The 72089-nt window shown below is 39.6% G+C and overlaps 3 protein-coding genes across 4 annotated transcripts in view; all 3 read right to left on the reverse strand.

Moving 5' to 3' along the window:
- Window positions 1-1994: 1994 nt before the first annotated feature.
- FCRL3 (Fc receptor like 3) lies at window positions 1995-29196 on the reverse strand. Its single transcript, XM_057746582.1, has 14 exons — window positions 29166-29196; window positions 21513-21533; window positions 20202-20444; window positions 19481-19735; window positions 18960-19244; window positions 17882-18169; window positions 17343-17618; window positions 11132-11410; window positions 10638-10757; window positions 5031-5058; window positions 4035-4147; window positions 3759-3827; window positions 2228-2259; window positions 1995-2138 (listed from the first exon to the last, which is right to left on the reverse strand). The coding sequence occupies exons 1-14, from the start codon at window positions 29194-29196 to the stop codon at window positions 1995-1997; spliced, it is 2184 nt and encodes a 727-aa protein (XP_057602565.1).
- An 11491-nt stretch (window positions 29197-40687) lies between these two features.
- Window positions 40688-45029, reverse strand: FCRL2 (Fc receptor like 2). Its single transcript, XM_057710113.1, is given in 12 exon segments — window positions 40688-40704; window positions 41443-41621; window positions 41623-41716; window positions 42161-42225; window positions 42227-42287; window positions 42290-42352; window positions 42355-42408; window positions 43246-43413; window positions 43416-43464; window positions 43467-43534; window positions 43786-44043; window positions 45017-45029. Coding segments are annotated over 12 exon segments (1089 nt in total).
- An 18845-nt stretch (window positions 45030-63874) lies between these two features.
- The window catches only part of FCRL1 (Fc receptor like 1), a 14931-nt gene continuing 6716 nt past the window's right edge, over window positions 63875-72089 (reverse strand). For both annotated transcript variants that reach the window (XM_057746593.1, XM_057746599.1), the window contains 8 exons: window positions 70928-71215; window positions 70509-70784; window positions 70042-70158; window positions 68967-68994; window positions 67656-67738; window positions 67359-67430; window positions 66758-66789; window positions 63875-64569 (listed from right to left, as the gene is read on the reverse strand). In XM_057746593.1, the coding sequence (XP_057602576.1) occupies window positions 64498-64569; window positions 66758-66789; window positions 67359-67430; window positions 67656-67738; window positions 68967-68994; window positions 70042-70158; window positions 70509-70784; window positions 70928-71215 (968 nt within the window). In that variant the 3' untranslated portion in view covers window positions 63875-64497. The remainder of the gene's footprint in view (window positions 64570-66757; window positions 66790-67358; window positions 67431-67655; window positions 67739-68966; window positions 68995-70041; window positions 70159-70508; window positions 70785-70927; window positions 71216-72089) is intronic.

The following is a 72089-nucleotide window of genomic DNA, read 5'->3' on the forward strand; positions in this document are numbered from 1 at the left end:
GGGTTGCATATTGTACCTACTAATACAGAGACAATACATACAAGTCCCTCTTTCATAATAAAAATGTGTATTTCCTCTTAAAAAGGGCAATCATTTCTTCCCTTGGCAAATAATCTTGCTAGTTGAATTCATTAGTTGAGGATAAAAACCTCAAATCAGATTGCATTTTGGTATATGTTATACTTTCTGATGTCTAAGCTTCTGACAACCAAGGGGAAAAACATAAAATTTGAAATACACAATACTTTCATGCTTGAATTGTTTTCAAGGTTTGCAAATCATCATTGCATTATTATTTAAGTTATCAGCAAAGGCTGGTGTAAAATCAGTGATGTCCATAAATTGTATCAGTTGAGGTGCATTGGTCCTCCATGAACATCTAGCTTCTTTCCTTAAGGTCTATTGTTTTCAAAGCTAAACAATTTCAGTGTAACCCTAGGTGAGAGAGGCTAATAGTGTCAGTTATTCCTTTTCTGCCTCAGCAGAACTTATGAATAAAAGTGCTTCTGCCATTTTCTCTGGAATACTTTAAAAAAATGTTTTTTCTTCATTGGTAGACACCCAATGTCTGTCAGCCAATTAAGGAATTGATTAGGAGTCACTAGCAATGGAAGGGGATGTCCTCCTTTGAACCTACTAATTGCCTTGCATCTCCACATCCCCTGCCAACTCAGGTCATGAGGGCTCCCGAATAACCCTAAGGTTTACGGTCTGAGTCCTGTGAGTCATTGGCTCTAATGACCTTCCAAGATTGGTGCTGATGCTTCTGTAGCCATCAAATAGTGGATGTTGAATAATTAAATAGTAAAACTGAGCTGCAACTGGTAGGAGGAATGTTTGATCTTATGGGAGAGGAAGTATTTGAAGACTGCAAATTCTGTGTGGGCTGGGATATCTGTGTGTGTGTGTGTGTGTGAGAGAGAGAGAGAGAGAGAGAAATACACCTGCATCTATCTTATCTATCTATGTGCCATCTATCATCTATAATCAACAACATCATCATCATCAATCATTTATCATCTATGTATCGATGTATAAATCTGTTAGTCTGCTCTGGCTGCCATAATAAAATACCACAGACTAGGTGGCTTAAACATCAGATATCTATTTTCTCACAGTTCTAGAAGTCCAAGATCAAGGTGCTGGCAGAGCTGGTTTCTGGTGAGACCTCTCTTCCTGCCACCTTCTGGCTTTGCTGATACCTCTCTTGCTGTGTCTTCACATGGCCTTTCCTCTGCATGCATGAAGAAAGAGAGGGCTCTGGTGTCTCCTCTCTTCCTTAGAAAGACACCAGTCTAATTTGACTAGGTGCCACCCTTATTTAACCATAATTACCTCCTTGAAAGTCCTACCTTCAAGTAGAGTCACAATGAATTTTGAGAGAATACTATTCAGCCCATAATACTATCTAATCAGACAATTTGGAAGCTCTCTCCTATTAAATAGAATGTGTTATCTTTAAAAAGTCCTAATACTGATGTATATTTCATGAAGAAATGGTACATATGTGGATAGAATGAAGCTTTTTGGTTGTTTCCAATTTGGTAGCTGGACCAAAGCATGTACAACAGTGGAACATCCGCACCACCATCAACCATACAAAAATGGAAACAAGATGTTTAGCACAAACTGTTTATGTAGGGATAATACATAAGGCTTTTGATCCCACTTAAATCAGCCTTGTGATCCTGGCTAGACCATTTCTTTCTTCTTTTCAACAGGCCCAGGAGCTGAAGGCCCAACTGCCCTGTCTTCACATATGTCTCTACTGTGAATGCAGAATTTACTCAAGTGCTGCTCACTACGTTCCTAGAGAACACACAGACTCAGGCACAGAGGAAGTTGCCAGAACTCTCATACAGCCTCACGTCCCCTGTAACCCAGCCTCTTGGGATGCCGAGCTCTGGAGGGAAAGAGGTAGCATGGCCAGAGGTAACAGAGAGAATGACACAGGCTGCTTCTCAGGGTCTCTGTGAGCCACTGCAGGTACCTAGCTAGTGGTCTAAGGCTGACGATGTGCATGGGACATTCTCATAGTTTTCTGCAGCATCTTCAAAGTCAGTGTCTTGATCGATGGCCAGCCCTGTGGAGTCATCTGGATGTGCTTTCTTCAACTCTGAATAGATGACTATGGGCTCCTAGTGGAAAAGAAAACCCACAGATGGGAAGTAGCTAAATATAAGTGAGGAAGAGCAGAGGGGAAAGAAAGTCAGGAAATGTGACGTACCTTATCCTCCCAATGACTCCTTGGTGAATTTGCTGTTGGATGGGAAGAGGAAAGAAAAGTGTTAAAGTGTGAGTAATATATTATAACTTACAACCTACTCACAATGCATTCCAAGCCAATCTTTCCTCTGCAGACTCATTTCCTAACTGTCTCCTCTGCAGCATTCTTCCAAGCCCTCACAGACCAAGTATCCCATCCTCACACACACAATCAAGCCTTTCCTCTGCCCATAAAATGCCCAGAATGACTTTCCTGAAAATATCTTTCTTTCCCCACTGCTCATCACAACCCCAGCAGAGCAACCCTGCCATTTTCACCTCCCCACCCCTATTCAGGGAGTCTATGGCTATTTTGATCATCTGGGAGAAGGGAGTAAATATGATCCACTTCACTTTGCACAGAGACATTGGAGGAGGCTGCTCCAATAGGGGCTCGGCATTCTAAGGCCACACAGAAAATTCCCAGTAAGCCAAAGATATGCAGTGCTAACACTGAGAAAATTCAGTTTGTGTATTTCTCCTATCTTTCCGAGGGATCCTTTGGATCTCTTTCATGTATTTATTCAGCCAATAAGCATTCAGTGAACAATGACCTTCTATTCATCACTGGTAAGCTATCAGGTGGCAAAAATGACACAAACTCAGTCCTTATGATAAAGAATCTTGTCCTTCTTAAGACGAGAAATAGAGAAATAGGCATGGAAACAAATGCAACAAGTATGAGCACCGAGATAAAAATACATGCTAAATCACACTGTTGCCGCAAAAGGTGATCAGTTCCTTCCAGGCTAGGAGAAGGGAGGGCTGGTGGGAAGCCCTGTGAGGTTAACAGTGGTAACTGAATCCTGTCTTGAGGTGTCAGCAACGGTCACAGGCAAACCAGAGGCAAGAATATTACAAGACAAATAAGAGGCACCAGCACCAAAGCACAAAACAGCCCAGTTTGATCAAGAAAATTCTAGGAGTTCAATGCGGCTAAAGTAAAGACATAAGGCAGAGCTCAGAGGAGGGACAAAAGTGCAGGTGGGGGCAAGGGTCCTGCTTTAAAATGGAGAATCGCTGAGGGCCGTTCATCTAGACAATGATGTGATCAGTTGTGCATCTCGGGGGAATCAGGCTGGAAACAGATTGTTAGAAGGTTTGAAGGAGAACAAGATTAGAAATAAAGAGACCAGTTAAGAGAATTATAGTTGTCTACACATTAGATAATTAAAGGCTTAATTTAGCAATTACGTTCATTCATTCATTAAAAGAATTTGAGGGCGCCTGTAGTTTTCTAAGCATAACACTATATGCTACTGATATTTTAGCAAAGAAGTAAGGTGTCTGTCCTTGAAGAGTTTGTGGGGTAATGGTGGCAGTGCAAACAGGTAAGAGGGAATGGGTGTGATTACAGGACTGGTAATATAAGAGGAGCAGTTAATGCCTTTCATGTTGGATTCATGTTGAGATGACCCTTTGATCCAAAAACCCCTCGCTGGATCTGATAAAATACTGCCACCTTACCGCTACTTATTTCGAAGGTGTCTCACCTGAATTTTCTTTTGTATGTGGGATGCTCAGGATCTGGGAATAAACCAGGTTGCTATCTCCAGGATCCACTGCAAAAGAGTAGATCATAGCTGGCTGTAGTCAAGAGCGCACACTATAGACTTCCCAGTCACCAAGTTTATAACCACCTTCTATCCCTGACATAGTGCCAGGAATGACATTTTTAAATTGAGTATGACTGAGCTATGGACTGTTGCTAAATCTCTCTTCCCTCCTTGTTCATCCCTGGAGCCTGCTGTCCATTAGCAATTCCTCACCATTGCTGTACACTGGCTGCAGTTCCATTTCATCTGGTGGCTCAGAGTAAGTGGGCTCTTCGGGGTCTGTGTTGGAGATCATGGAAGGCTTGTTAAACTCCCTGGGACTATAACTGTGATGGGGGGAGAGAGACAAAAAGGAGAAAGGCATTTGTGGATTATACAGAATCTCGGGAAAACCAATATCCAGGAAGAGCCCAACATGGCTCATGTAAAAATATCCTGGCTGCTCACTCTAAGAGTCTTCATGGCTCTTTCGAGAAAATGTCAGAAGGATGGCACAAGATAGAGCCAGGGCAGCATTGCAGAGAAGGCCAGCTGAGGCAAGGTCAGAGGGCAAAGGCTACATAATGTAGTTCAAGGTCCCTTTGACAGAGTAAACACTTGTATTTGGCTTATTTTTATTACTTTCAAAAGTTCAAATGCTTCATCATCTATACACAAAGGCTTCCGCAGTCCACAGAAGTTGATCTTTGTCTTTTTTTTTTTTTAAGTCCCTTTCGGTTTTCTACCTCATTATAATGATCTACCTTTCCTGTAAAATACTGTGAAGGCTCTTCAGGGAAAGTTTTTTTTCCAATTGCATTACCTTCTGCAGTTAACATTGTGAGCTGAACATTGCCAACATTCAATCATTGTTTCCTGAATGTGTGAGTGGGGAAGTAGCAATAAGGGAATGAGTAAATGTAGCCTTAGGAAAGATGGTACCATTAAGACATCAGTGGTCAATTCTCTACTGGCACACACTTGAGGAAGGAGATACATTAACATGGATAGTAAATCACATTAATTCTGTGTATAAGTAGGTATAAGTGAGTATTTTTCACAACTATGATCCAGAGTGGCCTTCTTAATCATATTTTTTATTTCATAAGAATTTGAAATTTTTAATTGGAAATCCAGTAAAATATTTTTTTAATGTACGTGATTCCATGTTCTATCTCGTGGGCATAAATAAAATGAAAATGCTGGCAACACAAGAAGCAGAGACCTCACCTAGGTGTCTGAGTGGTGGGAAGTTCTCCTGAAAAACAAACAAAGGAAAGTTGATGATAAGTGATCTGTGTGGACAATGTGCTCTATGTTAGAATGTCGTTTCCCAGAAATCAAATTCATTCTAGATTTCAGTTAAGGCAAATCTTTGAGAACATATGGCTCCACCCCTTATGTCATGTTATAGATAAGGAAGATGTGGTCTGGAGAGACACTTGCGCAGAATCACACTTATTCTCAATCGTTCAAGCAGCATGAACTCTAAATAGCTGTGACCAAGTAGCAGAAGAGAGACAACTTAGTATTTAACTCTAGATCAAGTGCTTCCCCTACTCCCACATCTCTATTCTGACTGCAGCCCTGTGAAGTAGAGGCTGAGGCCTAGAGGGGGGTAAAAATTAACACTGAATTGTTACACAAGTATGACTCAATAATAGGACTACCGAACAGGCTCAGACCTTTCTTTGTCTGTAACTTTGCAAATGCATTTCAACAACACTGGGTACATATTGTTTCCTCCGTACCCCTTTTTTCTTCCCCTTTAACCTGGCTAATTCCAACTTATATTTCCTCCTCCAGAGCTTTCCCTGATGCCAACAGGCTGGATTAAGGGACCTATATCCATGCACATAGACCCCTGAAATATTAAAATGACTATGTTGTATTGTAATTATCTATTTCTGTGTTTCCTTCTAACTCTCTCCTTCGTGAAGGGGGCGTTACTTGAGGGTGCAAAACTTGCCTTGATTATTTTTGTATTTCCAGTGCCTAGAAGGTTGAAAATATTACATAAAGATTTGTTAAACTACTGAACAAATTAAACTATGTACTATGAAGACTAAAATAGAAACAAGTTGACAACTTTTTAATAGGTGGTTCCATGTAAACCTAATTGGGAAGTCTACCCCATCAGCCATGAAAATATGCCAGCTTTCCACCAACACAGAAATACTGACATCTTTCTGGCCTGCTCAATACAAGCCTCCTCCCAAGTTTGCATCTCTGCCCTTTGCCTATTTATCTGTGGCTCTATACCTTTCTCACAGGTCTTAGCGAATACAAGTCATTGTCCAAAGTAAACATATTCAGCCTTCCCTTTCATGAAAAACCACTGATTAATGCCCCCAAACCCTGTCTTCGGGAACCAGGTATCCTGAGTTAAACTAGAGATGTGTAAGCATGATTCTGGCCTGTCTCTCTCTCCTCAGGGCAGTGGTAACCACATCAAGCAACAACCAACATCCTTACTTGTAGGCAGGTTAGCTAGGTCCCAGGATACATCTTTTAATTTGCATAAAGGAAAACAGACCCAGAAGGTGGCTATTTATAACATAAGCTAGTATTCACTAAAGATATACAGACCAGGTACTATGCTAAGCAGTTTACATAGATGGTCTCATAGCACCTAAAAGGTAGATACTATTATTATGACCATTGTGCAGCTAAGGAGACTGGGGTTTGGAGAGTTAAGATTGCTGGAATTCTAATCTAAGCAGTTATAGAATCAATACATATATCACTCCCTTAGGTAACTTGGAGGAAACACTCAGGCTTAAGGAGAAGCTTTCCTTACTTTTAGAAGAATTTGGAAGGGCTGAGCTCTTCCCTGAGAAGACTGGTCAATAATGAGAAGGAAGACTTTGTTATGAGGGAAGTACAGTAGACAAGATTTTGAGATGTGAAAGACAGAGACCCTCTGATTTGTAGACTGTCAGAATTCCTTAGTTGAGTTTGCTATTTAAAACAGCATTTCTCCTAGATGTGGAGGACAGAAACTCCTGGGCTTCTGTTCTCATGGATCACATAAAAGAATGATTGGTAATCCCTCCTTCCCTTGTGTTATTTGTTGTTGTCACACCAAATAACAATCTGTTATTGTTATCTGAGCAATCAGTTTTTTGAATATTATCAACTGCAATACTGAAGTTCTAATGTCTGCACTTCTAGTATGTTACTGATTAATAAATGACATCCAGACAGGCAATGAAATATAAAAGTAATTTTTAACATAGGAGGTACAACCAGCCTTTTACAAGTTATCAAGGTGTAATAGAGAGAATATGGATTCAAGTGCTAGGGAGACCCCTGTCAAGCCCTAATTCTGACTCTTAGTAGATACACATGAATTTGGAAAGGTTGCTAACTTCCCAATAACTTCTTCATTTCTTCATCCTTAATATGGTTATAATGATATTGGTTGAACCTAAGTGAAATGTACACACTGAAAAACTGGGAGAATTAGACACACAATAAAATTGCATATAATAGACTCTAAATGAATGACAGATTTTATGATGAGTAGTATCAGGGTTAATGCTACACACATAATTGGCTTAACCACCATCATTAAGGAAAATGTGTAAGGTTTTCATTAAATTGAGATCCAATTATTTGTTTATTTGCTTGATTTTCAGTATGAGCCCTGAAAAAGGAAAATAGAAGCATTAGTCCTGACAGAAAAGGAGAGTTCATGTTATACCACAGAGAAAGACAGAAAGTAAAGGATTAATAATTCCAACTATAAAGTCCTAAAACCTTATAAGCACCCAAAGCACTGAATAAAACAGTCCATGCATTCAAAGATTTCTGATCCATGAAAAAACATTCAGAGAGAAAAATTAAAGCAATCACATAAGAAAAAGACAAGGATGACAGCAGATTTCTTGTCAGAAACCATGCACACAGGAAGACAGTATAGCAACATCTTTAAAATATTGAAAGAAAAAAATTTTTTCAGGGGGCTTCCTAGGTGGCGCAGTGGTTAAGAATCCGCCTGCCAATGCAGAGGTCACGGGTTCGATCCCAGCTCCAGGAAGATCCCACATGCCGCGGAGCAACTAAGCCCGTGTGCCAAAAAAAAAAAAAAAAAAAAATTTTTTCAACCTAAAATTCTATGCCAGCAAAAATATATTTCAGAAATAGATGCAACCCAAGGACTTTTACAGACATACAGAGGCTGAAATAATTCATCACCAGCAGACCCATACCACGAGAAATATTAAAAGAAATCTTTTAGGTGGAAAGAAAATGATACCAGATGAAAGTTTGGATATTCAAAAAGGAATGAAGAACATTGGAAGGGGTAACTTTATGAGCAAATGTATAATATTTTAAAATTATAGGTAAGCTTCTTTAAAAGATAATTGATTGTTTACAAAAATAATAACAATGTAACAAAGAGGGGAGAAACAGAATACACAATGGTAAGATTCTTATGCTATACATGAAGTGATATAGTCACATGTAAGTAGACTGTGAAAGTTAGATATGTACACCACATACTCTAAAACAACCACTAAAATATCAAAACAATGAGTTATATAGATAATAAGCCAACAAAGGAAATAAAATGGAATCATAACAAATACTCAACTGGTCCAAAAGAAGGTAGAAAAAAAAGGAAATGGAAAGCAAAGAACAGATGAGAAAAATAGAAAACAAATAGCAAAATAATAGACATAGGAATCTAACCCTACCAATAACCACATTAATGGAAATGGTCTAAATTTTTAAAATTAAAAGGTAGAGACTGCCATATTAGATAAAAAATCAAAATTAACTATAAACTAACTATAAAAATACTTAATATGGAGGCACAAATAGGTTAAAAGTAAAAGTGTGGGGCTTCCTAGGTGGCGCAGTGGTTGAGAATCCGCCTGCCAATGCAGGGAACACGGGTTCGATCCCTGGTCCAGGAAGATCCCACATGCCACAGAGCAACTAAGCCTGTGCGCCACAACTACTGAGCCTATGCTCTTAAAAAAAAAAAAAAAAAAAGTAAAAGTGTGGGAAAAAGAAATATCATGCTAACATTAGTTATATTAATATATTAATATCAAAGAATATTTCAGGGTAAATGATACTATGGGAATAAAAAAGGTCATAGGATAATATGGTCATTTCATCAAAAACACATAACAATGTTAAATATTTGTGCATCTAATAATACAGTTTCAAAATACGTGAAGCACATCTGATAGAACTTCAAGAAGAAATGGAAAAAATCTACAAGTACTATTGAAGATTTCAATACCATTTTCTTAATAATTGATAGATCAAGTAAAAAGAAAATCAGTAAGACTATAGAAGACTTCAGCAACACTGTCAATCGAGTTCACCAACAAACTACAAGAAATGTTAAAAAGAAGCCCTTCAGGCAGAGGGAGAATGACACCATAAGGATGTATGGTATACAAAGAGGAATGAAGAATTGATATGAAATGTCAAGAAAATGACAACAATAAGAAGATAAAACTACCAAATCAATATCCCTTATGAACATGGGTGCAAACATTCTCAACAAAATTTTAGCAAATCAAATTCAAAAATTATGGGGCCTTCCCTGGTGGTGCAGTGGTTAAGAATCAGCCTGCCAACTCAGGGGACATGGGTTCGATCCCTGGTCCAGGAAGATCCCACATGCTGCTGAGCAACTGAGCCACAACTATTGAAGCCCGCACACTTAGAGTCCATGCTCTGCAACAAGAGAAGCCACCATAGTGAGAAGCCCGCGCACCACAACAAAGAGTAGCCCCTGCTCACCACAACTAGAGGAAAAGCCTGCATGCAGCAACGAAGACCCAACGTAGCCAAAAAAAAAAAAATTATAACCAAGTGAGGTTGACCCAAGAAATGCAAAGCTGGTTCAACATTCAAAATCCAAAATCTGGATCAATAGACTAGAAAATAAAAGTATATGATAATCTCAATCAATGTAGAAAAAGCATTTGTCACTTTTTCTATAAAAAATGTCAGCAAATTAAAATTAGTAGGGACTTCTTCAACCTAATAAACAGCAGCTACAAGAAACCCACAGCTGAAATCATCATATGTAATGGTGAAAGTCCAAATACTTTGCCCACTTTAAACTCAAGAACAAGACAAGGATGCCTGTTCTCAACACTTCTATTCAACATCGTGTAGGAGGTTCTAGCCAGTACATTAAGGCAAGAAAAAGAAATAAAAGGAATCCAGATTGGAAAGAAAGGAGTAAAATTATCTTTATTCACAGATGACTTGATCATCTATGTAGAAAATCTAATGAAATCTACAAAAGCAATACTAGAACTAATACGTGTTTAGCAAGGTTTCAGGATATGCCATCAATACACAAAAATCAATTGAATTTCTATATATTAGCAGCAAACAATCAGAAATTGAAATTTTAATTTCATTTTCAGAATATCTATTAATTTTATGTATTAATAAATATCACTGTATTTATACGGTATTCAACTATATCTCAAGAGTTTACAGTTTGGACCTATGGCTGTTGTCTATTTCTGTTGTTGTTACAAGTGGAGGACTTTGTTTTTCATTCTTTTTGTTTTCAGTAAGCTTTGGATTGGGGTTGAAACTTAACTTTCTAATTTTTAAATGGAAGCAAAACTCTGCTCTCTGATTTGAATCTCAAATTAAACACATGGAGTAATAGCTTCATTAAGAAATTTATTTCTTCTTTTTGTCACTGTTACAGAGTGACAGTGATTAGAACTGAGGGCCTAGTACTTGGAAAGGAATAGTTGACCTTTATAGGTGCACTACACAAGTCCAAGTTATTATAGCAATGGCAAAAGTCACCACATCAAAGAGTAAGATGTAGTCACTCACCTGAATTCCTTTGGCTCCTGAAGTAACCCACCAGACCAGCAGTACCAGCAAAGCCAAGGAGGCTTAGCAGACCTCCGATGACCACCTCAGTGATAAGGGTTATTTTGTTACTGGAAGGCCCTAAGTGAAAAGACCTATACTTGAGTTCAGGGCCAAACATTTTTTATCTAGACAAAAAACATGTGTGGGGGGAGGGGGGCTAGCCATACATTAGGACGGGTTTTTCAAGGTTCTGATTTCTCAGTCTGAATCATTTCCAGTATAATTTGTAATTTTCAAAATAATAGCACATGGAGAATGATTGCCAGAATCTAACATTAAAATGTATTCCTTTTCCCTCCTCCGCCCCCATGAAATCAGTACCAATCTCCAGAAGCCCCAAGCCTTGGTTTTATGTTAATAACTCTTTGACACTGGGAGAATTTCTAGAGTCTATCAGAGAAATATTTTATCGACTATAAATGTAAACTATGGCCCAGGTACCACCAACGCACCTGCAAGGTTGAGTATCACCATCTCACTGCGTTGGACCCCCAGGCCATTGTCAGCCCCACAAGAGAAGTTCCCAGAATGCTCTGCCAGCAGAGTGAGGTTGAAGGATGCTCCTCCTCCAAAGGGGGCCGAGCTGTTTCCCAGGGTGACGTTCTTGTAATAAAACCAGTACCGGATCGGGGGAGAGCCGCTTTGGGCCTCACAGCGAAGCTCTAACACATCTCCCAGCATAGCCTGGGCCCCAGCAGGGTTGATGGTGAAGACAGGCTGAGACACTGGAACTGAGGAATGCAACATAGTTCATGAGTGGTTTTCATTAAGTATATGTACAAGATAACTTAATAAAGGAAATACCCAGCATAGTTTAGCAGTAGGAACACAGACCTGGGATTAAGGAAAACCTGAATTTAAAACCCATCTCTGCCCTTTATTAGCCCTGTGATCCTGATGCTTTAAAACTTTTTACTATCTCCAAGTCTCAGTTTATTCCTCTGTAAAATGGAGCTAATAATAATTATATCGCAAGCTATTGTAATAAGAATCATGTATGTAAAGTGCTTGATAAATGTTAGCTGCTATTACTGATAGAAATAATAACTAAAAGCAAGGTTTGTTTCTCCATATTATTGTTGACTCTTGAGACTTAGCTTTAAACCTAGACTTCCACATCTATCTGAAGTAGGGCCTCATTACCCTCTACCCAGTTGCCTTCCTTTATTTTTCTACCTAGCATTAGCACTAACATCTATCAATCTATATATCTGTACCTCTCTCTCTTATATCATCTATCTATCTATCATCTATCATCTATCTATCATCTATCTATCTATCATCTCTCATTTCTCTATCTATCATCTCTCATTGTTGTATATCTGATTCCCCCAATAGAATGTAAGTTTCATAAGAATGAGGACTTATCTGTTCATTTTTGTATTTCCGGTTGCTGGAACTTTGCCTTGGCATGTAATAGTTCGTTAATAATTGGCAAATGAGTGGATGACCAAATTGATCCAGACTGGCCCCCAAATATCCAGATACAGCAATAGCAACAATGATTTCCATTTTAATTTGTGATTATAGAAAAAGGACAGCCAGGAAAAGCAGAAAATCATTATGTTTTCCATTAATATACGGAATTATTAATCAGTAATTAATTAACGTGAAATGTGAACTGTGAGATTGCTGATTCTGCTAAGTTGTGAGGAGACCTGGATGAGCCGATCTGTGTGCTGTGCTTTAGATGTAAGCTGTGTGCTTCCTTGGCAAGGGAAGCTTGGTGAGGATCTTAAGCTCTGCTTTGCATCTGTGACCGGCTAAAGGGGAGGGAGTATGAGCACAATCCATTAAATGGGAATAATTCAAGTCAGAAATGCGCCATCTGCTGGCTGCAAGACAGATGGCACAACCTGCCTCATCTGAGTAGAAATGCCACGTCTCGGTTTTAGAAGTGTAGGAGTCCGGCTCAATTTAAACAGATAGCTTGAGTTTTGCCCTTCTGTATATCCTTTACAATATATAGTGACCTGGGCCAGATACTAAAGGTCTCAGGGGTAAGTCTTTATACTTTCTGTGTGCATCTCAGCGTGCCTTTCCGCCCATGTCACCACCTCATGTTTTATCCATTTTTTATTGCTGTAAAATACACATAACTTGACATTTTCCATCATAAACTTTTAAAGTGTGCAGTTAAGTGGTATTAAACACGTTTGTAACATTGTGAAACCAACACCACCATCCATCTCCTCAACTTTTTATCTGGTAAAACTGAAACCCTATACCTGTTAAAAAAATAACTTCCAATACTCCATCTCCCCAGCCCCTGAAAAGCACCAGGTTACTTTCTGTTTCTATGATTTTTGACTACTCTACATATCTTCTATAAGTGGAATTATATGGCATTTGTCTTTTTTTGACTGGTTTATTTCACTTAGCATAATGACCTGAAGATTCATCCAGGTTGTAGCGTGTATCAGAATTTTCTCTCAAGTTTTAATAATATTTCATATTCTGTGCATATCATGCTTTGCTTATCCATTTATCTGTTGATGGGCATTGTTTACATGTTTTAGCTATTGTGAATTCAGTTACTCTGTATATGGATGTACAAATATCTTTATGAAAATATATTTTCAGTTTTGGGGGGTGTATACCCAGAAGAGGAATTTCTGTATCATAGAGTAGTTCTATTTTTAATTTTCTGAGGAGCCTCCGTAGTGTTCTCAATCATGATTTCATCATTTTACATTCCCACCAACATTACACAAGGATTTCAATTTCTCCACATCCTAGCCAACACTTGTTATTTTCCATTATTTTTATAATGTCCATCCTAATGAGTATTAGGTGGTATTTCGTTGTAGTTTTGGTTTGCATTTCCCTAGTAATGAATGACGTTGAGCGTTGTTTTCATGTACCTAATGGCCATTTATGTGTCTTCTTTGGAGAAATGTCTATTCAAGTCCTTCACTCATTTTTTAACGAGTGCCCCATGATCCCAGCCCCTGCCCCTCAACACACAGCAACAGAGTCCACAAACCTTATAACACTGGACAGGGTAGAGGTGCCAGCTTAACCTTGGCTCCCACCCTGGATTGATGGAGCCTACAACTCAAGGAACCCTCGACATGAGAGAAGAGCCCACCATTCTGGGGCACCAGGTGACGATAACAGCAACACTTCAGGAGCAAAGCAGCAGTAACTCCAGAGGCACAAGAAGTGATAATAGAGCCACACCGCTTACAGAGACAGCGGAGGATGGAAAGTGACTACTCTCAAACAGAACCAGAGGCAGCTTAGGTAAGAGAAACCAAAAACTTATGCCATAGCACCACCTACTGTAAAATGAAAGAAAGGCCTCTGATTTCTATGTCAAAAGCACGTCAAATGCACCAGCAGAGAAACCACTCATTCAGTACCATGAAGAATCACAGTAACACTGTACCACAAAGAGAAAATGGCAATTCTCCAGAAACCAAAGTTACAGTCATGAAATATTGTATTCTAACTGAGAAAGAATTCAAAATAGCTGTCATGAGGAGACTCCACGAGCTACAAGAAAACTCAGAAAGCCAGATTAAGGTGCTCAGAAATAAAATCAATGAACAGAAGAAACACTTTACCAGAAATATTAAAACTCTAAAAAAGAGCCAAACAGCAGTTCTGGAATTGAAAAACTCAATAAATGTTAAGAAGGAATGCCTGGAAAGCATTGGAAATAGACCAGGCTATATGAAAGAAAGAATTAGCAATCTCGAAGACAGAAATCTAGAAATGATACAAGTATAAGAGGAGAGAGAAAATAATTTAAAAATGAGGGAATTCTCTAAGAGCTATCTGAGAAAAGTCAACATTAGTGTAAGGGATATCCCAGGAGAAGACAGGGAGAGGGGAACAGAGAGTATATTTAAATAAATAATAGCTGAGAACTTCCCAAACCTGGAAAATAAACTGGATATATAAACCCATGAAGCTAAGAGAACACCTAATTACTTCAATGCAGAAAGACCTTCTACAAGACATATTATATTAAATTTGTCAAAAATCGATGACAAAGAAAGAATTTTAAGGCAGTCAGGGGAAAAAAGAATGGTAACCTACAAAAGAATCTCCATGAAGCTGTCATCAGGTTTCTGAGCAGAAACTCTACTGGACAAGAGGGAATGGGAAGACATTCTCAGAATACTGAAAGATAAAAAGTGTCACCCAAGAATGTTTTTTCCAGCAAAGTTCCTATTCAGATATGAAGGAGAAACAAAGACCTTCCCAGACGAATGAAAGCTGAGGGAATACATCATCACTAGTTGCACTGACAAGAAATTTTGAAAGAAGCTCTTCTACTAAAAACAGAAAGGCAAAAGTACACAAAACTTTGAGGAAAGTGGCAAATAGACGGAATCAGAAAATTGCATCTCTTTATCAGAATAGGTTTTAAACACTTTATTATAGCAAATGGTAAAAGGAAGGGAAGCAGAAAAACAACTACAGCTACTTCAATTTGGTAACAAACTCACAATACAAAAAAATTTGAAACAACAAAAACATAAAAGGGGAAGAGGAAAAAGATGGAACTCATATAGGTAAATGAAGAGAAGATGCTGTCAGCAGAAAATGGACTATTTATCTAGGAGAGGTTTTATGAAAACCTCAGCGTAACCACAAAACATAAATCTAGAGTGGAGACACAAAACATGAAAAAGAGGAAACTAAGAAAAATATTATAGAAAACCACAAAACCAAAATGGCAGGCAGAAACTTAAGGAAAAAATAAACAAACAAACAAACATGGACATATAAAGCAACCAGAAAGTGAAAGTACTAAGTACTAAGTACTAAAATGGCAGTACTAAGTTCTCCTTTGTCAATAATCACCTTAAATGTAAATGGATTGAATTTAGCAATCAAGACATAGAATGGCTAGATGGAGTGAAAAAATAAGGCCCAATGCTAGGCTGCCTCCAAGAACCTCACATTACCTCTAAAGACAAACAGGCTCAAGGTGAGAGGATGCAAGATGATACTCCATGCACATGGCAGCCAAAAGAAAAAAAAGAGGGTGTAGCCATGCTCATGTCAGACAAAAAAGACCTCAAGCCAAAAAAGATGATGAAGGACAAAAATGGACATTAATTATGATAAAGGGGGCAATTCATTGAGAAGACATGAGTGATAAATATATATGCACTTAACACAGGAGCACCAAAATACACAAAGCAATCGTTAACAGACATAAAGGGAGAAATTGACAGCAACACAGTAATAGTAGGGAACTGTAACACCCCACTTACATTATTGGATAAATCCTACAGACAGAAAGTCAACCAGGAAACAGCTGCCTTAAAAAAAAACAAAACATTATACCAGGTGGACTTGATAAATTTATACAGAACATTCCATCCAAATGCAATACAATACACATACTTCTTACGTGCTCGTGAAACTTTCTCAAGGATAGAGCATATGTTGGAACACAACACAAGTCACTATGAATTTAAGAAGACGGAAATCATAGGAACCATCTTTCCTTACCACAATGCTATGAAACTGGAGCTCAACCACAGGAAGAAAGCTGGAAAATCACAAATATTGGAGAATAAACAACATGCTGCTAAACAGCTCTTGGGTCAAACAGGACCTCAAAGGAGAAATGAAAAAATACCTGCAGACAAGTGAAAATGAAAATATGACACACCAAAATTTAACCTTGCACATAAAGGAACTAGAAGAAGAAGGACAAATGAAGCTCCAAGTCAGTAGGAGGAAGGAAATGATAAAGATTAGAAGAGAAATGAAATATACACTAAAAAGAAAATAGAAAAGACCGATAAAAAGTAAGACCTGTTTCTTTTAAAAGATAGACAAAATTGCCAAACCTCTCGCTAGATTCACTAAGAAAAATGAGAGAAGGCTCTGATAAATAAAATCAGAAATGAAAGAGGAACTATAACAATGAATGCCCAGAAATTCAAAGGATTATACAAAAATACTATGAACAGTTATATGCCAACAAACTGGGCAACCTAGAATAAATGGACAAATTCTTAGCATCATACAGCCTTCTAAGACTAAATCATTAAAAAATAAAATCTGAATGACCAATCACTAGGAAAGAGACTGAAACTAATCAAAAACCTCCCAAGAATAAAAGTACAGGGCCAGATGACTTCACAGGTGAATTCTACCAAACATTCAAAGATGCCTTGAATCCTATCTTTCTCAAAATATTCAAAAAAACTGAAGAGAAGGGAATACTACCTAACTTATTTTACAAGGCCAACATCACCATGATACCAAAACCAAAGACAACATAAAAAAAGAAAATTACAGGCCAATATCTCAGGTAACACAGGTGTAAAAAAATCCTCAGCAAAATATTAGCAAACCAAATACAACAATACTTTGAAAGGATCACACGCTATGATCAAGTGGAATTTATTCCACCTATGCAAGCATGGTTCAACATTTGCAAATCAATCTATATGATACACCACATTAATAAAATAAAGAATAAAAACCATGTGATCATCTCAATAAATGCAGAAAAACCATGAGGAATGGCCTAAGTTCCTGAACGTATAGTCAGAAGAAAGGATCCCAGGACTCTCAGGTAGAGGAAGAAAACATGGAAAGTCTGCTGGAATGTCACACCAGCAAATAGCCAAAAGAAGAAGACATACTCTGTTCTGGGCTGTGACTGCTGTGGGCATCCTTACTCACTTGTGACATGGAGAGTCACTCTGTCACTACGCTGGACACCCAGGCCATTGTCAGCGTCGCAGGAGTAGTTTCCAGAATGTTCTGCAGTCAGAGAGAGTTTGAAGAATGCTCTTCTGGAGGGAACAGAGCTGCTCCCCAGGTTGACATTCTCATGATAAAATCGGTACAGGATCGGGGGAGAGCCTCTCTGGGTCTCACAGTAAAGCTTCACCACGTCCCCCACCACAGCCTGGGTCCTGGGAGCCCTGAGGGTGAGGACAGGGCGAGACGCTGGAACTGAGAGAGACAAAAGAGCTGTCAGAGGACTCGGATCTCTTGAACCATGAAAAGCAATGCTGGATAATTTTGTTTCCATCGCTATAGTCCTCTCCTCAAGAAGTAAGCTATCTTCAGATTTTATCATCTTTGCCATTCCTTGGTTAGCTTTTAAATCTTCATACCTCTGTTCCTTTGCCTCCTTCCAGAGAGCCTCATGGCTGATAGAAAACCTAAACCCTGGCTTGTGAACCCAGGCCGAATAGAAGGAATCAGGAACTTACTTCTCACTGTGACTCTAATCAGTCTGCTGAGGATGGGGCCATGAATGTTGTCGGCTGCACAGTAGTATCTCCCAGCATCGCGCTCCTTCACACGGAGTATCTGCAGCTCTGCCGACAAGGAACGCTGGGTCTTCGTTCCCAGGCTTCTTACTGTGCCCTCTTTGTACCAGGAGAATGTGACAGGCCCAGTACCCTTGGCTACTGAGCAGATAAGGAGCAGATTTCCTCCTTCAATCAGCTGCCCTTCAGGGGGCTGGATCTCTAGATTTACATCAGACACAGGCACTCCTGGGAGGACAGAAGATGACACATGAGGGTTTCCATGGCAGAAACTCCAGGGTCAAGGAGAAGGCTGATTCTGCCATGAATAAGCCAATAGCAGCAGGTGCAATAAGCAGGGGTCCCAAGTGGGTAATGGGGAATTAACTGTGTATATTTTTACACAGGCAGCAACATCCCTCCCACCACACATAGCAGTTCCCATCCCTGGGGAATGTGGGGACCAGGCTCTTGACCTTCTTAAACCTAACACTGACTGCAGTCACATTTTATGGACATTTATATCTAAGGAATCTTTGGTGTACCAGTGGACCACAAAATAAGAGTGAACCCTGAGAATATTACTTCTATCCTGAAATTCAACCCCCTTTCCTATCCTTCAAGACTCTTCTCCAACCTCACCTCCACCTTCCCACATTCCAGTTTGTGTTTATCTTCCACTTTTATTTTAGAGTATGTTTAGATCAACAGATAGAAGCAGAACAGGGACCTCTAAAGACTGCATGTGGTCATCTGTGCATCTAGTTATCTGTTGACTCTTGAGAGAACATACCCTATACGACTTTGTAACCCCCACAGGGTTGGGGACCCGGTAATTGATCAATAGCTTTTATTAACTGAGTTGCATGGAAGAGAATGTTCTAGGGACATTAGGCCAGTGTTGAACCTGAAGAGAGAAGAATAGCAAGATTGCTGAGAGCTCCTCTCTGTTATGTTCACTCTCCCAGGAAGCAGGAAATGTCATTGCCCTGCTCTCCTCTCCCCAGCTCTGACTCTGGAAGAGCAGCCCCACACTCACTCTGCACATGTATCTGGGATCTCAAGCTTCTTTTTCTGACATGGTAAGTCACTGTTTCTGCCTGGCACCAGTAAGACCCTGAGTCTTCACTCCACACAGCGGGTAACTTGAGCTCTGGGGATCTGCTCCAGCCTGACCCCAAGGCCTTGTCATCTCTGAAGAAGCAGAATTGAAGCTCAATGTATGACCTCTGTGGAGGGAGCCGCGTCTCACATTTCAGGATCACCGGGCTCCCCTCTATGGGCTGGGAGGGGCTGGCTGTCAGCACAGGAAGGGAAAACAGCTCTAAAGAGAAGAACAAACACAGTCCCCAGGGTAGTGAGGCTCAGGGCTGCTGGAAAGATGCAGCTGTGCTCTCAGCACCAGCTCTCAGAACACAGGGACCCAAGTAGGTGGAACCACCTCCCATCTCCCTCCCATGACTGGAGGCTTTTCATGAAATCCCCCCTCATGAGCCCCTCCCTAAATCCTCACACAGTTTCCCTGCTGAGTCCTATTACCCACAGAAGGGCAGCCGTTACCTTGAACTGGAATCACTAGATGTTTTGAAGTTTCTGTCTTTGTAATTCCCCAACCAGTTTTTCTAGAAGCGGTACAATGATATTTGCCTTCGTCCTTGGAGACTGAATATAGTGTGAGGTTTGATTTATAACTCCCAGTAATTCTTTTGTCATTTTTGTAGAAAATTGTTTCACTTGCTTTTTCTTTCCCCTGGCATCTCAGAACTACAGTATCTCCTTCAAAGACAAGGTGTGGAGCCTGGAGGATCAGGTTGTCTGCAAAGAGGCAGGAATACAATCAGTTTATTTCCTGATGCTTCTTTCTTCACACTCTCCTTTCTGCCCATGAAGAAAGGGCTACAATCCTATACATACTTGCAAATGTCCTCCATCAGCCTTTCCACATGGTCCCAAAACCCAGCTCTCTCCTGTCCTAGGATAATGAACTAATTTTCTGAAAATGTCCTGGATAAATCCCCATCCATATTGTTAAAAGAGGAATTTTATATCATACCTTTCTTTTGCCTGGTGACTTCTGACTTACCAACACTTCTCTGGATGGAAAAGATGGACAAGACAGCATCCTGTTGCTACGCTATCTCCTTATTTTCCCCACTGGGATCAATACATTAAATATCCTCATGCCTGTTTACAACACTGCCTAGGCTCCCTGCATGAGCCCAGCCCTTAGACATGCTGCCCAGTGGCTTAATTTCAGAGGCTCCCCCCTTTCTTTCCTCACCAGGTAAAAAATCCACACGAACGGGGTCACTGGGAGAAGATCTTTGAGTCTTGCATTGGTAATATCCAGGCTTGTCTATCTGGATCTTTTCAGATTTTTTGTTCAACAAATGCTCATCATGATACCAAGTTACATCTCCTTGGGCTGGAGAAAGGGAATCCCTGCATGTGAGAGTCACACTGTCGTCTTCGTAGTTTGTGGACCATGGAGGATTGAGGAGAAGAAAAGCTTTTGGCGTTACTCCTGAATAGGAAGTGGAAAGATGAAGGCAGGTGAAGGTGAATGGGAGGTGGGTGGAGCATAAGGAAGGGCCCAGCTGCAACTAGGAGTATTTCTGGGCAATTCCCATTAGGACCAGGGTTGGAAATGGAGCAGAGACAGCTTGGGGAAATGCCTGGGACAGAATCTGCTCTTCTTCATTTTTTGCCTGGTAGTGGTGGGCAGGTTGGTGTCATGAGGGCTAAGTGTCTCAGGTTCCTGGTATGGGCTCAGGGTTCAGGAGACATGATATGTAATTGGGCAAACACTGTGAGGGCCTCTGAAAGTGGGCTGATTCTGAAATGCTCTTGTCCTATACATTCCTGTCAAGATAAAATTGAGCCTGGGCTGTATATACCTCAGAAGCAGTTTCTAGACTCTGAAAAACCGGTTCCTACTTGGTTGTTAATATTTAATGGACAAGATTTGTTTCACTTACAATTCTTTTAAACCTTACTTAATTTGAGATTCTATGGGGAAGGCAACATTTTTGTACTCTCTACCTAAGGTAAACATAATCAGTAATTGATAACAGGATACAAAAGAATTAAACCAAGGGACCTGGACTGCTTGCATAATCCTCTTTGTGTATATAATTGCAACTGACCAATGGGACCAGCAATTGAAACAGTGCAGTGACATGAGCTTCTTTTGGAGATGTACAAAGATGTGGCTGTAGCATTTTCCTCTATGAATAAGAACTATTTCTCTGTTCTTTGATAGCAGCACCAGCTTGGACATATGGGAGCGGGTCTTAGAGAATAGAGGAGATCAAATCTGAGGTTCTCTCAATATCAGCCTCCTGCCTTTGCCTTTCTTCTGCAAACGTTTCCTTCCCCTTTACACTGTGACATTTGATGATAGGGAAAGAAGTGAAAACTGGAGAAATCAGGAAGGGTCTACTCACCCACTAATGACACAGGTGTGACCTCAGAGTGGCAACATCACTGATGTTGGCACATCACCACAGGCCTCATTTATGGGTACAGGCAGTGCTGGCTGGGAGGACCAGTGCCCAGAGACCAGGAGGAACAGAGAAAAGGGAACACTGACCTGATTGATCTCTTCCAGGAGCTGTGAGGGAGCCAAAATTTAAAGATTAGCACAGAGCAATGGTTTTCAAACCATTTCACTTAGGCAATCTGAGAAATGTTCCAACGACCGAGCCACGACCACTTCTATGGCTTTTCCTTCCCATTTCTTCACCCCTATGCGATGGTACCCATAGTCCCCAAACAAAGAAACAAAAAAGAATAGCCTGTAATTTATTGTATCAACATGATGACTTGTATCCACAATCCTGGCTCATCTCTTTGCTATGTCATACTTAGCAGCTTGCTAATTCACTCCCCACTCTCTTCTCTATCCTGGACTCAGCAGGGTAGAGACAGAGAAGGGCTTAGAGAAATGGTTTATTCTCCCCTCCTTTCTTAGGCATTGTTCCTCCTACTTTTTCAATCTCTGGTTAAATACTGGCTTAACTTCTCAGGAAGGGGGCTCCTATTTCTCAGTAGATCTTCCCTTACTCACCTAAATTTTGAAAATAATTGTTTATATGAGGGATTTAGAAAGGGTTTGGCAGAAAGAAACATCCAAGCTTCCTATGAGATAAAAAAAGAAATGGTTGAAGAATCAGAGTAATACATTTGGTTTGCTCTGTTGGCTGTATTCAGAGGCTTTTGGTTTTCCTGGGATCCAGTTCTACTCATTTTTCATCTCTTGTGTAAAGAAAAAAAAAAAAAAAACACGTTGCCTGCCATTCCAGGTCTGCAAGGATCAAGCTATTAGCCAGTGAAGTTGCCCACAGACAGTACACTCTGAGGGGAATTCAGGATGAAGACAGGAAACATTCTGTGCTTTGGATACACTGGCCCTTAGATAGTTAAGATGCATAGCTAAGGGAAATTTTCGAATGACCCCAGATTCTTGCATCTTCCCATACAGAGAAAACATCTAAATCACTAAGTTGAGATTTCTCTTCTTTGTGATTAGCAGGAATCTTTCAAAGCTTGACTACATGTTTTTACCAGCAAAAAAGTGTGCATATATCCTGGCTCCTCCCATACCTCTTCGGAGCAGTTCCTCAGAGCTATCTGAGATGCTATCTCTCGGGCTAGAGTCCTCAGTAAGGTCCCCAATAAAACTTCACTCAGATTTTACATTGTGCACTTTTCTTTCAGTCCATAGTTTCAGTGACCACAAAGGGACCCTGAGCAGACTTCACTCCTTTGCCTGGGGATCTGGAGCCTGGTACCAGCAAGGGCCTCTTGTGCTCATTTCCCTCCTCCATGAGTTTAGACAAATTTGGGTGAGTCTCTCCTGGTTCTCGGATCTTCCAATTATTGGTTGATGATCCTGAGTTCTATTCTGTGGTGTATAACAGGGATTTGTCCCCCTTCCCCCAGCCCAGTTTAAAGACAGTGGGGGAGCCTTGTTAAAAGATACGAGGGTTTACTCAGTTGAAAGACACTGAGCCATCTGGACTGGGTAAAATGAGGGGCATCAGAAAGCCAGCCTCCAACTAACACTCCAGCCACGTTTATGTACTTATGGAATGTATGCTTACAAATATGGAATATTTACTTAATTGGGAATTAAAGGAAATCTTGCCCTAAAATGGCCAAGATAGGGTTCTTTTGACATTCTAAAACTGATTAGAAGAAAGCCAGCTTGATAAAGCACCTTTTCAAAATTTTGACCTTAAAGGAACAAAAGCCCTTCTAGGAGGAACTTGCCTTTCTCTCCCTGTGCCTTTGAGATGTAAATGTTATATCTGATCTTCTTAGACATTTTATTCCGTGTTGTGAGAGCTTGGTCATTGCCATCCAGAAGGTACACACTTGGTGTCCATTTGGCAGCCAGTTGAATAGCCTGGGATTCTAAGCAGTCTTTTTGTCTGGCTGTGCTAGCTCTCAGGAAAATTTGTTATGCGTCCAAGATCATAAGGGTCCTGTGTCATCTCAACCTTTGTTGTGTCTACCTGTACAATAAGGCCTTTAGTTTCTTAGACTACTTTTGGGAGTAAACTTTCTGTATCCTGTGAAGGCTGCATCCTTTGCACTCACTAGTGGGGATGCCTCTTGTGTCTAATTGGTTTGAGTCGCTTTTAAGATACTATTCATTAATGGCCAGATGATGGATTCTTTAAATTGGATAAACTTCTAAATAGGTAAATTTTTAGGGAGCTCTCATTTTAAACAGCTGTTTTATTGCTGCCTATGAAAATACCAAATTAAAAGGTAGATGCAATACATATATATATATATATATATATATATACACACACATATATATATATAAAACAGGTAACCTTATATATATATATACACATATATACACATAGGTGTAAAACAGGTAACCTTAAAAACTCCCTTAGTTTAAAACTAACAAGCAAAAACTATTTCAGGAAGACTTATTTGTGGTCTCAGCTTCCCTTCAATGGTTCTTACAGATGCTAATAAAAACATTAGGTTAATTAATGTTAATTAGGTTAACAGGGGAATAGGAAGAAACTGAGGGGAATGCCAAGAGACTTCTTCCCAACAAGGTGGAAATTTTAAAGGGAATTATCCCAGCATCTCTTGGCAACAAGAGAAGTCATCATGCTGAGAAACCTGCACACTGCAACAAAGAGTAACTCCTGCTCTTAGCTGCAACTAGAGAAAGCCAGTGCGCAGCAACAAAGGCCCAACACATCCAATAAATAAATAAATAAATTTATTTAAAAAAAAGAGGGGATATATGTATATGTATAGCTGATTAACTTTGCGATACAGTAGAAACTAACACATTGTAAAGCAACTACACTCCAATAAAAATTAATTGAAAAAATATAAATAAATCCACTTCTTACCTATCTAAAAAATAAATAAAAACAAAACAAAACAAAAACAAACAAACAAACAAAAAAACCCAAACTGCTTGAAAGGCTCCCGCACCCAAAATCTAATTAATGGCCTCCTTAGGGACAGCGAGTCACGGAAGGGAGGGGATAAGGAAATATGTGTATAAATACAGCTGATTGACTTTGGTGTACCTCATAAGCTGGTACAAGAGTGTAAAGCAATTATATTCCAATAAAGAGCTTAAAAAAAAAAGAAAAAAGAAAAAAAAATAAATCCACTTCTCACCTATCTAAAAAATAAATAAATAAAAACAAAACAAAACAAAAACAAACAAACAAAAAAACTCAAACTGCTTAAAGGCTCCCTCACCCAAAATCTAATTAACGGCCTCCTTAGGGACAGATACAAATCTCAAAGTCTTTTCCACAAATAGTGAAGAGCTTAATCACCTGAGCAAGTAAATTTAACTCACACCAACTGTCATTTATAAATGAGTAAGTTTATATTGTAATACCTGATTCATGACTAAGATTTAAAGTGAAACTATAAGATCTCTAGTTATGTCTGTTTATACATGTGTGTATTTTATACATATGATACAGCTTTACCTTCAGCTAGTATTATCAAAATTAAATTTATAGAAAAGCTCTATTTGACTTAAAAGTAGGTGCTTACAAATTAAATATGTGTAAACGTAGTAGGTACTAACCCAAATGAATTTCAAGTTCACACAATCTAGGAAATATTCAATATTAAATCAATATTCAGTATTAAAGTTCAAGCAAGTTTGTTGGTTTAATTAATACAAATATGTCTTATTTTTATTACACTTAGGTTTACTAAAAATCAAATAAGGTCATATTATCTCTATTATAAAATTTATCAGTGAGAGAAATAGCTTGGTATGGTGGCTGACTTGGTCTCATATCTTAAAGTTTTCATGGGTAATCTAAACTTAATAGTTGAGAAAAAATGAATTAAATAGATATAAATGGGGTAAGAGCTTTTAGGTGAACTCCTGAAGAATAATTATGCTTTATGGTATACCTATTTAAAAATAGTTTCTCCAGATTTTTGGTAACTTGAAACTTTAGAATTTTGCTAAGTGAATTTAAATGATGGAAATTTATTAAACACCTAGATCATTTCCAAATAAAATACTGAAATATTAATTACTGAATATAGGCTTCATTTTACAGAGAAACTACAGATATTTAGGACTATTAATAAAAATGTTTGGTGCCATACTAAAAAATATTCTATAAAAAGCACATATTTTTAGAAATCACAAATAATATTTATAAATTTGCCAATCTACAGAATGCTAATGTAAAAGTTCATCATTGATTACTTCTTAGTTTTTACTAGAAATTATGGTACTTAAAAGTTAAGAAATCTAATCAATATATATCATGAAAGCTACTAAAATTAATTAGGGCACCATCTTTTCATGAAAGGAAAAGGACACAAAGAATGCAAATGCATTTTGCTATGGGAAAAGACAGTCATTTTGTTCTGGTGAGAAAAAAAGAAAAAGAAAGCACAGAACTAAATCTAAAAGTAAAAAAGAAAGTTACAGAAGGTTATGGGAAAGGAACCCCAAGAAAAGAGTTTTATGCATGGTCAGGACTGGCTAAGATTAAAATAAAATTTAATTGAGTAAATTAATTTAAATATTAAAAGTAAGCTGGTACAAAACTAGAATTTGGTTTTCTCTCCCTGTTCAGCAAAGTTTTCTTGGAATATTGATCTGCTTTTGATAACAGATTGTAAAATTTCTTTACCTTTTAAATAATTTGTTATAGCTTTCTGTATTTGCCTTTAAAATCTTCTATTGTCACATTGGTTGGGTGAATAAGTACTGTTTCATAGTGACCTATGACCCTATTTGACCAAGTATTTTAAAAACCTGATATCTTTGACAAACTTCCCAAGTCAAATTCCAAATGAATTTTTTTGACTTCTAGCTGACCGTGGGATGCTTCAAAGGGCCACTAAAACATCCCAAAGAGAGATATTAAACTAATTAGGTTTGTTGGGTATGTTAAATTACATGGAAATATTGTCAAATAAGTGGTGATAAACCTTCTTAGGTTATATTATATGGATATATGTCATTAATATAGAGCTTCCAAAAACTATATGAAATTCCCCAAAATCTGATATGTCCTGGTTATTAGTCATAATTCTAATTATTATCTTAAAATGTTGTATGTCACAGAATGTTGTATATTCTTTGTCCGTTACATTAAATTCAGATATTTAACTGTGCCATTTAAAATCTTTTGTCTTTTATAGACAGTCATTGTTTTACTCTGATGCTTTTACAAAATGAAGATCTTCAAGAAGATATATAAAAAGACTTTTTGACAAATAAGTTTTCTGATGACCTCTAGATCATGCCACTGAACTCAGTAAGAAATTACAAAACTCTAACAAAAACCTAATGACTTCATCCAGGTCAACAGGAATCAATTATATGGGACCAAATGAACTAATAAACACAATTTATATTTTATAACCTTTTCCTGAAATATTATTAACTTAAAAAAATTTTTTTTAATTTTTATTTATTTATTTATTTATTTATTGACTACACTGGGTCTTCATTGCTGCACATGGGCTTTCTCTAGTTGCAGCGAGTGGGGGCTACTCTTCATTTTGGTGCGCAGACTCCTCATTGCGGTGGCTTCTCTTGTTGTGGAGCATAGGCTCTAGGTGTGCAGTAGTTGTGGCACATGGGCTCAATAGTTGTGGCTCACAGGCTCTAGTGCGCAGGCTCAATAGTTGTGGCACATGGGCTTAGTTGCTCCACAGCATGTGGGATCTTCCTGGACCAGGGCTCGAACCCATGTCCCCTGCATTGGCAGGTGGATTCTTAACCACTGCACCACCAAGGACGTTCCTCTGAAATATTACGGACTTTTAATCCTTATTTTCCAGGACTTCCTAGGTGGTGCTGTGGTTGGGAATCCACCTGTGTCCACCACCAATGCAGGGGACACAGGTTCAAGCCCTGGTCCAGGAAGATCCCACATGCCATGGGGCAACTAAGCTTGTGTGCCACAACTGTTGAGTTGTGGCCTGTGTGCCACAACTACTGAAGCCCACGTGCCTAGAGTCCATGCTCTGCAGCAAGAGAAGCCACCACAATGAGGAGCCCGTGGACCACAACAAAGAGAAGCCTCCACTCACCGCAACTAGAGAAAGGCCATGTGCAGCAACAAAGACCCAACACAGCCAATAAATAAATAAATAAATTTATTTTTTTTAAAGTCCTTATTTCCAGAAAACATTTCCTCTTACACTATGACTTACAAAAAATTGATAAAGTCTACCTTTGTAAACAAAGATGAAACATTTATCTTTTCCTCTCTACCTGACCCCTCCAGCATGTGGCTTTTCCAGCTGGCTCCCCTCTGGACTTTATATGATCCAGATTACAACTAGTTATACTAATCATTATTTTAATCTGTTATCCCTTTGTTGTTTTCAAACTATGTGTCTCTCTCTTCTCTACTCTGACCTTATAAATGTTACTAGATATATTACCTATATTCTATTTAGTAAGATTGTTGTCTTTTGAATTACCTGGTATATCACCAGGACTCCAACAAAATTAATGATGGATAAAAGTCTTGAGGCAGGGACTTCCCTGGTGGTGCAGTGTTTAAGAATCCGCCTGCCAATTCAGGGGACATAGGTTTGAGCCCTGGTCTGGGAAGATCCCACATGCCGTGGAGCAACTGAGCCCATGGGCCACAACTACTGAGCCCATGTGCCACAGCTACTGAAGCCTGCATGACTAGAGCCCGTGCTCTGCAACAAGAGAAGCCACTGCAATGAGAAGCCTGTGCACCACAACAAAGAGTAGCCCCCTCTCACCACAACTAGAGAAAGCCTGGGGCAGCAATGTAGACCCAACGCAGCCAAAAATAAATAAATAAATGAATAAACAAACATATAAAAAGATATAATAAAATATAGAAGTCTTGAGGCAATGATCACATATATAACTCTATACAGAATAATTGTAATAGTGCAACTCTAGATATGGGAAAAAGAAGTAACAAGAAAAAAACATTTCCTGGATCATAATAAGCTAGCAAGACAGGTGATCCCGAGAACTTGAGGTTATTAACAGGGTCTAATCCAGATATAACACATGAATGGCCTATCACCAAGGTCTTTGCCTTACTTAGGAATAAGTGTTCTTATCGCCATGGGACAAATTGGTCATGAAATGCCTCCCAGACCTTGGTTGAATTTATGACCAACAAAGGGAGCTGTAAAGAAAAAAAATGTTGCCTGCCATTCCATTTCTATCATTATCAAGCCATTAGCCACTGCAGTTACCCACTGACAGTGAGTTCCATAGGAAATTCGGGATGGAGAAAAGCCAGAAACACTCTGTGCTTTGGATACATTGGTCCTTAGATAGTTAAGATGTATATCTAAGAAAAAAATTTCAAATAGCTCCTGATTTTTACATCTTCCCATACATTGAAAAGCATTAAAATCATTAACTTGAGATGCCTGTTCCTTGTGACTAGCAGTAATGTTTGATGCTTGACTATATGTTTTTCCCAGCAAAAAAAGTATGTATATATCCCGGCTCCTCCCTTATCTTTTCGGAGCTGTTCCTCAGAGCTATCTGAGAGGCTGTCTCCTGGGCGATAGACCTCAGTAAGGTTCCCAAATAAAACTTAATTCACAACTTTTACATTGTGCATTTTTCTTTTGGTTGACACTTCCTATCTGTCTCTAAACCCCACGTGGAGGCAGAGACAGAAGCTCCTTGGCTTCCCCCATCTTATATTAGGAACCGAGGCCCCTGTCCCAGTCCAACCCATCTACTCACCCAGGATCAGCAGCAGGAGCCACAGAAGCATGGAGACCTGGCCTGGCTGAGAGCAGGGAAGGTCTGTCTCTCCCAAGTCAGGCTTATTTCCCATCCACAAAAGAGGACAGAAGGGAGGAACTCAGAAGAGATTCGCAAGAATCAGAAAAGAGGAAGTAAAAGAATCATATCTTATCTTAGATTCTGAAAAGTTAAGACCACTACTTTCTAAACGTTGTTTGTATTTCAACCCTGGCAGCTGTGCATTTTCAGACGTTGACAGTCATTTTCCAACAGCTCAGCTCTTTCAGGAGAAATGGCTCCAAGGCTGTGCCGGGTTCTCATGCTGTAGATTTGCTAGTATTCAAATAATTTTTTTTTTTCATTTTTCAAATGGAAAAACTCTTTCATTATCTTGAATTCATACATCTGGTTCTGCATAAGTCTCCTAATATAGACATAACTGGTGACTGTGGTGTCCTGCTATGTTTTATGGTGTAAGTCACAAAAAGTCAAAGTGTCAGACATGAAAGCCTTTTGACCTTGCATAAGCTGGCATGAATTTGTTGAAGAGGAAATTTTTTTAAAAAATCACATACTTGCAAAAGGGGCTGCCCCTAAATTCCTCCCAGATCTGTGCAGATTAGGAGATAAATGAACAAACATTAGGTAGGAAACTGTTTCACGCCCATTTCAGCCTATAACCAATGTTGTGCCTGGGTAGGCCATTCGTGGTTCTTATTATGATTAGAAGACACCCTCAGCAATAACCATGAAGGAACTTTAGGGGAAAAAAAAATTATTACTCACAGGCCCTGGAAAGTACATGTCATACCTGGGGCTACACTGTGAGGTTATGGGCCTGGGGTTCTGTTTTTATTGATGTGGAAGGTGGGGCTTAGTATTTTGAGGGCTCACTTTTATTAGTGAATTTAAAACATAAAAGCCAGAATTTAAAGCACAAAAGGAGTTAAAAACAAGAGGCCCTTAGTGGTCAGTTATCAAAATCAATCAATATCTCTAAAACAAAGGCGCCTGAGGGGAAAAGGAGGGCCGTGGGGTGGGCCTTGGTGCTGCCTTTTTATCTAGTGGCTGGCAATGTGTTTATTCAAAGTAGCTCTTTGGAGCAGCTGTCTCAGCCATCAAAACTGAAGTCAGGCACTTGCATTACAAAGGAAAGACAAACTGTGAGGGCCCATACTACAGAACCTCTGTTTTTAAAGCCAGAACCCTTATCAAAGAGGCCTTCCCTGACTCTGACATTGAAGAGGTCTCACCTGAATATTCTCTGTTTCAGGCCCCGTGTGCTTTTTTCACAGCGTTTGTCATAATTTGTAATTATTGCCTCTATTTTCCTTTTAGTTTTTATATCTTCTCTTCCCCTAATATTTAAGGGCGCATGTTTATCTTACCCATCACTGTATCCCCTGAGCCTCTACCAATTCTCTCTCGCAGGGAAGCATTTAATAAATATTGTTTTAGGAACTATTAGAAACTCTGGGTCAGGGTTTCTTGACATTTATTTCATTAGCACTTCTCTAAGGGGCCTTTTCAGATTTTTTTTTTTCTAGCCACACCCCTCCTCTATGAAACACTAATAGCAGAGATATGCTATATATATATGTGTGTGTGTATACATATATATGCTTTATACATAAAAAGTAAGTTTTTTTTTTCACCTCCATAAGAACCAATTTTTGCTGCCTTGAGGATGATATCATCTCTGTTGGGAATGCATGCTCTAGACACAGAGACAGACCATTCTCAGCAATCTAACTACAGGGATAGAAAGTTATGAGCATTCAAGGACATCTTTATATTAGAAACAGAAAATCTCTGATCAAGTTTCCCTTCTTTGGAGAGGCCATCCTGAGGTTATATGGAGAGAAGTCCTCTTCTTTAACCAAATGGCATTCTATTCTTTCCCGCATGATGTTACTGAGTCCAAGCTCACTCTGCTCACTGCATGCCAGGCCAATGAATCAGAGACAAGGTGTGGGGGCAAGGAATATGACTTTATTCAGAAATCTGGCAGACCGAGAAGATGGCAGAAAAGTGTTTCCAAAAAACCATCTTCTTGGGGTCTGGATGCCAGTTTGTTTTATAGAATCAGAGAGGGAGAGGCTGTGAGGAAGGAAAGTGAAAGGGCAATCAGTCTTGCAAAACATCTCTGGGAATGACCAGCCTTGGTGAGGGGATGTGTTAATTTCTTCTTTTCTGCAGCCATTCACACAAGTAGGCAGGGCAGACTGTCTGCCTGTGAGCTGAACAGGCACTTTAGTTTAACATTCAGGCAGAAGGGCAGTGTTCCCTGAGGCAGGCCAGCATGTATGATTATAATAAAAGCAGCAAAAAGCAGAGGTTAAAGTCAAAGAAACAGATCTAACACAGAGTCCGATTTATCTCTTCCCTGTTACAGTTCCCCATCGTCAATGTTCACTCCACAATCTTGTAGGAAAAGGGGTGGCAATGTTCTAACTGCTCCATCTGATGGATCTTTCTGGGAGTGTCTGCCATTGATGTCAGTGTTCCAAATGTTGAGATCTGTCTTTTGTGCTACTTTGGAAGTGTCTACTTTCAACCTGTAAACTTAAAAAATATTCACAACCTAAAAGTTAAGAGTTATCAGGAATTTTGAGGGCACAATCCCAGGATGTCACATCTCAAGTTAAGGAATTTAACATTTTTCTATATATGGGAAGATGCAAGAGGCTGGGCTCACTGAAATCATTTTCTTCGTATGTACCACAGCTGTCTAGGGCCTGTATCCTGTATTTTCACATCCTGAGTTTCCTCGTGGATTGCGGTAGAAAGTGGCTGCAGTCTGATGGCTGCTAGATGGCAGGTGTTCTTCTCTTTCCTGTGTTTTCTCAGGGTTCACTGGCTCACACTGGAGGGCTGCAGCCACTGATCACTGATCCTCTCCTCTTGGTCAGGAATCTGACCAGTATTTGGGAGACAATTTCATGATGAAATTTTGTCCCACGGGGCTGGGAGGCTCATCCCAGCTCAGGTGAAAATTCTTGATGTGCCACTCTGGGTGCTAACTTTCAGATTAGGTCCTGTTGATAATTAAAGATTCTCTGGATCCTCTGTCTAATTATGATCCCTTATTGCTTCTTCCCATACCTAGAATCACATTATTACAATTTTAGCCAAAGAAGTTTTGTTGGAGGCCTGGTTACACATTGGGTGCTGCAAGAGACAACAATCCTAAAATAGACAGGATGTAAGTAACGCAGGTAGTAACTCTGACAAAGACAAAGTGCAGCAGGGAGACACAAAGCACAAACAATTTGAAAACAAAGAACAAATTAAAATTATGATTAGCATAATATCAAGTCCCCAGGAGAGCCAGCTGGAAACAACAAATTCTGGCAGGATAAATGTTTTGTCTTTGCTTACAAAGGCATACTTTATCAACTTATTGTAGGTAAAAGGTTTTTCTGAGAAACAAGGATTAAAGCCAGTATATTTCCCAAAGTCATAAAGTTATAAATCATATTTACCACTTTGTTTAGTCCCATGTAATTAATTCCCATTGATATGGATGAAATAATCACATTTCCCATTAGTTTTGTCATTTGTTACCCAGTCCAGTGATACTATCTAAAGGCTATCAGAAACTTACATTTGTTAAAAATTCTTTTTTTATCAGTCTTCTTGAAAAATCTTCATTTTGTAAAAGCACCAGGACAAGGCTTAAAATAGCATGGTTAAAGATTTGAGTACAATGTAATTAGCAGGAAACTTGGATATAACATTTTAAATAGCTAGTATTATGATTTACAACATATCATGACATATCAGATGTTAGGGATTCCATATAAAATTTGCAATATCCATATAAATGACATATTTCCATACACTGTAACCTAAGGTTCATCTCCAATCACTTGACAATGTTTTTGAAGTAACTTAACACACCAAATAAACTTAGTTTGACATGTCTCTCTGAGATGTCTCAGAGATGTTCTTTTGAAGTATCCCAGAGTCAGCTGGGGGCTAAAAAGTTTTAGTCAGATTTTGATATTTGGGAAGTTTGTTGAAAATATCAGAAAGGTTTTAAAATACAACAGGATCATAGGTCACTGTGAAACAATACTTATTCATTTAACCAAAGTCACAAAACAATTGAAAAAAACAAATATGGATCACGTAAGGGCATAGAAACTCACACAATCTGTTATCAAAAAAGAGCATTTTTAACAGATCAAATTCCTGTGTTGTATTAGTGTTACTGAGTCCAAGCTCGTTTTGCTTGCCACACAACAAGCCAATGAATCAGAGGTTGTTGAGGCAGGAAATATGACTTCATTCAGAAAGCTGGCAGACCGAGAAGATGGCAGACTCATGTCTCTGAAAAACCATCTTATCAGGATCTGGGTGCCAGTCTGTTTTATAGAATCAGAGAGGGAGAGGCTATGAGGAAATGAAGTAAAAGGGCAGACTAGAGAGGGAGAGGTTGTGAGGAAGGAAAGTGAAAGGGCAATCAGTCTTGCAAAACATTTCCAGGAATGACCAGCCTTGGTGAGGGGATGTGTTAATTTCTTCTTTTCTGCAGCCATTCACACAAGTAGGCAGGGCAGACTGTCTGCCTGTGAGCTGAACAGGCACTTTAGTTTAACATTCAGGCAGAAGGGCAGTGTTCCCTGAGGCAGGCCAGCATGTATGATTATAATAACAAAAGCAGCAAAAAGCAAAGGTTATAGTCAAAGAAAGAGATCTAACATGGCATCTGACTTAGCTCTTCCCAGTTACATTAGGTTACTTAACAAAATCCATTTACTTGGTTAACTTCAGTCTAAATTTAGTTAATCCTGACCATGTACAAAACTTTCTCAGGAAAATGTAATTCTATTTCTCATACCTTCTGAAAACACACATTATACCATACTGAAATGTTTTAATATATTCAGTAGCTCTAATTATGCATTTAAATTAGAATCCCTGACTCTTAAAAACCTTAATTTCTGGTGAAAACCAAGAGACAAGTAACTTACAGAAATCTGAAGAAACTATTTTAGATGATTTTTTTAAGAACATAATTATTCTTATAGTTTACCTAAAAGCTCTTATCTCATTTACATTTTACTTTAAAATATCATCATATCAAGTTATTGTTCTTACTGATAAATTTGCAACAGGTATAACAAGATTTCATTTAACTTCTATTTAACCTAGGTGTTGTGAAAGTACCATACTTAATGTTGATGGCTCCGATGACATGTCTATATTAATTAGATCAACACACTTGAACATTAATACTAGATATTAATTTAATACTGAATATTTCCCAGTTCATGTGAACCTGAAACTCAGCTTAATTTCTCTTTTATTTAGAATTATTTGGTTGGTAAGCACTTAATTTTCTTTAAGCCAATTAAATAGAGCTCATTTACAGATTAACCTCAACAATGTTATCCAAAGACAAAGACACATACACACAAAGAGAGAGACCTCATAGTTCTCATTTCAAAATTTCAGCCCTGGGCCATGTACAGCAATGTAAAAACCCATCAATTTACAAAAGATTGGGTTAACATTGGATTTTGGCAGATGGAAAAAATCAAACTCAATTGTCTAGAAGGCCAAACACTTTTTACTAATATTTATGGAAAACAAGTAAAGTTCTAACTTACTGTACCCTCTTTTTCAAAATTTGCCTTTTAAAAAGATGGCAGAGATAAGAGTTTCTGAGAAGACCAGATAGGACATTTGCATCGCAAAGATACAGGCAAGTGTCTCCTAGGATGACTTTGTTTCCCCCTTAGTGGTCTCTGAGTAGACAAAGCCATTGCAATCATGTGGACCTTTTGCATATTTCTCTGAATGTGTTCAGCCTTTTTGGCCATATGACTATTATTGAAAACTGAATAAGCGAATTGGACATTGGAGTCTAAGGACCAGCAGTTGCTCTCTGAATTTTGTGCCTGATGTCTGGGGCAGACTGGGCCATGAAATGCCTAGCCAAAAGGGCCTGTACCTTGGGGAAGGAGAGATCCACATTTGTTCTGAATCCCTGGCCCTGTAGGGTGAGGTCCCCTAGCTGGCCTTCCAGAGGTTGTAAGAACAAACGAGTTTGTACTTCTCCAGAAATTTCCATGACCAGGGTAGACTGAGATTTTTTGTGTGTGTGTGCCTCCTTGGTGTTTACCACAGAATATGTGGCACCTGTATCTATTAGAAAGTCAGTCAACTTGTTCCCCACTGTCAGCGTTACCCGGGGCTCCTGTCCACCTCCTATTTATTCTTTTGTCTAGGACATTCTCTTTTCCAATGCCCTTCCTCCTTGCAGTAAGCACATTGTTCCTTCCCCGATGGGGGCTTACCTTCCTTTAGGTTATTTGCCTTCCCAGAATGCAGTGCTGCTGCTGGAAAAGCTGCCTTCCATTTTGTATCTTTTTGCTTTTGGCATTGTTTCCTGTTGTTGAACACTTTAGAAGCAACATCTACTAATTGAGAAGCGTTCATTCCAAGTACACCATCTAAGTTCTGTAATTTTTTCCTTATATCTGGGGCCCTCTGCCCAATGAAAGTCATATTTACCATCCTTGCGTTCTCAGGAGCCTCAGGGTCTGCATCCGTGTAGCGCCTGTAAGCTCAATCAATCCTTTCTAGGAACTCTGGTGGGTTTTCATCTTTTGTTTTAGCCCCCCAATCTTGTTTAAGTTCTTTTTGTCTAGGGACCCCATTCCAAAGACCCAGTAAGACACATCCCCTGTAATGTTCTAGAAGTGGCATGCCCCCATTATTAGGATCCCAGTTAGGCTCAGCAATAGGGACTGCCAGATTCGCTTCTGGAGTTCCATTTGGATCCGTTAAATGGAGCTAGTGTGCTTCCTCTCTAGCCGTGTCAGTGACCATCCTCCTTTCAGCCCCAGTAAACATTATATTCATGAGAGTGTGACTGTCCGCCCAAGTGGGATGGTGAGTGGCAAATATGGAGATGAAAAGTTCAGTCATATGGAGTGGGTCCTCTCAGTGAGCAGGGTTATGGTCTTTCCAGTTAAGCACTTTTGAAATCTAGAATGGATGGTGTATCCATAGGAACCCTGCTGGTTGGCCTTTTGCATTCAGGCCTCCTACAGGATATCAGCACAAGGGGAGTTGCCCTGCTGTGGAAGTGGCTCCTGGTCCAAATTGGGTGCCCTGTTGTGTCTTAGATGGTGATACTAAACCAGGTCCCTGTGCCCCGGGGGTTACCATAGAAATTTCTATTCGATCCCCGTGGGTAGGGGAAACAAGAGGTGGTGAAAGGGGTGAATATGTTGGTGGCATGGGGGTGGGGACAGTTGGAACAACTTCTGGTGCAGCCTGCTTGGCCAGCGGGGGAGCTGGACAGGCCAGAGAGGGGTTTAAGTTCTAGAGCATATGTCCCCACTCTCATTTTCTCCCTCTTCCCCCTCTAGAATAGGTTTCCCCTTTGGTTTCCTTTTAGACCACTGCACCATAAGGTGGTAGCCCTCTGCTTCCTTTTCCTCCTGATGCAATAGTATAAATGCTTCTACATATGGAACCTCATCTCTTTTCCCTGTTCTTTTACAAAATGCTTCTACCTGCAGATGGTTTAATAATTGAGTGAGATTCTAACATATATTCAGTCCACACCTGATTACAATATTATCTCATGTCTTTCTCAGTCATAGGTTCATGGCTATGCTTTACCCATTTATCTAATATACATCCCAGAGTGCTCTCCTTCAGGATTGATGGAGTTTTTCCCATTTTTATAAGTTTGATAACACCAAAACACAAAAGATGCAAGCAAATTCCAACACAAAAGACCCCCAAAATTCTAGCATCCATGCATGCAGAACCAACACAAAACCAAGATGAAAACCAGCAAACTAGTTCCCAAATCAGGTAGACTTACCCTAAAAACACCAGGGAACTAGTTCCCAGCAAACCAGTTCCCAGAATCAGGTAGAGTCCAACAATTCTCCCCTCCAGCAGGGTACCCCAACCAGATTGGCTTGTCCCGTAAAAGAGAAGCCCAGACTGAGAGGGAGTATGTTCCCAGCATGCATGCCAGAGTGACTCACCCTCCAGAATTGAATCAAGGCTGTCAATTTGTAGTCCCAGATTGAAGTTTGTCTGTTCCTTGCTTCAATTGCCAAGCACTGGGGTAGCAGGTGCTGCTTCAGGGAACTTTGAAGGGAAGATCCTCCGAGCAAGTGGTCCTGGCAGCTGCTAGGGACTTGCCCCAATATTTCTGGACCAGTGCCAGCTAGCCACAAGCAGCAAGGATCCTGGCTGGCTAAGCCAAATTTGTTACTGAGTCCAAGCTCACTCTGCTCCCCAATGAATCAGAGATGAGGTATTGAGGCAAGGAATATGACTTTATTCGGAAAGCTGGCAGACTGAGAAGATGGCAGACTAGTGTCTCCAAAAAAACATCTTCTAGGGGTCTGGATGCTGGTTTGTTTTATAGAATCAGAGAGGGAGAGGCTGTGAGGAAGGAAAGTGAAAGGGCAATCAGTCTTGCAAAACATCTCCGGGAATGACCAGCCTTGGTGAGGGGATATGTTAATTTCTTCTTTTCTGCAGCCATTCACACAAGTAGGCAGGGCAGAGTGTCTGCCTGTGAGATGAACAGAGGCATTTTAGTTTAATATTCAGGCAGAAGGGCAGTGTTCTCTGAGGCATGCCAGCATGTATGATTATAATAACAAAACCAGGGAAAAGCAGAGGTTAAAGTCAAAGAAACATCTAACATAGAGTCCAGTTTAGCTCTTCTCTGTTATGACAGTTATCAAACTTTGTTTTTCTATATGTATTTACAGGATTATATGATGTTCCTTTCTCTCCTTAGACTATAGCATCACAGGGGTTGAAAAGAGTGGCATATTCTCCATCATGTTTTCTTTCTTTTCTTCCTTCCTTCAGTCCCTCATCCCTCCTTCTCTCCTTCCTGCCTTCCTTTCTTTTTTTTTATTGTAGAAAGAACACTTAACATGATATCTATCTTCTTAACCAAATTTTAATTACACAATACATTGTTGTTGAGTACAGACACAATATTATACAGCAGAGCTCTAGAGCTTAACTTAATCCTGTGTTACTGAAACTTTATACCAGTTGACTAGTAACCCCTCATTTCCTCCTCCTGGCAACCACAATTCCACTCTTTGATTCTATGAATTTGACTTAGATATCTCATGTAAGTAGAATAATACAATGTTTATTTTTCTGTGACTGGCCTATGTCACTTAGCATAATGTCCTTGTGGCTCATCCAAGTTGTCACATTGCAGAATTTCATTCTTTTTTTAGGGCTGAGTAGTTTTCCATTGTACATACATGTAACAGGGAAGAGCCAATCCTGACTCCGTGTTGGATCTGTTTCTTTACTTTGACCTTTTCTTCCTGTTGCTTTTGTTCACTATAAGGACGCTGTACATAATGGCCTGCCTCAGGGAACCCTGCCCCTCTGCTTGAATGTTAAACCTAAGTGCCTTTTTTCAGGGAGACACCCTGACCCTGTCTACCTGTGAATGGCTGCAAGAAAGAAGAAATTAATGCATCCCCTCCCTGAGGCTGCCCATTCCAGGAGATATTTGCAAGACTTATGGCCTTTCAACTTTACTTCCTCACCTCCTCCCCCTCCCTTTGCTATAAAAGAAACTATCATCCAAACCCCGATAAGGTGGTTCTTTTGAGACACTAGTCTGCCATCTTCTTAGTCTGCTGGCTTTCCAAATACAGTCACTATTCCTTGCCTCAACACCTGTCTCCCATTTATTGGTCTGTCATGCAGCAAGCAGAGCAAGCTTGGGCTCAGTAGCTATTACCATGTTTTCTTTATCCATATATCTGTTGATGGACAATTGGGCTTTTTCCACATCATGGTTATTGTGAATAGTGCTCTAATGAACATAGCAGTGCTAATATCTCTTCAAGATTCTGATTTCAATTATTTTGGATAAATACCCAGAACTGGGATTGGTGGATCATACAATAGTTCTGTTTTTAATTTTTGGAAGAAACTTTATACTGTTTACTATAGCTGCTGTAACTTATAGATTAATAAATGACACCTTACTAAAACTGGTAAAACTTATAAGAGGAAAATAAAGTGAGGAGGCGCAACAAAGTCAGGTTTAAGGCTCTGTGGTCAGGAAAGTATGGATTCCGGTCTTAGCTCTACCCTCCACTGACTGTGTGAACATGGCAAACTACTTCCCCAAAATTGTTAACTGTGGACAATAACACACACGTAAAACATACTATTTTATAATTACAGATAATATGTGTAAGTTTGCCATACATAATAGACCCAATAATTAGTCATTGGTAACATTTTTTTGGCTGGTAGAAGATTAGGGATCAGTATGATATATCATTTGGAGGAATTCTCTAAGTTCTTGGTCTTAAAAATAATATATTACAAAAAGATATAGTTATGCTGAAAAGGCTGAAAACATATCACCTTTATGAAAGTGTTGGTTATAAAAGGTGGATGCTTTTATGCTTCCAACAATGATGGAAGAGAATATTGAACTAACCTTTCTTCTGAGGCTCACGAGAAATGCTGGGCAAAATTCTTCTAAAAGTCTATGTAAATGTATTGAAGAGATAAGAAGATAGTGAGGAATTCTGAGACAAAATTAGACAAGAAAGGAGCTCAGGGAGAAAAACCTGGCTTCTGAAACCATTTGTTTCAAAGGGCACTTGCCAAGTCCAGAGAGGGCAGCAAGGAGGCTTGTGCTTTAACATAGTCTTGTGGGATTGAGGGACATGGATTGGAATTCATGCTGGTGTGTGTGGAAATGTTTAAAATATGTTTGTAAAATAAAAAAGAATAAAATATTGCCATTTGCAGAAGCACTCATGGATCTAGAGAATACTACGCTTAGTGAAATAAGTCAGACAGAGAAAGACAAATACTATATGATATCACTTACATGTGGAATCTAAAAAAATAACACAAACGAACATAAACACAGAACAGAAACAGACTCACAGACATAGAAAACTAAGGGAGAGAAAAAGGAGAGAGGGAGGGAGGGATAAATGAGAAGTATGGGATTAACATATACAAACTATGATACATAAGATAGATAAGCAACAAGGATTTACTGTACAGCACAGGGAATTATATTCAAGATCTTGTAATAACTTATAATGGAATATAACCTGCAAAAAAAAAAACCCAAACAAACCAGGAACAGAACGAAATCACTATGCTGTACACCTAAAACTAATACAGCATTGTAAAACAACTATACTTCAATAAAAAAAGATATATATATATATATGGCTGTAAAATTTTTGACAGTTCCTCAATTTAGAGGTGGAGTCTGTATTCCCTCGCCTTGTGTCTGGACAAGTTTGTTAGGCACTAGGACCCAAAAAACTGTGATGGAAGTGATGTGTAATTTTTAAATTAGTTGATGAGATGGTGTAGGTTCACTATCACACTTTTTTTTCTTTTGAAGCCTAAGTCAACATGTAAAAAGTGTAACTATCCTGAGGCCACCACGTTATGAGGAAATCCAGACCACACTGAAAGGTCACACAGACACACTCTAATTGACTGTCCTAGTTGAGGTCCCAACCTACAGCCATCGACCACCAGACATGCAGGCGAAGATGGCCCCTTCTGATCCATGCAATAGACCCAAGAATTCGAAAAGGAATCACTGCTCTTGTCATGAGTAGCATAGCTGAGAAAAAATGGATATATAAAAGAGAAATATTATACTAAGTTGTTTTAATTTATTTACATGTAGCTCTTTATTACATTTTACTCCATTGCATCTAAATGAATTTTGTCTATTGAGAATTATTAAATTACATTTAATAATTGGACTTTTTATTTAAAAGTCAAGCATGGAGGAATGTGTTAATGGTTTTAGTTTCCAGGGACTACACACAGGGAAAAATGACATATTGTAAAATTAGTAACATGGCAATGTTGCCCACTGCACGGAACCTTAGAAAATTGTGAAGCATGAAAATAAATGATCAGATTTTTGAAGGTTTTCTTTTTTCTCTGTCTTTTTTTTTTTTTTCAAATCCAATCTGTATCAATGATGGGCCTTGGAATCCCTGCCAGTACTATGCAGGAACGGTAAATATAAATTCATGTAACTTTGTCAAGTATAGTGTGTACCTTTCAGGTTAGTGTGGAGAGAAGAAAAGCAGTCAGGCATGGAGGGAGCGCACCTTCTCCAATTCCCATCACACAGCAGACATCACCTAGACCTCCACCTATTCTCTGAAATCCCAGTATAGTACCAATAAAAAGCCATTGATTATAATACTACTCTTGAATCCAAGGACCATCAACCCACCTGAGATGGAAAGTGGCACCAGTTCACAGCACTGGGCCCCCAGGCCATTGTCAGCCTCACAGGAGTGGTTCCCAGAATGCCCTGTGGTCAGAGAGAGGTTGAAGGATGCTTCTCCTCCAGAGGGTGCTGAGCTGCTCCCCAGGTTGATGTTCTCATGATAAAACCAGTACAGGATTGGTACCACTCCAAGCCTCACAGTAAAGCTCCACCACATCCCCCATGACAGCCTGGGTCCTGGGATCCCTGAGGATGAGGACAGGACAAGATGCTGGAACTAACAGACCCAAAGGGGGTTATCAGAGAGGATTTGTGATGCTGCATTAGGCTCATGAACTCCCATACCAGGATATCAGCAAAGGGCCTGGCTCTCGGTCATTGTGTATTCCTTCCATTCCTGCATCCCTACTAGAGCAATCAGAGGTTGTTTTCTCAAAGTGGCTCTAGAAATTTGGGGAAATATCAATTCTGGGTTATTGTCTAGAGACATGATCATTTGTCATTCTTATCTTATTTCTTTCTAATGCTAACTCAGCCCCCTTTGTGCTTTCTTCCATGAGAAAAGAAAAGATGTCAGCAGTTTAACTTGTGAAGGTAACACATCTTCAAGTTTTTGGTGGTTCTGCACAGCTCTGAGCACTGGGACCTCCTGGAATTTCCTCATGACTCCTGGCTGTTGGTTTGGGAATTTCTGTCTGAGATGAATAAGAGTGAAACTTACTTCTCACACGGATGTTCACCACCTTGCTCTAGATGTTATTACAGCCATTGCCAGCTCTACAGTGATTGGCCAGCACTGTGCTCTTTCACAGCTAGGATCTCCAGGTCTGCTGACAGGGAGTGTTGGATTTCTGACCCAGACTGGTTCCTGTGGCCTCTCTGTGCTAGAAAAATGTGATGTTTCCTGTGCCCTCAGCACTTGTCCCCTAGGGGCTCAGGTATCTAAGCTTACATTAGAGATGGGGGCTTCTAGCTGAATAGAAGATCACATGTGAGAAACCTGACTGTGAAAGACTCTGGGAACTGAAGGCAGACTTATTTCAGTCTCTAATACAAGGAGTGGGAATGTGGGTATTGCCTGTGTAACATATTACAAGTATACAATGGTAGGGAATCCTTAATAATTATCCTTGAAGAATGTGGATACAGATACTTGCATGTCCTAACCCAGGTCTTGTCTAATTTCATGGGTAGCAATCATTAAAGAATTGTGATGAATCATCCACTCCATGAGAGAAGGAACTTTTTTTTTTTAATTATTTTTGGGTGAGTCAATGTGCAGACACACACTTTTAGCATAGAATGAAGAGGGTCACTGGTAGCATCAGTCTACCTTGAAAAAGGCACTGTTCCTAATAATGTTAATAACAATTCCTCCATTATTCCCAATTTCAAGGGTCAACACAAATCATTACCCCTCCTCTGACCACAAGGTCACTTTGATTTCTGTGTTCTCTGATGCTTCATTTATCCCCATGTGTGTTGCAGTCCAGCATGTGGAGCCATTTGGAGAGCAGGAGCCTGGTCTCTTAAAGTCTCCAACCCACTGCTAAATGCCAGGACACACAGTCAGTAATCAGTGACAATTTGATTGATGACGTTATTTTAATAAAGAAAAGAAAAATTATAAGGAGCTTAGTCCATTTGTTATTCTTATGAAATGCCAAGAGCAATTTGGAGCGTTTCTCTTTCCAGCTCCTATTTTCCACAAGGACAGAAGTTGCACAAAGAAACAAAGGGCTATCAGACCACGCTGAAGCTACAGTATTCATGTTTTTTCCCATGCTCATTCCCACTAATACTTATTCTGGCCATGAATTTAGGATTGGATGCTCAGATTCCTGACACTGTGTGTCGCTGTCTCTGCCTGGCACCAGTAAGACCCGAGGTCTTCACTTCACATGGTGGGGATCTGGAGCTCTGGGGAGCTGCTCCAGCCTGACTCCAGGGTCCTGCTGCCTCTGAAGAAGCAAACTGGAGCTGGGCATCTGAGCTCTGTGGAGAGGGCTGGGTCTCCCAAGAGAGATCAGGGTCACTGGGTCCCCCTCAATGGGCCCAGAGGAGTTGACTGTCAGCCTGGGACATGGAAACAGCTCTGGAAAGAAGGATCACAACAATTTTCAAAGAAGTGAGATTTACAGTTCCTGCTGAAAACTACCTGATAGGAAGCAACCCCAGCAAACAGGATGTTCAGAACCAGACATGTCATCTACCATGCCTCCCTTGCACGGTGAAGCCCTCCAGTTCATATTTGATGTATGGGTAGTTTTTCCCTTCAAGGTATCCACTTGCTCTGCTGCCACTGGCTCCTGCCCAGCACAGCTCCCACAGGAATGATGGTTTTACCTAAGACTTCAATCTTTAGTATCCGTTTCTATTTCTTTCCTTAGAATTTTCTTCCAGTAACAGTATAGTAATAATTGCCACTGTCACTCAAAACCGCGTTTTGGATAGGGAAGCTTGAGACTTCATTTTTAAAAAATAACTCTTTTCCATCTTTGTAATAAGTCACAGTGTTTATTTTCCAGGCCCTTTTTCTCTGGCATATCAGAACTTCACTGTTTCATTCAAAGACAGAAGAGGGAGTCAGGATGGCGAGCCAGTCTGAAAGAGAAGGGAGAGGGGAACGGGATTTTTCCTTTCTGCAGAGACGCCAGTGTTTGACCTGCTGCCTTACTCTTAGGCAATGAGATGGTATCAGGTGTAACCTCCTCATCCTTAGACAAGATAGACGTTTCAACTCATTCCTTAGTCACTCAGCAGAGCATCTTATTTTTCCTGCGGAGATATCTTATTCAGCTGGAGCCGCTCTAAAAAAGTAACATAAACCAGGCGGCTTATCAACAGCACAAATTTATTTCTCCCAGTTCTGGCAGCTGAAAGTCCAAGATCAGGGTGCCAGTATAGTCTGGTTCTGGTGAGGACCCTTTTCCAGCTTGCAGATTGTGGACTTGCATTTTATTTATTTATTTATTTATTTTACTGGCTGTGTTGGGTCTTTTTTGCTGTGTGCGGGCTTTCTTTTAGTTGCGGTGAGTGGGGCCTACTCTTCGTTGTGGTGCGTGGGCTCCTCATTGCCGTGGCTTCTCTTGTTGCAGAGCACGGGCTCTAGGTGTGTGGGCTTCAGTAGTTGCAGCATGTGGGCTCAATAGTTGTGGCTCACGGGCTCTAAAGCGCAGGATCGATAGTTGTGGCGCACGGGCTTAGTTGCTCTGCGGAATGTGGGATCTTCCTGGAGCAGGGATTGAACCCATGTCCCCTGGATTGGCAGGCAGATTCTCAACCATTGTGCCACCTAGGAAGCCCTGGACTTGCATTCTCATGCAGCAGGAAGAAAGCCAACCTCTGGCCACTTCTTTTTTTTTTTTTTTTTAAGAACTTTTATTGAGATACCATTGACATACAATAAACTGCATATATTTAAAGTGTACAATTTGTTTTTTTTTTCTTATTAGTAATGTATATATGGCAATCCCAATCTCCCAATTCATCCCACTCTGGCCTCTTCTTATAAGGGCACTAATTTCATTCATGAAGACTCCACCCTCATGATCCAATTACCTCACAAATTTCCCACCTCCAAACACCATCACACTGGGAATACGGTTTTAACTTATGAATGGGTAACAGGCTAAAATATTCAGTCCTTTGCAGAGAATGTCAAGGTAAACATAATTTTTTACACTTTTAAAGGTTGTTCTGCTAAAGCTCCTACTCCTTGGCTATTTCCATTGGTGACATCACGCAGACCATTGTCCTCAGTGCATTTTGCTTTCCCACCCCCTACACTTTCATCCAGTGTTTAAAGGCATTACACTTTAAACACTTTAAAGTCATGTTCTGTTCCTTCTTCTAACCTTGCTAGATGAAACCACCAAGTGGCCTGGATAACTGGGGAATCAGCTGGTTACTGGAATAAGATCCAGTATCTTTAAATTTTCAGAACTTTCTACTTAAATGCTTTCAAAATTTTTTGTCCATTCATTTAATGTACAATGAGGTGTAGATGAGTTTAAATCCAAGGTTCAGTTCTTAAGTGACTGATTATAGTGAAAAAAAATCATTGCCAAAGACAAATGTCCTCTCCTGGGGCTGCTTTATCTCTTCACTTATTTATAGTACCTCCTGTCTCTTCACTTATTTATGGTACCAGACTATGTTCTGTGTTTGTGACATCTGCATTATATTAGGATTATAGTTGAGGATTTTGACCTCAAGGTGAGGAACTAAGTTATAGCTCAAATGAAAATATTTTCTCTATCACTGTTGAATTATACCATGACTACCAGAATTTGGATGTGTAGTGTCAGGAAGCAGAGGTCAGTCATATAAGAGATGAGATACCTCCAAAAATATCACTGCAAATCCAGAGCCAAATGCCACAGGAAGCTTGTGGAATTTGGAATTATAATTTTTGAGAAAAATGTGTGGTTTCCTACTGACTGTTACAGGTGGAGAACCAGACTTACCTGTTGAACACTGAGGGACAATCTGATGTTGTTGTTGTTTAATGAAATTAGAAGAGCAGAAAATGTGGTTTGCAGAAACAATTATCTTAGTTCAAGAATTTTGCCCTGGACTTCCCTGGTGGCACAGTGGTTAAGAATCCACCTGCCAATGCAGGGAACATGGGTTCGATCCCTAATCCGGGAAGACCCCACATGCTATGGAGCAACTAAGCCCATTTACCACAACTACTGATCCTGTGCTCTAGAGCCTGTGAGCCATGACTATTGAACCCATGTGCTGCAACTATTGAAGCCCATGTCTGGAGCCCATGCTTTGCAACGAGAGAAGCCACCACAATGAGAAGCCCATGCACCACAACAAAAAGTAGCCCTGGCTCACTGCAACTAGGGGAAGCCTGCATGCAGCAAAGAAGACCCAACACAGCCAATAAATAAATAAATAAATAAATTTATTTAAAAAACAAAAAGAATTTTGCTCTCCTTCACAGATGGAGACTAGATCCCACAGGGACTTGGCCCTGGGACATAGAGTCAAGCCCGTTTTTAAACCATTAGTAGAGTCTTCATGTAGAAGTTGAAAAAAATTCCCAGGGAGAATGCTTTCCAAGATAGGAAGGAAATATTCTAAGTCATGATTAGAGATGATTTTGAAATGACATCTGATGGGCAAGCTCCCAGGCTTGGGGCATTGAGTGACTAATTGAAGCTTTGAAGGTTAATAAGAATTATTCATGGGACAGAATGAATGCGAGAGATCAGTCTTGCTCCTGAAAAAACTCCAGGCCAAAACTTCTGTAGGTGTCCCTATACTTTCCTGTTCTTTAATGTCTCATGATTACAGGTGAGACAGGGGGCTGTTTATCCCACTAAGGTTCCTGAGAGCCCACAGAGCCCCGTCCACTTTGTGGTTATCATTGGATAAGTAAGGGACCAATTCTCCATCTCCTCAGATTTAGTCTTGGCCCATGTGGACTTCCTATGTGTAGAATAAGATGTTTTCATTTACTTCCTTTGTTGAGCATAACTTTATTTATTTATACTTAATTAATTAATTTATTTATTTTATTGGCTGTGTTGGGTCTTTTTTGCTGTGCACGGGCTTTCTCCTTAGTTGTGGTGAGTGGGGGCTACTCTTCGTTGTGGTGCGTGGGCTCCTCATTGCCGTGGCTTCTCTTGTTGCGGAGCACAGGCTCTAGGCACATGGGCTTCAGTAGTTGCAGCACATGGGCTCAATAGTTGTGGCTCACGGGCTCTAAAGTGCAGGCTCTATAGTTGTGGCACACGGGCTTCGTTGCTCCGCAGCATGTGGGATCTTCCTGGAGTAGGGATTGAACCTGTGTCCCCTGCATTGGCAGGCGGATTCTCAACCACTGCATCACCTAGGAAGCCCGAGCATAACTTTATATCAAGAAGAGTGAGATGAAATTAATTTTATTCATGCAACATTAAAAAAGTATCACACATATGAAAAAGTCCAGAATTAAATAATGGTCTAGAGATAGGGCTAGCAGACAGTGGCTCGTGAGCTGGTCAGCTGCTTGTTTTGGTAAATAAAGTGTTATTGGGACAAAGTTGTGCCCATTCATTTACACATGATCTATGGTGGCTTTCCTGCTACAACGACAGAGTTACATAGTTATGACAGAGACAGGAAAGGCCTAAACTATTTATTCTCTGGCCTTTTACAGAGAAAGTTTGCTGACTCCTATCTAGAGCCAGGGAAACAATGATAGACACATGGTCATTCTGCCCAGAGGGACGTTCTTAGCCATTTTCCTCAGAGATTAACTATTTTTCACAGCTTGTGAGGGCGTTTGGTGAGACAATGTTGAATATGGTCCTGTGGCTAGGAAAACAATTCTCTCCAAATTGGCCTTTTGTCCAGATTGCACATCCTCTTTCAGATGTCATTTTCCTCCCTCCACCTGGGGTCTTAACAAGGAGGTATACACTGGAGGCTTGGGAAGGCTGGGCAGGTCTTGGTCACCCAGCCAAGCAGGAAGTATTGGGAGCAGAGACTGTGTGACCTTGGAGCAGGTTGGCCTGGGGAGCAGTAACATGTAGACATCTCACCAGTCTTTCTATATCCATCTCTACAGGACCTTGTGGTAGCTGGGTGACTGATATACCACAGACCAAAACCCACAAACACAAAGGGTGACTTGTCTGTCTGTTCACTGAGCAGAGCTGTGAGGAAATCGAAAATCCAAGGTTAGCACGGAGCATTTGCATCACCATTTAGAAATTTATATTACTCTGCTAAATTTCTCAAAACATTTCATCTTTCCCTCCTTTTCTATGCCCCTACTCCATTATCACCAACAATTCAATATCGCTCAAACATACAACCAGTCCTCATTCATTTATTTTTTAATTAATTTTTTAATTAATTTGAGCATATTTGCTTTAATCCTCATTCATTTTACAATCATGAGGCAAATTGCAAATCCTTCTCTTCCCCAAAGGGATTGCCAGGAGCAAGTCCCATGGATGTTGGGATGGTTAGTGATTCTCTCCGTTTCATTTCACTTCTTCTCTCCCTCACCAACTGCCTTCTCACCCATGCTTTTCAAGGCGTAGACAAACTGCCATCTACTAACACGGTCTCAAGTCACAAAGAGTTCATCAGGGAACATACCCAGTGAGAGTTATGAGAGTTGAAACTTTTCTCTAGCCATATTTTTTGTGAGAATCCTTTTACTAAATTAACAAATATCTAGGGCTTCCCTGGTGGCACAGTGGTTAAGAATTTGCCTGCCAATGCAGGAGACACGAGTTTGAGCCCTGGTCTGGGAAGAGTCCACATGTTGCAGACCAGCTAAGCCTGTCCACAACAACTACTGAGCCTGCATTCTAGATCCCACAAGCCACAACTGCTGAGCCCACAAGCCACAACTGCTGAGCCCACGTGCCACAACTGCTGAGCCCACGTGCCACAACTACTGAAGCCCATGCACCTAGAGCCTGTGCTCTGAAACAAGAGAGGCCACTGCAATGGGAAGCCTGCACACCACAATGAAGTGTAGCCCCTGCTCATAGCAGCTAGAGAAAGCCTGCATGCAGCAACAAAGACCCAACATAGCCAAAAAATAAGTAAATACATAATAAAATAAACCTCAAAAAAAAACCTTGAATACAATTCTTTAAAAACAAAACAAAAAAACAATACATATTTATTGAGTGCCTACTGAATGCAAAGAAAGGAATCTTGTTCCCAGCAGCAGCCCTCCTCTCCCCCACAGCCCATGATTAAGAGAAGGAACATTAGCAAAGGGTCTCAATATACCTTTCAAGCGAAAATCTTGTAGATGACTATCTAAATACTTCTCATGGAAGAGTATTCAGCTTTGAAATGATGAAAATTGTATTTATGAGAACATATTACTCGTTGAGATCTAAGATACTCAAAACAGATCCACTCATTCATTCCATTCATGATCAACAAATGGCAAAGTGGGCTGCCTTGAACATTAAGAATTAGGATGTATTGCAGTATGATTTTCCCAGGGCTGCTGTTTTGTATCTGACTTTGAAATCTAAGCTGGAAGTGGAGAACTAAGCATTTCTACTAGTCCCTGGCCTCTGATAAATCCTTAGACCTTTCAGGAGTTGGAGACCTCATCTTGCTTCCACCTCACTTCTCATATTAACTCACCAAAGATGACCAGTAGTGACCATAAGAGTGTGAAGGCTTAGTTCAGCTATTTGAGAAGATGTTCCCTCAGCCACCAGCTGAGTCCCGTGTTCAGGAAATGAAAACTGCTTTTCAAAGTAAGTTGTGCACAATTAACAAGCAAAGGCAGTAGAAGAGCTCTTCAATGTGTCACCACTATTTTCTTTCCTGTAGGTGCTAAGACAATTCAAGATGACTCTCTTAATGTCAGAGAAATTCCGCATCTTGGCACTAATGATAGCTAACACTCATATGTGGCTGTTAATAAGTTGAATGAATTCAAAGTGCTTTATGCTCACAAAGTCATTAATGCCCTCAGTAAGTTTGTGAAGTCAGCACTACTCCCTTTATGCAACTGAGGAGACTGAGGCAGCAGAAAAGGCAAGTAAGTTGAGCAAGATCAACTTGGTCAGTTTCTAGTAGTAGCAACTGGAAGTCAAACCCGGGCAGTCCAGTTCCATGGTCTGCCTCTGGAATACTTTGATGTCTTACTATGATATATCATCTCTCAATGTTTCTTTTTTTTTTTAATTTGTTTTCTAATTTATTCATTTATTTTATTTATTTATTGGCTGCATTGGGTCTTCGTTGCTGCACACGGGCTTTCTCTAGTTGCTGAGAGCGGGGGCTACTCTTCATTGTGGTGGGTGGGCTCCTCATTGTAGTGGCTTCTCTTGTTGTGGAGCACAGGCACTAGGCACATGGGCTTCAATAGTTGCGGTACATGGGCTCAGTAGTTGTGGCTCACAGGCTCTAGATCACAGGCTCAATAGTTGTGGTGCATGGGCTTAGTTGCTCCGTGGCATGTGGAATCTTCCCAGGGCAGGGCTCGAACCCGTGTCCCCTGCATTGGCAGGCGGATTGTTTACCACTGCGCCACCTAGGATGTCCTCAATGTTTCTTAAGATAAAGGGCCATTGTTGCAATGGCTCAACTTTCTTAGGTGAAATTTTCCTTAGTTAATTTCTAACTTCATAGAATGGGGTTTTACTAAGATTCAAAGCATTTGCTCTGTATCATTGCAAACGTTATCCCCTTCCCTATTTCTAATCTGTAATGGTTTTTGTACCATGGGCTGGTCTTAATATGGCTACACCCTGCAAAGCATGCATCATGTCAAAGCCTATTTTCACTCTAATTCTGATAATATGTAGTCCTCATAAATGTTATATAGAACAATCTGCTCAGATCAGCCTGTCCTGGCAGATGCAAGTTGCCCTTTTGGACCTTATGCAGCATGAAATTTTAAATTACAAAATCATAGGTGTTTGTAACCTGGAGATTGATTGATAGTGAAATAATAATCATAGACTCAATGTTATCTGTTCAGGTGAATACTTAATATCATTCACTATAAACAGTTTTACTTTGGGAAATACTGATGTGTGCATGTGATGTTATGAACCATTATAATCATGTAGAAGGAAAATGCTAAAAACACCCAACAAAGGCAGTTTGAAAATAAATTACATGTGGACCATTAAAGTGATTCTGTAGAAGAATATTTAACCACAATAAAAGATGCTCATGTTATATTGCTGAGGGGAAAGCGGTTGCCAGATGCAATTTACCTGCTGCAACCACTCCCCCACTTCCCAGTTTAAAAAAAAAAATGTCTGAGACAATAAACACAAAGGGTTTAGTGTAATTATATCTGAATAATGTAATTAAAGGTGATTTTTATTTTCCTCATTTTGCTTATCAGTGTTTTCTAGTAGTCCCACAATAAACATAGGCTATGCATATATTTTTAAAGATTCATTTAAAAAATGACCTGGGTTTTATGACATTCTTCACCTCAAAGTAAATCAAGCAATGCTACTTTAACTTTCTGCATAAATCCCTTATAGGTGTTTAGAAGAGGGGCCAGAGCTGATCATAAGGTCCTTGCCTGCTGGAAGGGTTCCTAGGTGGCCTGTAATTCCTCCTCATCCTGGCCAACCAGGAAGCTATAGGATTCTAATGGGTGGAAGTGAATGAGAAAAGAGAGTAAGCAAAAGATGGTGGAGAAGTTTACAGTAGGTTTAACTTTTCATAAACATCTAAGAAGCTTTATCAAAATATTCACAAACTCTCATTGATTCCAATGTCTTCTGTGGAAATGTAGCCTGTTTGGTTGGAAGTTAATATTTCCTACAGCGTTACCAAATGGTGTGGGGGTGGAATTCATGGTTTGTGTGAAAGTGAGTGTTGCGGGTGGAAAAGAGAAGTAATGAGTGGTTGGAGACAAGTGTTGTCATAGTGTGGTGGATGGGCCACAACGGTGGCAAGTCCTCCAAAGTCACTGACACGCTCCATCTGGGTGCTGCTCTGTATTTGACAGACGGCAGGTATTTACATATGGATAGACATAGACTGGAAGCGTACCTAAACTTGGAAGCAAGCTAGGGACCACAGCCGGAAATTAGGAAGCTAAATGGTTCAGTGCAGGGAAAGGTAACAATGTTGAAGATTGTAATAGCAAAAGTGAAATTGTGTGTGTGTGGGTTTAACCAACGTGAGACATAAAAATATCCCTGTGCAAGGATATTGAGCCACCAGTCAGATGGAGTCAGGTACCAGAGGGAAGCAGAGTTTACGCATAGATATAAAAGCCTCTTGGCACGACCATGTAGACTCTTGATGTAGAAATTCCACAGGTGGCAGCATGCAGAAGGATACTATCTCAGATGCAGAGCAAAAACAGTCTCTGCAAATTCAGTTCAATGTCTTGAATGAGACACAGAGTATAGGGCCAGGATGGGGTACGCCAGAATTGAAACAGAGACAAACAGAATCTTCACGAAGTCCGATTCAGGAGAAAATAAGTAACATCTAGCATTTTGGGAAGTTGACAATTAGGACAGTAGAAAAATGAGACTGGTAAACTTCAGAGATCTCTGGATATATCTGCTTGAACTCGGGGGCTCCAAGATCTCTGTGGCAGGATAAGTGTCATAATGTTTATAAACACGCTGCATCCATGGCTGTAGAAGTCGTCATTGCCATGGTCATCATCACCGTGTAATAGTAGTTGTAGTAGTAATTTTAACAGTTACTGTAATTATCTTGAACAACATGATATGTCTTCCTTGAGTGGAGCTTGACCTAGGAATTTTATGTCCGGGGTAATAAATACATATTTTTGGAGGTGACAATGTTTGTTGGAAAATTTCTGGAGCAGGATTGGCTACAGGGAATATTGATTTTTGTCTATATAGACAACAACCAGATGTTATTTAGGCAGAACCAAACCCTTCTGCCCAGCAGATTCTCTACAATGCAATTAATTAATGTCTAGAAGTCTAGTGGGGCCCTGAATAGTCCAAACAGTGTGACACAGAATTCAGACTGAGTAACAAGGCCTGGAAGCTGTTTTCTGTTACCTCCCCTGCCAGATATAAAGATGGATTTGCCCCAGAGATCCAGTTTCTAAAAGAATATCTCCACATTTGCTCAATTAGAGAAGGGCAGGAGTAAGTTTTGGTTTCAGAGAGCAATTGTTTCAAGAGACTGGAATTTTGCAGAGCTCAAATTTTTCTTCTTCATGAGGAATACCAGTTTCTTCAGTATTAGTAGAAGTTACTATAAACCCCTTCTAAAGAAGGCATCGCTATTCCTGTGGCAAGGAGGGGAGGTAAACCTAGTCTTGGAGTCTGAGGGGAGATAGAGGCATAGGAAGGCTTAGCGAGGCTCTTGGCAGATATCTGAGCAGCATTTGCAACAGGGAGCCATCCTCCTTCCAAGTGTAAAACTACCGCCTGGTAAGTGGCCTAGACTCCCTGGGGACAACAGGTGCAGAGGGCCCCCACGAATCAGTGACAACTCGACCTGAAGCTTTCTACTTTCTGTTTTAATTGTATGTTTGTGGGTTTTCCAGAAAGGGGGATGACTTATGACTTTCCATGTAGGAAGGACAATTACCGAGAACTGTGGACATGGGTCATTGACTATACCAACCCTTAATAGCATCACCCACAGCAGCTTCCTGTGGGTATCTTCCTGACAGTTGAGCATCAGTTGTTGGTGACAGAAAAATAAACAAGTACTAAGACTCAAATTACACCCTGGCTTTCAATCTCGATTCCCCTTCAGAGGTTTTTGATCACTCTTCTAACATACTCTCCTAGCAACTCTTTCCCAATTCACAAAGGCACGATCCCCAGTCAGGAAAAGCATTCATACATTCATTCAGGGACAGATAAATTTTACATAATTTTAAAAATGCATAGCCAAACAAGTAAGAAAGGAAATTCCCCTATTACAGATAAAAAAGGAAGTAAAAACAGAGTGTTAAACATGCAAATTACATTACTGTTCCCCTGGGGAGGAGTGGGGGAGAAAATATTACACTAAATAATTTTTGTGAGCTTTGCGCTTAAAGTCCATGTGAAATCAGGAGACAAAATCTTGACACTACAAAAGGCAGAAACTTGAAACTAAAATATCACGAGACTTCCTTTTAAATAAATGAGTGGTTGGTGAAGAAAAAAATTACTCACAAGCACAGATGGATAACAAGTAAGCTTGTGGCTGTACAAACTTGCAGAAAATAGAAAGTTTCCTCTGAAATAACAAAAGCCCAGGATTGTGCCATGCTTATGTGTGTGCCCTGGGAAACCCCAAATAAAGAATTATTATAAAAATTGTTCCTGGGCCAGTGACCACCTGGGGCTTAGAAGAAATAAACACAAAATGACTTCTGAGGGACATAGTCCAAAGTTGAGGTCACATGAAATTTCTACACTAAACAAAAAGTTTGTTAGTCTAAAATCACAAAATCCATCAGCTTATGAAGAACAAGATTCAAAATATACAATAAATATAGGCTTTAAATACCTAAAACTTCAGAAGAACTATCTAAAAATTACAATAAATTAAATATACTTAAACTATTTTTAGGTAGTTGAAATAAAGTACAGTTGACTTTTTTTTTTATTGGCTGTGTTGGGTCTTTTTTGCTGTGCACGGGCTTTCTTTTTAGTTGCGGTGAGCAGGGGCTACTCTTCATTGTGGTATGCGGGCTTCTCATTGCCGTGGCTTCTCTTGTTGTGGAGCACGGGCTCTAGGTACGTGGGCTTCAGTAGTTGCAGCATGTGGGCTCAGTAGTTGTGGCTCACGGGCTCTAAAGCACAGGCTCAATAGTTGTGGCGCATGGGCTTAGTTGCTCTGCAGCATGTGGGATCTTCCTGAAGCAGGGATCAAACCCATGTTCCCTGCATTGGCAGGCAAATTCTCAACCACTGTGCCACCTAGGAAGCCCCCAGTTGACTCTTGACTAATACAGTTGTTAGAGTTTTGAACTCTCCATGCGATGCATAATCTAATTCACAGTTGGTCCTCCATATCTGCAGTTCTGCATCTGCAGATTTAGCAAACTATGAATCATGTAGTAGTACTATAGTACATATATTGAAAAAAAAATCAATACATAAGTGAACCCATGCAGTTTAAACCCATGTTGTTCAAGAGTCAACTCTATTAAGCCCATAATGGTAAAATACTATAAATAATAAAAAGACAAATTTGAAAAGTAATAATAATAATATTTTTGAAAACAATGTGTGCCAAGTATACTTCTAAGCATTTTAAACAAATGATTTTACATAATTAGCAAAACAACATTGTGTGTTGGATACAATTACTATCCCAATTCTAAGCATGAAAAACACACAGAGGTTAATTGATTTGACCAAAACTGCAGGGCTAGTAAACAGTGGGGTCAAAACTTAATCTTCTGAAACAATGTTTTTAAAAATTTTGTTACTAATACCTCTTAGAAGAAAAAAAAAATGTAGTCATTGAAATAAGAAAGAAATAGGTTAAACTGATATAGCTGAAGAAAGAGTTAGTAAACAGAAAGATAGAGATTAAGAAATTGCCCAGAATGCAACAGGGCTAATAAAGAAATAAAAAGTTGGAAGGACTAATTAAGAGTCATGAGAATAAAGTAAGAATGTCCAGAAAACTTCTAATATGAATTCCTGAAAGATAGAATTAAAACAATGATGAGGCAATATAATAATAAAGATAATTATTTTCTAAACTTGAAGACAGCCATGTATCCTCAGATTTAAGAAGCATTTCTCTTAAGCAAAATAAATTTGTATTTAGACACATCAGAGGGAAATCACATAATATCAAACATAGAAAGACTTCAGAGTAAGCAGTGAGAAAAGACAGATTAACTACAAAGAAACAACAATTAAACTGAGAAAATAGAAGCAGGAAGACATTGGAATAAAATATTAAAACTATTGAGAGCAAATCTAAACTATCAGTGTTTTTTTAATATAAATTTATTTATTTATTTATTTATTGGCTGCATTGGGTCTTCATTGCTGCACACAGGCTTTCTCTAGTTGCTGTGAGCAGGGGCTACTCTTCATTGTGGTGCACAGGCTCCTCATTGCAGTGGCTTCTCTTGTTGTGGAGCATGGGCCCTAGGCATGTGGGCTTCAATAGTTGTGGCACATGGGCTCAATAGCTGGGCTTAGTTTCTCTGTGGCACGTGGAATCTTCCCAGAGCAGGGCTCAAACCCATGTCCCCTGCATTGGCAGGCGGATTCGTAACCACTGCACCACCTAGGAAGTCCTAAACTATCAGTCTTATATTCTGCTTTAGTACCTTCTGGGCAAATGAACTCACAGACTGTAGCAAAAAGAAGAAAGTAAAAGTTCATGGAGAAAAAAAAGTTGGACCAGAGTGACATTATCATCATAACAGAATAAGAATTTTCTTCTGCCTTTCCTCTAAGACCACCAATTTAGACACTCATCAAAAAAATCCAGGAGTCCATCAGAGAATTTCCAACACACTGTTGGAGCAAAAAACTCAGATATTGGATAGATTGAAGGGGAATATTGAGGTGTGCTGTATGACTGAGTGGTGGAGAGAACCTGAGAAAGTGGCAGATAGGGCTCTCAAAGGAGGCCAAAGGGACCCAAGTGCTACTAACTGCATCACAGAATCCATCAGGATGTCTGCCCATGAACCACCGGGAATGCCTCACCTGCAGATCCCTCCAACTGGCCCACAGGCACCAATAGCACTCCACAGGTCTCACTCACACATTCCCCCACTGCACAACTTGTTCTTTATGTATGTTCTCAATTGCTGCAAGAATCAGCCTTTGAAGATAGCTAGTGAGCACACACAGAAAGAAATGACACAACTTAAGCATTCAGGACCACCCTAGAGAAAGCAAAAAGGAGTCTGGAAGCACCTGGCCTGGCAGATTAAGAGAAGGCTTACAAGCTTAAGAATTCTGTTAGAAGAGAGAACATGAAATGTGGATCAGGTGCACCTATAGAAAAGTTCTAAGAAAGCCTTAGAGTTCCTAACGGGGCTGACAGAAAGTATTTTTCTCCCAAAGTCAGTCAGTAAAGACTGGGAAAAGGGTCTGCTTCCTCCAATGTGAAGACAGTAATGCAAGACCCCAAGAAATACAAAAAATAAAGGAAATACTAAAGGAATACAATCATTTTTTCAATAACCAGCTCCAAGGAAATATGAATCTGTGATTTATGCAATAAAAAATTCAAACTAACTATTCTAAGGAAGTTCAGTGAACTACAAGGCAATACAGAAAGATAATTCAATGAATTCAGGAAAATAATATATGAGCAAAATGCAAAGTTTAACCTAGAGATAGAAATATCTTAAAAGAACGAAACAGAAATCCTGGAGCTGAAGAATACAATAAATGAAATAAATGCAACAGAGAGCATCAATAATAGACTAGATCAAGCAGAAGAATCTGTGAAGTGTAGAAGATACATCCTTTGAAATTGTCCAATCAGAGGAGGATAAAGAAGAAAAGAATGAAAAAGAGTGAAGCAATGCTATGTGAACTATGAGCTACCATTAAAAGAAATAATCTACTCAGTATTGGAATCCCAGAAGAAGAAAGGGAAATGGGGCAAAAAGCTCATTTAAAGTAATAATGGCTGAGAACATCCCAAGTCTTGGGAGAGATCTGGACATCCAGTTCATAAAGCTAATAGACCATCCGAAACGTCAACCCCGATCTTTTCCAAGACACACGATAATAAAATTGTCTAAAAGCAAAGATAAAGAAAGAATTTTTAAAATAGCAAAAAACAAAAATAAAAAACCCACAAACAAACAAACAAAAACTCACATATATAGGAACACCCATAAGATTATCAGTGGATTTCTCAGCAGAAACCTTGCAGGCCAGAAGACAGTTGGACTATATATTCAAAATACTGAAAACAAACAAACAAACAAACAAAAACTTCCAACTAAGAAAACTACCTGGAAAATTGTCCTTCATATATAAAGGTGAGATAAAGTCTTTACCAACAAACAAAAGCTGAAGGAGCTCATCACCCACTAGACCTGCCTTATAAGAATGGTTGAAAGAAGCTAAGCTGAAATAAAATGAAAGGATGCTAATTAATAACATAAAAACATATGAAAATATAGAACACATTGGTAAGGGTAAATATACAGTCAAATTCAGAACATTGTAATACTGCAATATGGTGATGTGTTAATAACTTAACTCCAGTATGAAGTTTAAAGGACAAAAGTATAAAAATAAATATAAAAATAATTTGTTAATGATGATAACTTGTATTGATAGCACAATACAAAAAGTGGTAAATTGTGACATCATATACATAATGTGGAAGGAGTAAAAGGGCAGAAATTTTGCATGCAATTGATATTAACTTGTTATCAGCATAAAATGGACTGTTATATCTATAAGATGTTTTATGTAAGCCTCATAGCAACAACAAAGCAAAAACCTAGAGTAAATACACAGAAGATAAAAAGAAAATCTAATAATCATTGACTCAGAAAGGAAAACAGTGAGAGGAAGAAAGGAATATGGAAATGCAAAAAAGGCAGAAAATAATGAATAGGATGGCATTAGTAAGTTCTTACATATTGATAATTATTTAAATGTAAATTAATTCAATTCTTCAAACAAAAGGCTGAATGGATAATAAAACAAGGCTCAACTATATGCTGCTCACAAGAGAGACATAGCAGCTATAAGGACACACATAGGATCAAAATGAAGGAATGAAAAAAAAGTATTCTGAGTAAATGAAACCAAAAGAGAGGAGCTATACTTCTATCAGACAAAATAGACTTTAAATCAAAAGCTATAACATGAGAAAATGAAGGTCATTATATAATCTAAAAGGGGTCAATTTATCAAGAGGGTATAACGATTTTTAATATTTATGTACCCATATTGGAGTGCCAACATATATAAAGCAAATAGTAACAGAACTAAAGGAGAAATAAACACCAACACAATAATGGTTGGGGGCTTAACTACCCCATCTCTACAATGGATAGATCATCCAGAGAAGCAATAGGGGAACAGCCAGTTGGAACAACACTACATACCTAATAGACCTAACAGACATATGTAGAACATTCCATCCAACAGCAACAGAATACACAGTGATATCAAGTACATATAGAACATTTTCTAAGCTAGAAAATGTGTTAGGCCACAATACAAGCCTCAACAAATTTAAGGAGAAAAGAATTATATCAAATATTTTTTTACTACCACAATGGTATGAAACTAGAAATCAATAACATGAAGGAAAGCTGGAAATTTTACAAATACATGGAAATTAAACAACACATTTCTGAACAACCAATGGATCAAAGGATAAAGTAAAAAGGAAGTCAAAAAATATCTTCAGATAAAATAAAATAAAAACATAACACACCATTACTTGGGAATGCAGCAAAAACAGTTTAATGAGGAAAGTGTATGGCTATAAGAACATAAATTTAAAAAAACATAAAAGAAAGACCTCATGAACAATCTAGCATTATACCTCAAGGAACTAGAAAAACAAGAACAAACTAAGCTCAAAGTTAGCAGAAGTAAGGAAATAATAAATATTAAGCAAAAATAAATGAAATAGAGACTAGGAAAATAATAGAAGAGAATAAGAAAACTAGAGCTGGTTCTTTGAAAAGATAAACAAAACTGACAAATCAGCTTTTCTTGTTAGATTAAACAAGAAAAAGGGGACTCAAATATATAAAATTGTAAGTAAAAAAAGAAGACATTACAACTAATACCACAGAAATACAAGGGATCATAGGAAACTATTGTAAACAATTATATTCTGACTAATTGGACATCATAGAAAAAATGAATACATTTCTAGAAACAAGCAACCTACCAAGACTGAATCATGAAGGAACAGAAAATCTGAACAGATCAGTAATGAATAGGACATTGTATCAGTAGTCAAAAACTTCCCCAAAAAGAAAAGCCCATAACCATATAGTTTTATCAGTTAATTCCATGAGGGTGAGTCAAAAATTATCTGCACACAGCCAGAGTGTGGATAATTTTTGACTCACCCTCATAGAAGGCATTTAAAGAAGAATTAAAACCAATTCTTGACTTGCATTTCTCTGATGATTAGTGATGTTGAGCATCTTTTCATGTGTTTGTTGGCCATCTGTATGTCTTCTTTGGAGAAATGTCTACTTAGATCTTCTGCCCATTTGTGGATTGGGTTATTTGCTTTTTTGGTATTAAGCTTCATGAGTTGCTTGTATATTTTGAAGGTTACTCCTTTGTCCATTGTTTCATAGGCAATTATTTTTTCCTATTCTGAGGGTTGCCTTTTAGTCTTGTTTATGGTTTCTTTCTCTATGCAAAAGCTTTTAAGTTTCATGAGGTCCCATTTGTTTATTCTTGATTTTATTTCCATGATTCTAGGAGGTGGGTCCAAAAGGATCTTGCTTTGATGGATGTCATAGAGTGTTCTTCCTATGTTTTCCTCTAGGAGTTTTATAGTGTCTGGCCTTACATGTAGGTCTTTAATCCATTTGGAGTTTATTTTTGTGTATGGTGTTAGGAAGTATTCTAATTTCATTCTTTTACATGTTGCTGTTCAATTTTCCCAGCGCCACTTATTGAAGAGGCTTTTTTTCCATTGTATATTCGTGCCTCCTTTGTCAAAGATAAGGTGCCCATATGTGTTTGGGCTTACTTCTGAGTTCTCTATTCTATTCCATTGATCTTCCTTTCTATTTTTGTGCCAGTACCATACTGTCTTGATCACTATGGCCTTGTAGTATAGTTTGAAGTCAGAAATGCAAGTCAAAGCCACAGTGAGGTATCACCTCACACCAATCAGAATGGCCATCGTCACAAAATCTGGAAACAACAAATGTTGGAGAGGGTGTGGAGAAAAGGGAATTCTCCTGCACTGTTGGTGGGAATGTAAGTTGGTACAGTTGCTATGGAAAACAATTTGGAGGTTCCTTAAAAAACTACAAATAGAACTACCATATGATCCGGTAATCCCACTCCTGGGCATATACCCAAAGAAAACCATAATCCCAAAAGAAACTTGTACCATAATGTTTATTGCAGCACTATTTACAATAGCCAGGACATGGAAGCAACCTAAACGCCCATCAGCAAATGAATGGATAAAGAAGCTGTGGCATATATATACAATGGAATATTACTCAGCTATAAAAAGGGATGAGATGGAGCTATATGTAATGAGGTGGATAGAACTACAGCCTGTCATACAGAGTGAAGTAAGTCAGAAAGAGAAAGACAAATATTGTATGCTAACTCACATATACGGAATCTAAAAATGGTACTGATGAACTCAGTGACAAGAACAAGGACGCAGATACAGAGAATGGACTGGAGAACTCGAGGTTTGGGAGGGGGCGGGGGGTGAAGGGGAAGCTGAGACGAAGCGAGAGAGTAGCACAGACATATATATACTACCAACTGTAAAATAGTCAGTGGGAAGTTGTTGTATAACAAAGGGAGTCCAACTCGAGGATGGAAGATGCCTTAGAGGACTGGGGCGGGGAGGGTGGGGGGGACTCAAGGAGGGGGGGAGCCAAGGAAGGGAGGGAATACAGGGATATATGTATAAAAACAGATGATTGAACTTGGTGTACCCCAAAAAAAATAATAAATAAATAAATAAAATTAAGAAAAAAAAAATTCTTCTCAAGCTGTTCAAAAAATGGAAGATAAGTGAACATGTACAAAAACGTTTTATGAGGCCATAATTACCCAGATACCAAAGCAAAACAAGGACACTACAAGAAAAGAAAAAAACAAAACATAAAAAAACAATAAAATAGGGGACTTCCCTGGTGATGCAGTGGTTTGGACTCTGCCTGCCAATGCAGGGGACACAGGTTCAATCCCTGGTCCAGGAAGATTCCCATATGCCATAGAGCAACTAAGCCCATGTGCCACAACTACTGAGCCTATACTCTAGAGCCCAAGAGCTACAAATACTGAACCCATGAACCACAATTACTGAAGCTCATGTGCCCTAGAGCCCTTGTGCCACAACTACTGAGTCAACATGCTGCAACTACTGAAGCCTCACACCTGCAGCCCATGCTCCACAACAAGAGAAACCACAGCACTGAGAAGCCTGTGCACCACAACAAAAAGTAGCCTCTGATCACCGCAACTAGAGGAAGCCTGTGCAGCAACGAAGACCCAATGCAGCAAAAAATAAATTAAATAAATTAATTAAAAAACATATTAAAAACAATAAAATATAATTTAACCAAGGGGGTGAAAGATCTGTATATTTAAACATATAAGACCTTGATGCAAGACATGAAAGAAGATACAAATAAATGGAAAGCTATCCCTTGTTCATGGATTGCAAGATTTTTTTTAAATAAATAAATATTTATTTATTTATTTATTTATTTATTTATTTATTTTCTGCATTAGGTCTTCACTACTGCACAGGCTTTCTCTAGTTGCAGCGAGCACGGGTTACTCATCGTTTCAGTGCACGGTCTTCTCATTGTGGTGGCTTCTCTTGTTGTGGAGCATGGGCTCTAGGCATGTGGGCTTCAGTAGTTGTGGCATGTGGGCTCAACAGTTGTGGTTCATGGGCTCTAGACTGTAAGCTCTGTAGTTGTGGCACACAGGCTTAGTTGCTCCATAGCATGTGGAATCTTCCTGGACCAGACATCAAACCCATGTCCCCTGCATTGGCAGGCAGATTCTTAACCACTGTGTCACCAGGGAAGTCTCAAGAATTAATGTTGTTGAAGTGTCCATACTACCCAAAGCCATCTATAAATTTAATGCAATCCCTATCAATATCCCAAAGACATTTTTTCACAGAAATATAACAAAGAATTCTAAAATTTATATGGTGTTACAAGAGTCCCCAAATAATCAAAACAATATTGAGAAAGAAGAACAAAGGTGGAGACACCACACTTCCTGATTTCAAACTATATTGCAAAGCTATCATAATAAAAACAGTGTGGTACACATAGACAAATGAAACAGAATTGAGAGCCCATGAATAAACTTATGCATATATGGTCAACTAATAATTGACAAGAGAGCGAAGAATATTCACTGGAGAAGGGATAGTTTCTTCAATAAATGATGTGGGCAAACTGGATATTCATATTCAAAATAATGAAACTGGATCCCTATCTTACACTATTCACAAAAACAAGACAAAAACAAACATATAGATACAAAGAACAGATTAGCAGTTATCAGAGGAGAAGGAGGTTGGGGAGAGCAAAGTGGGTAAAGGGAGTCAACTATATGGGAATGAGTTGAAACTAAACTTTTGGTGGTGAGCAGACTACAGTGTAAATGGAAGTCAAATTATAATATACACATAAAACTTATATAATGTTATAAACCAACATTACCTCAATAAAAAAAGGAAAAAAATAGAAGAAACACAAATGAGAAAAAAAATGAAAAAAAAAAGAATTTGATAACTGAAAAATAAAGAAAAAACTGGTAGCCCTAAAATGGTTAAAATGGTAAATTTTATATTATTTATATTTTACCAAAAGAAAAAAAGAAAAAAATATATTATGATTTATCATATAACAGGATACTACACAGCCTTTTAAAATGGTACAATAATCTACATACAAACTTTAAAATATTTCATAATATTTTATTAAATATGTATACTTCTAAATATATATTCAAAAAAATAGAAAAAAAATATCTGCAGAGCTAAGATTTTAACAATGCTAACTAAGCTTTTAATAATCAGTACCACTTGTGGTGTTAATTTATAAGGAAAACTAACTTTTACATTTTATACTTTTAAAATGTTTTAACTCATGTGTTAGCTTATGCTTAAAATTAAAATACAGACTTCAAACCATATTATCACATGTTTTCAAAAAGTTTGTGAATTAAGGAAGAAAACATATTCCTAAAGCTTCTAGAGGCTGCAACAAATACAGAACTTTGGATGTAGTGAAACTTATAGATTATATCTCATTATAAATATGGGGGCATCTAAATTGGCCTGTGCATACAATATATGTCATTAAAATTGAATGTAACCACAATGACATTTTATGTAACTTTGCTTTAATTCTAGGTTAGTAACAGTGATCCCCAAATTCACTGAGTCACATACTTTATGTAGAAACAGGAAGATTAATGCAAGGACCAGGGCTGAAGCTCTATACTGTCTGAGCAGAAAAAGCACTTGAACAAAAAATTATGGACACAGCTCTCTGTATAGAGCAGTCGCACAAAATCACTACCCTTGAGTTCATGCACCCTAAGCTTCACGTCCCTCTACCTCAAAATCTCAAGTTCTTTTATTCCTGCCCTGTTTCCTCTTTTAAAAAGAACTTAGAGCGGAGTTTGAACTGTAGCTGAAAGAACCAATAGGAATCCGGTTCTAGTAACAAATTTATTCCCACTTCTGAGTTCATGTTGTTTCTCCTGGGTGATCTCTTCAAAGCTTGAGCCCACTTCGCTTCACAGTAGATGCAGGAATAGTCTCATGGAGGAAAGCACCTGGATGAGATGTACTGGAACACTGATTCTCCCAGGATCTCTGAAGGACATAACAATTCTAAGATATGGGGTCATTGATGGTTTCTCAAGAGCAGAGTCTTCCACAACTTTACATAGCATCTTGATAGTCCACATCTGTAAGATCCACCTTCTTCAGCCTAGAATAGATGGCTGAGAAGTCCTAGAAGCAAAGGTACACGAATAGAACTTGAGCAGGGAAGACAAGTAGAACATGTTTCCCACAGGTCTTCTTCCCCAGTCAGCCTGGATGCACTCTATCATGGTGTGCCACTCAAGACAGAACTTGGAGCCTCTTGAAAGACTGTGGCCCTAGGCCAGCATTTTCAAAGGGGCTGTGTCCCACTGTTGGGCTACAGAGATGCTTCTGATGAGCTGCAAATTGACCCAAGCATACAAAGCCTTCTCTCATTTTTATGGGCTATAATTTTATTATTATTATTATTCATCTTTATTGGAGTATAATTGCTTTACAGTGTTGTGCTAGTTTCTGCTATATAACAAAGTGAATCTGCTGTATTTATACATATATCCCCATATCCTCTTCCTCTTGAGCCTCCCTCCCACCCTCCCTATCCTACCTCTCTAGGTCATCACGAATCATCAAGTAGATCTCCCTGTGCTTTGCAGCAGCGTCCCACTAGCTATCTATTTTACATCTGGTAGTGTATATATGTCAGTGCTACTCTCTCACTTCGTCCAGCTTCCCCTTCCCCCACACCCGTGTCCTCAAGTTTGTTCTCTACATCTGCGTCTCTATTCCTGCCCTGTCACTGGGTTCATCAGTACCATTTTTCTAGATTCCATATATATGCATGAGCATACAGTATTTGTTTTTCTCTGAGTTACTTCACTCTGTATGACAGACTCTAGGTTCATCCACCTCACTACAAATAATTCAACTTCATTCTTTTTTATGGCTGAGTAAAATTCCATTGTATACATGTGCCACATCTTCTTTATCCATTCATCTGTCGACAGACATTTAGGTTTCTTCCATGTCATGGCTATTGTAAATAGTGCTGCCATGAACATTGCGGTACATGTATCTTTTTGAATTATGGTTTTCTCAGGGTATATGTCCAATAGTGGAATTGCTGGGTCATATGGTAATTCTATTTTTAGTTTTTAAAGAAACCTCCATACTGTTTTCCATAGTGGCTGTATCAATTTACATTCCCACCAACAGCGCAAGAAGGTTCCCTTTTCTCTGCACCCTTTCTAGCATTTATTGTTTCTAGATTTTTTGATGATGGTCATTCTGACTGGTCTGAAGTGATACCTCATTGTGGTTTTGATTTGCATTTCTCTAATGGGCTATAATTTTTTAAGGATGTCAGAATTTTGTATTCATAAACTAAATTTAGCCTGTTACTGGAGTTTGTCAAGGATTTAAACTCTGTCCTGAGATACTTGGCTGCCACACCACATTAGACACAAATACATAGCACCTACTCTATTTACACACATATAGAGTTGGAATTTCTGCAAGTTTCTGAAACCATTTCTGTATCATCAGTGAAGTGTTGAATTGATCAAGGTTTAGAAATTACTGATTTTTAATGACAAAAAAAACACTCAGTTTAGCTTTACTCAATATTAATTTAGTTTTTGATATGCTGTTTGGTTAACCTTACAGCACAAAATGATGTATGTAGGGTTCAACAGTATTTCAGGATAAAGATTTTCAAATCAATAGAATTTTTAGACTAAACATGCACTACAGTTTAGTTACAAACCTTCCATATGTCCATGGCTTAAAAAATGTATATGTGAGCCTATAAAATTACCTTGTACAATGACACTTTACTGTTATAATCAAATGTTTTTATCCCCATGATGGGGGGAGATAAGGTAGGAGAGAGACCATGAGATCTTTTGTTTTTCCTAAGTGGCCATAATTTTAAAAGTTTGAGGGATTTCCCTGGTGGTGCAGTGGTTGGGAATCCAACTGCCAATGCAGGGGACATAGGTTCGATCCCTGGTCCGGGAAGATCCCACATGCCGTGGAGCAACTAAGCCTGTGTGGCGCAACTACCGAGCCTGTGCTCCAGAGTCTGTGAGCCACAACTACTGAGCCCACGTATGCAACTATTGAAGCCCTCACACCTAGATCCAGTGCTCCATGACAAGAGAAGCCACCGAACTGAGAAGCTCGTGCACTGCAAGGAAGAGTAAGCCCCCACTCACTGCAACTAGGGAAAGTCCGCGCGCAGCAACGAAAACCCACTGCAGCCAAAAAATTATAAAATAAAATAAATAAATAAATAGAGATAAATAAACGTTTGAGAATCTGTTCCCAAAAGAAAGAGAGAAAGAGCATGGAGGAAAGACCAGGGATTCTAGCTCACCTTATCCCCAATATATGTCCCCGGGGGTTCTTCTGTGGAGACAAATGTATTTGAGATTCCATTTAAAGTCCTTCATTAGATTAGTGTTAATAAAGTCTCTGTCTCTCCTGCCTGTTTCCCATGGACTTATTTCCATTAGTATTTTCTGCCTCGCTTGTCTCCCTGTTATAAATATGACTCCTTACTGTACAGAGGAAAACTGGCACCTGGGGGTATAAGAGTCAGTCCCTCCCTCCTGGCATTTGTGCCTCTCAGCATTTCTGTGCCCACCAAGTATGGGATAAGACAACAGCTGCAACTAGGCACCTGTATTGGGATGTTACCTGGGGTACAGAGTTGATACCATCTCCAATGCTGCCACCTGACTGAGGAGTGAGATATACGGGAGGCCAAGTTAGCACCAGCACTGGGATCTACTCAAGGCAGCTTCCAGACCAAAGGCCAGTCTTCAGATAAGGCACAGCAATGTTCACAGTCACCTCCAAGGGCAGAAGCAGTGACACCAAAGAACACTGCCTTGTTGCCACACATGGGCACTGATTATCCTCCCGGTTCCAGGAAAGACAAAAGCCAGAGACAAATTCACGCCCTCGTGTCTCACCTGCTGCTGGTTGCCGTTCCTGCTGCACACAGTACACCAAAGAATAAACTTCATTCCCACTTACAACATTCACTGCAAGAGAAAAAAGCAGGCGACATGACATCACACAGCCCCTTAATCCTGCCATTTAACTCACTCCATGCCTACCACCTATCACACCATTAAAACAGACAAGTCATTTGTTTACAGAGGCGGCTGGGACACAGCAGGGTCAGATTTGGTTAATAGACATCACCTTATTGCCTCTTCCCCAGCTTGCTCTGCCTACTTTGGCCCAGGCCATTTGGGAAACCTTACCATTTTCATAGTCAGGGTGTAGGTGCTCTTGGACTTGTGAGTTGAGGTAAGTGGATTCTTGGGGTACAGGACTGGGAAGGCTCCTGCAAACACAGAAACACATGCTGTCTATCTGGGATAGCATCCCCGATGTTCCAGACATAAGTATTCGGGATTATAAGTAAAACACTGAAGGAGAGAAATCTGTTACACAGTGTCCTGAACGGAGTGCTAATTTATGGGGAAATCAGCCATCAGCACAACTTTCTGGTACAAGCCACGGCTCTATACTTGCACTGAGCAGAGCATTGCAGAGTATCACTGGAGTATATCTTCCACAAGTGTAAAGTCCTTATCCTACAGCTCACTGTGGTATTGCCCACACCCAGAAGGGTGCCATTCACATCATAGGTGCTCAGTAAATATTGAATGAAAAAAGATTGATTCACCCCAGATGGAAATTGGTTGCTAGGCAGAACAAGCAGCTTGAAGAAGGAAAAGAAGGAAATACTCTTACATGTGCATGTATCACTGAAAAAGTGCTATTCTGATTTGGAAAAAAAAAATCTGTTTTTTTATTGGCAAAAATAGTAATGCACTGTAAAATGTATCAACTAAACCCTGATATTCCCCAATAGAAGTATTTTAAAAATCTTTTCCTCCTCTAACCAACAAGGACCTACTGCATAGCACAAGGAACAACACTCAGTGTTTTGTAATAACCTATAAGGGAAAAGAATCTGGGAAAGAATGTATAACTGAATCATTGTGCTGTACACCTGAAACTAACACAACACTGTAAATAAACTATACTTCAATAAAATCAAATCAAAAATAAATTTTAAAAAATCTTTTCCTCCTCTAATCTTCTAAGGAAATTCAGCAAGAATTTTTCAGTATGTTTATTACTTATCCTCTGTCCTGCATCATGGAAATGTGTAAATATCTAAACTACTCTAAAATACTTTAAAATTCTCAGGATCGCTCTGTATTTGCATGCTTTCTAGCACTGAACAAAATGACTTACAGACTCTCAGATATCAGTTAGTTGATTGAATAAAGGCACAAAACTGGTCAATATAATAGAACTTTCTTATTCTGCAGATTTAGTGAAGGAGACAAATTAGGGAAAATGAAAGGATTTATATTAATTGGTTAATATATAAAAGAAGAGGAATAGCAAATGAAGTTATCAATGGAAGAACTCTGGAGCGGCAGTTTTGGATATGACAAAATATGGAAAAAAGCTCATGAGAGAGAACAATTTAAAAAAATTTTTTGAAATAGATTTTTCTATATTATCAGGGCACATAGAGAAAGCAGAGGTCTCACCTGAGTGGATCCCTGGCTGAACGTCTTCCTGTAAGGCAAACAAATGAACATGCATGTCAATGGAGGAACCCTCTTTCTCAGTGCTTTCATACCACACTTGTGCAGGGAATGTGCCTTGTTCCAGGATGCTCACTGCAAGATGCCTCTGTGTGCCCAGGGGACAGCCTGTCAATTATCTAGGCAGATCCTTCATATTGCAGATGAAGAGATTTGGATCCAGAATAGTTAGGTGAGCTTCCCAAAGACAGTTGATACCGGAATTGGACTTGAGCCCAAGCCTCTGTACACACCTATAACCTTTTTTTGATTTTGGTTTTACAACCACACAACCTAATCCTATCGTGACAAAAGGCACTGCCATAGACACATTATAGTAGGGGTGAGGTCTCCAAAGATGCCCGAAAGCTTGGAATTTAAGTAAGAATCTCACATTGTCCTCTCTTGCCCCATCTCCAACTTCAAAGGAGAACAGGAAATCAAGATTAAACATACAAATAAATATGTAGTAATCAATTGTAATCACACGTGAAGCTATCGGCACTCTAATGAAGAATAATAGAACTGTGAGCTGTGTGGCCAGGCGAAGCTTCTTGGAGAAAATGACATTTAAGCTGAAAAGTGAGAAAGACAGCAATGAGCAGATGTGTGGATGTGTGGGTGAACATTTCAGAGAGAAGAAAAACCGTGTGACAATATTCTAAGGCAAATAAGAATTAGTGCACTGACTTTAACTGGGAGATTGTCAGAATAGCTGGAACTGCTAATTGTATTTCTCTTCCAGTGGCTGATTAGTTCAAGTAGGTACATTTTTATATAAAAATTAAACCACAGAAATACAAGGTATCAGCTTAACCTCAACTGATAACACATGGGGATGAAGGTCTTTACTAAAAACTTTCACTACTTTAATAGATGCCATCCCATGTGATGGGGAGGTGGAGCTGTGAGCAGAGCTACAGTCAAGGTAGCTGATAGGATATATTCATCTTTGATAGTGTATATGTCACAAATCTAGCCTTATTTCAGTGAAAACAAAGGTCACAGTAACAAAACACCAATTTCTGTAAATACTAACCTATTTTTCTCTTGAGCCAGCAGCAAAATAATAGGGCTATAGTGGTGGGACCAAGGATGCCAAGCAGCACCTTCATGACTCCTGAAGGAAGAACTTGTTTTCTGTCCTCTGTAGGCACTGAAGGGAGAGACCTGTACATGAGCTGCCAGGGAGAAGGGCTTGGATTTGGAGAGCACATATCCTGAGTGTGGGTTGAGGTCAAGGTTTGCTCTTCCTGGGAGAGGTGGGGAGGTAGGACTTATTTATGCATCTAGGGACTTGAAGCTTATCACATTATTGAGAGGAGAAGAGAGGCACCAGCCTTGATGTCCTCCATGCCTCCTCAGTTACACCTCCCAGGAAAGGACTACTCACAGAAGCCTCGTCTTCTGTAGCACATCACCAGAAACATTGTGGGGTCAGCAAAACTCTCCTGGGATGCTGAGAAAGAGACATTGACCAAGGTAGTTCCATAGTGTGAGCTATACCTGTGATGTTGAGTGGTACCACCTCACTGCGCTGGACCACCAGGCCATTGCTGGCCTCACAGAAGTAGTTTCCAGAATGTTCTGCAGTCAGAGAGAGGTTGAAGGACACTCCTCCAAAGGGAGCTGAGCTGTTCCCCAGGGTGATATCCTCATGAAAAAACCAGTACAGGATCGGGGGAGAGCCTCTCCGGGCCTCACAGTGAAGCTCCAGCACGTCCCCCACCACAGCCTGGGCCCTGGGGGCCCTGAGGGTGAGGACAGGGCGAGACACTGGAACTGAGAGAGATAGTAGACTGTCAGAGGGGTCTCTGAGGTTGACAGGCTCTCAATCCCTGCCCACAGAGGCTCAGCCCCCAGTGAACTTCCTCAGGGTACCCCAGGGAAGCATGCTGGCTGAACTGAAGGGCAGTGGAACTTACTTCTGACTGTGATGCCCACCAGCTCGCTGAGCCTGGGGCCAAAGCCATTGTCAGCCACACAGTAATACTGCTCAGAGTCACTCTCCCTCAGCGCAGGGATCTCAAACTTTGCCATCTGTGAACGCAGGGTCTTCATTTCCAGGTTTAAACCCAGGGCCCCTTTGAACCAGGAGAAGGTGATAGCTCCTGTGCCCCCAGTGACCAAGCAGACAAAAATGAGCTTCTCTCCCTCCATCAGGTGTCCACGTGGAGGTTGTATCACCAAGCTCACGCTACTGATGGGGACTCCTACATGAACACAGGATGACACAGGGAGGCCCTGAGTAGGGAGGGTTTCAGAGACAGGGTAAGTGTGACAGTCCTGAAAGCAAAGGTCTCGGGTGAAGTCAATAGTTTATACAGTTTAAAGGTGAGGCAGGGAGCTGGCGGGGGGAAGGGGTCCTGCTGATTTGGAATTGGCATTGGCTGGGTTGATGGTGGTAGGGTAAGAAAGACACCCTAATATTCCCATGGAGGATACAGTGTTTTCTCCCTGCCTAGGACGATGTGATTCCCAGCATCCTGATCTCTCAAACTTCCATTTTTCAAGGCACAATAGTGTCATGGTTACAAGTCTAGGTTACAAATCAAACTGCCTGGGTTTGAATGTTGGCTCCAACTCTTCTTGTGTATGCTTGGTCAAATTACTTAACTTCTCCAAGACTCAATAGCCCATCTGTAAAATGGAGAAGATAATGGAAGTTATCTCCTACAGTTGTGAGGGTTCAATTGAAACAACCTGTCTGAAGCACTGGAACAGGGCCTGTGGCATATGAACTGTCCAGTGGATTTTGTAATAGTCCAGGTTCACAGAGTTGAGTTTCAAGCAAGTCTGAGAAAGCTCAGCTTTCAGGAGGTTAATACCTTTGCTTTATGGGATCACAGATGCATCTTTGTTTGAGAGTGGGAGAGGATGTCAGAAATGTCAACCCTGATATAGAATAACATGGTTCAGAATCACAAAACACCCTCATTCCTTTTTATCTTTCAAAATCAGACCTCAGTTTCTCTTCCATAAGCTCTTCCCCCATAGCCTTTTCCTCAAAGCTTCCTCTTACCACCTCAGTCAGATTTCTCCCTTCTTTATGGTTTCTCTTAATAGTCAACCTGTAGGACACCACCA

Source organism: Hippopotamus amphibius, chromosome 1 (assembly GCF_030028045.1).
Source record: "Hippopotamus amphibius kiboko isolate mHipAmp2 chromosome 1, mHipAmp2.hap2, whole genome shotgun sequence".
Lineage (NCBI taxonomy): Eukaryota > Metazoa > Chordata > Mammalia > Artiodactyla > Hippopotamidae > Hippopotamus > Hippopotamus amphibius.

Excerpts from the sequence above, each read along its gene's own strand:
- FCRL3 (XM_057746582.1), bottom strand. The coding sequence starts at position 29,196 with ATGCTTCTGTGGCTCCTGCTGCTGATCCTGG. Across the intron at positions 19,736-20,201 it reads TCGTGTGGATTTTTTACCTG|ACAACCTGATCCTCCAGGCT; the intron begins GTGAGGAAAGAA and ends GCCTCTTTGCAG. Across the intron at positions 10,758-11,131 it reads GGTGATACTCAACCTTGCAG|GGCCTTCCAGTAACAAAATA; the intron begins GTGCGTTGGTGG and ends CTTTTCACTTAG.